General features: G+C 37.8%; 1 protein-coding gene and 1 long non-coding RNA gene across 2 annotated transcripts; one reads left to right on the plus strand and one right to left on the minus strand.

Moving 5' to 3' along the window:
• Positions 1 to 15873: 15873 nt before the first annotated feature.
• Positions 15874 to 45472, minus strand: EIF3E (eukaryotic translation initiation factor 3 subunit E). The gene is made up of 13 exons (XM_062570551.1): positions 45348 to 45472; positions 43655 to 43769; positions 40994 to 41111; positions 34612 to 34654; positions 34015 to 34119; positions 31942 to 32067; positions 29895 to 30019; positions 27957 to 28083; positions 25742 to 25843; positions 24601 to 24710; positions 17213 to 17315; positions 16839 to 16973; positions 15874 to 16043 (listed from the first exon to the last, which is right to left on the minus strand). The coding sequence occupies exons 1-13, from the start codon at positions 45435 to 45437 to the stop codon at positions 16005 to 16007; spliced, it is 1338 nt and encodes a 445-aa protein (XP_062426535.1). The 5' UTR covers positions 45438 to 45472; the 3' UTR covers positions 15874 to 16004.
• Positions 45473 to 45767: 295 nt separating this feature from the next.
• LOC134136490 (uncharacterized) lies at positions 45768 to 47989 on the plus strand. The gene is made up of 2 exons (XR_009957510.1): positions 45768 to 45941; positions 46939 to 47989. It is a non-coding gene; the product is annotated as an uncharacterized LOC134136490 (long non-coding RNA).
• The last annotated feature ends 24100 nt before the right edge of the window (positions 47990 to 72089 follow it).

Here is a 72089-nt window from a genome sequence, read left to right on the forward strand (position 1 = left end):
CTCAGGGATGGGAGAAATTTGAGTGCCTCCCACTCCCTGCCTAAGCAATCTAACCTGTAAATTGCTCCATCAAAGAAAGATGTGAGCTTTCCATAAAAGAAAATGGAGAACTATGCTTTGTTCTTTTAAAGAAAAGTTGCAGGCGAGGACACATGGCAACTACATTTTCCAAAGCCCTTGGCTGGTTGGAGCAGTATGTCCCTTATGCTTACACAGACACTGTGCTGCCTTTGACATTTGGTATCTTGCCTAACTCCTGATTCCTTTAATTAGGAAGACATTCACAGACACCTCTGACCAGCTAGCTGGTTGTCCATGGACACATGTGGTCCATACACAATCAGTGTATGCTTTTTGCTCTGTGAGGAAAGCAGAGGTCTCTGGTTGACTGTCTTTCATCTATCTACCATTCCATAACCTCTTTTAAATGCCCTTCACAAGTCAAGAATGAGAAAATGGCCAAAAAGTGATCTAGGACTAACACTGCCTGTTGAATCTCACTCATTCGCACTGACACATCTCAGGCAGCCCTCATGTTGCACAGTGTAATGCCCCAGGGCTTGAAAATCACTTCTTCATCCAAGCAAAAGGAAGTTCAGACCAATATGATTTGTATTGGTATCTGCTTGTCTGATATCATTTGATACAGTGATCTGGTGAACAACTGCTTGCTAGGTCAGCCAAGAAGTCTGCTATCCTGTGAAATGTTAAGGGAAGATTGTTTTGCTGCTTCAGGTTAAAATTCACATATATCACCACAGATGTCTTGTCAGAGGTTTGATGCTTAAATTATGATCATCTGCAGGGAAGGAAGGAAAATGAAAATGCAGGGAACAGTGCATAAAGCCAGTGTAGCTACATATGCTCCTCCATGTTCTTCCATTTGTAATAAGAAAAGTTTATTGTGTCTGTGCTGGCATTTGCCTTCTCAGGATTGCCACCACACACCTGGGTGTGAACAGTCTGGAAAAAAAAAAGCAGTGGGCATATAAAAGGCCTAAGACCGTGCTGATTGGGTCACTGTATATAGTTTTGTTAAGAAAATCTCTCTTGCCCACTATTTTATCCAAACTGCCCACTCTATGACTCTAAGATGAGAATTACTCTCTAATGTAAATGCAAATGGCACAGTCTGAATAGGGGACACAGAGCAGTACCCGGCTGTTGGTAATGAACCTACTCAGATGGCCCAAAGAAAGGAAGAACATAACTCACAGCTGTAAAATCAGCTGTAACAAAAGAGGGACAGGGAAAGAGGGAAATATTTTGAAGTGCTAATGAGGTGGGAAGGCAACAAATCATCTTTCTTACCAGTGGTAAATGGTAGTGATAGAGTAGTGATATGGAAGTTTGCTGGCAAGACTTAGAGCAACCTTCCCCACGTCACTGACTTTTTTTTTTCGCTCACTATGGTCATAGGTAATTCTTGTCTTGTTCTTCGCTCCGGAGAGATGGAAATTATCTTTGAATGAAGATGATTCTTCCAGAATCCCCTCCACTCATGTTAATGTCCAGAGTATGACCCAGATTTTCAGAATAGGAACAGGACACTCTTCCTCTTCAGAGGACCTACCAGTTTCCTTAGCCTTTCTTCTAGACCTTCATCAGAACCTTGGCTTTACTGTAGCCTTGAACCTGGCACTTGATTGTGTGACCATGTTCATTTTGCAGTCAATAGGAAGAGATCAGTCTAGTTGGGACATTACCAATTGTTGTCCTTGTGTAGGCAGTTTGTACTAATGGAGATCTTGGACCTCTGTTCAGGTCCAGATGGGAGCATATCATACCAGCCTTGGAGAATAGTGGCCCTGGATTCAAGTCTGACCTGAGTTTTTGCACAGTTGCATAGCGGTGTCATACTTTGTGTTAAGTGTGGGTGAGTTGCACTGTTTGGTACTGGCACATTTACATTCAGCTAGCTGATGTACGGAGGCGATAATAAAGTTCTTCTGAGCTGGCACAGAAGGGCCCAGCAAGATGGGAAATGCATAAGAATCATGGAAATCATAGAATTGGCAAGGTTGGAAGGGACCTCTAGAAATCACCGAGTCCAACCCTCAAACGAGTGGCCCATATGGGGATCGAACCCATGACCTTGGCACCATCAACACCACGCTCTAACCAACCGAACTAAACCTATCGGCCTGAATCTGCTTGGAGAGGCTGAGGACCAAAGGTCTGATCTCAGTTATGGACAATCTAATCAGACAAGCTGATAAACCATCATAAACGTAAAATCCTAGACCCAGCAGAATAAATACCACTTCCAAGTTACGTGACAAATAATATATTAACATCTAATCTGGTAGATTGGTTACATTGGGCTGGAAATTGGTTGAGGTAGCTGCAGCATTTTTAACTAAATCCCATGTGGCCTGCAATTGTTTTTGCTCCTGAATTTGACTATGGTGAGAAGCTTGTTTATTTATTTGATTTGCTCTTGCAGGCTTCTAGCAAGATACTCTAGAAGTGGAGGGTCTTCATAAAAGCAGGTACTTCCATAATAGAGAAAACATGCCCTGACAATTAATGAAAATAATGTAATATTTTTTAGTAAAATATGTACATATATATAATCACAACATGTCCACCATGATACAGTGGGCATTTGAAAAAATCCCACAAGAATGTGCAAATTGTTCTAAGAAATACTAGAAGATTTTGAGCCAACTACCTGAGGGTATCATTAGCATAACTATGCTAACAAAGATTCTCACTGCAGATACCTCAGGTATGTCTTGCTGATAGCTCAGTCAAAATACATCCACTTTCTCTATGTGTTTATAATGCTAAAGAGTTTTAGTTAAAATCATTCCATAAACTTTACAGCTTTGTATAGATCATATATAAAGCACTAGTGTTGGAATTATAAGCATCTAGATTAATAATGCCTCATTTTCTTAGAAATGTCACTTTGAATAAAATGCTTAAACATGGATTGTGAAGGAACAAATCTAAAACTGGCTGGGGCAGAACTTCTTGTTCTGAACCAGGAGAAAGGTGGACCTAAGCCTGCAAACTGAGCCTCTCAGACACATGCCTGAATTAGCAGGTGGACATCATACCGGAGATGTATCTTTGTTTGTGGTCTTTTTTGTTTGTTGGCTTGTTTGGCTTCCTGCTAGACCAGATCCCATGAGGCACCATGGTAGGTTGGATTCTACAGGCGTGATGGGTGAAGGAACATGCTGTGAATCAATTCGTATAAAGCTTGGCCTGCACACATCCAACTTGGGAGTTCAGCCATGGAGGTAGTTCGAAGGTCTCAAACGTTAGACTGCAGTTGTGAAAGGGATCACAGATTTTAATCTTGGATTTAGGTACCTGAAAGTGAAAGGAGGATTTTCTATTTCTTCTTGTGCCATCATATGGGGAAATTACCTGTGACAAATACTGTAACAGCTATCAAAAAAATCCCCACGTTACTGTGATCTCATTAGCAGGCTGAAGAAAGATGGTTTAATATGGACCGCTCTCACACATTTCTGCCTGTTAAGCTAAAACACACAACTTAGTGTATTAACTAACACCTTTCAGTCTTCTGAATTCTTTGTTAATAGAGTTATAAGTGGAAAAAAATCAAAATCCAAGTGTTAAAGAACCTGAGTTAATGTTGCAGTAAACCTCCCATATACTTGATACTAGACATAAGAGTACAGTCAGCTGCACTGTTAACTTGAAAGCAGGACAGAAAATTTTAGGAATGTACGATGTGGCTAGGACAATATTGCTGCAGCAGCCTTGGCACGCCCTGACTTTTTGATACTTACTGGGCAATACTAACATTGCCATCGTTTCGGGGACCGAGTTGGGTTTTTTTGACGCACGTGAGATCGGCACTGCCGGGGAGGTTGCAGCTCAACGCAGCAGGCACACCCTCTCTGTTCTCACTCCAGTTAGAACGGGTAAGTGTAGTAGGGAAGACCCAGCTGCATGGGCTTCACTACGGCTGCACCAACCCGCTGAGGACACTGAGACTTGGTTAGGTTCTTGACCTGTGCCGATTCCTGCAGCGTAGCATCCTCATCGGTACGGACAGCCAGACTGGAGGATTGATACACCTTCCTACGCCACGGTCACGCCTCCACGCATTTCGTGGAGAACGACCTTAGCTCTGTGAACGCTTTAGGTTTTCCAAGCGCTGTCTGCACAGAGCTACGTACTGAAATTATTTACTGGCAGATCAGGCAGATCTAAAGAATAGGCATAAGGTTTCTGCCTGTCACAGTTTGACAGCTCTGTCTGAAGGGGATTTGTGGAAAGATCCTGAAAGGCAGAGCTACGGGTGTAGCTACGGCTCAAGACTAATGTAACAGCTACCGTTTTTAGCTTGATAGATCAGGTCATTTGACAGCATCAAGATACACAAGCCACCTATAGTGCTTTGGACAACTATACTCTGTAATTTTTTTTATTACCCTTTTAGACCAATCTAGCAATAATAAACTTATTCTTAAGGCTCCTGGCAGGCTGCCCCAGTATGAGAAGTATTCTCTCCCTTGTTTAAACTAATGATTTTTCAGCCAGACTCCTCATCCAGCTCTGGGAGGTTTGGACTGTGGTGACTTCTTGCTCTCAGCCATCACGTTATTTATTGCGGCATTCTGTATAAGAGCTCCTATGTAAATTCGAGTTTGGAGCCTTTGTCAGATTGATAGCAAGAGCTATATTGTGCCCATTACCCCCAGTGGCAAAGCTGCTTCAGTGTCACTTAATAAATCATAGTTTCAAACACAAGAGAAAAAATAGAAGTATGTTGGAAATTTAAAATTGGATCTTTTCTGTCATTCTTCTCTCATCACAAATAAACCAAAAAGAAAAGAAAGAAGCTTGTGGTACTAGAAGCCTTTGGATTGTTATAACTACTAACCAAAACCTCCAAAAAGCTGCCAAAGTGACTACTTTCCTCAAGCTTATTATTGCATTTCTGTTTCTCCCATTTAACTCCTCAACTGTATATTTCCACACAAACAGCACAATGTGCCTAAAATGTCTTATCTTACATTAAAGTGAGAACAACGTTTTTCCAGGAGGACACTGTGTATCTCTTTTCCCTCATATGTCTGCAGCTACGTAAAACCGAAATGGTTTCCTTCTTGGCGGGCAGCTGGGGTCCTTAATGAGCCAGTGTGCAGAAAACACAGATAAAGTTTAGAGACGGACACCAGTGCCAATGCCACCCTCTTTTCTTTTTCCATCATGCTTTGTCCAGCTCTTCCCTCCTTGCTATTACCACAAACTATAGCCAACAGATATTTAGAAATTGCATTTCAAAAAAAATGCCATCACTAACTAGCTCCTCACCTTGACAACAAATTGAACATATCTCTGCATGTTCATGGCTATCAACAATTTTTACTTTGTTCATATCCCTGCTCTAATTTCTTCCTAACTTTGCCTCACACTTTTTGATTCTTCTTATTTAACAGCTTCTTTCCTCTTTTCCCATAACGGACGTCACGTTGTTTCATGCTGTCTTTGTCCTTTTCCCAGGCTTCTCCTTCACCTCCCATGTCCTGTTCCTTCGGCCATCTCTTTCAAACACCCTTTTATAGTGGAGGGTTTCCCCTGTGATGTCCTTCAGCATCCTTTATTGTTAGTCCCTCCTATTTCTCCAGGAAAAACTCCTCAGTCCAAGAATCACAGGGCTGAAAAACACTGTGTGGGGTGAACAGTGCATCTCCCACTCCCTGATGCTGCGGAGTCAGGGGCTTTGAGTTGATGTAACTTGCACAAATAGATGGATACTGGTAATTAAATACATGGATATTGCAAGTTGATGGATATCTCTCTATTATCTTCCTTTTCCTATTTACTTCTCTCACAAACACAGAGCTAACACACAGAGAGGGTAGGAGAAAGGAGGGCTGAGTCGACTCTCCATCAAGACAAATTCAGAATCTGGTAGATCAAGCGAATATAAAGGGAACACAGTGGGATACTGAAATATGTGGGTTTAAACTAACACAATGTATATGTCCTTCTGACTCCTTCTGCATGTATGTTGAAGTCCCACTGAGCTAAGCTCTATACATTTGTAAATACATATATGATAGCCCATTAGTAATGTTGAATATAATTTAACTTTTTTTTTTCCAGTAAGTTCCGGTTTTAGCATTTTATCAGCCCTAGCTTTCGGTTCTGCTGACTCCTAACAGGCCTTTTGGGGGATTTTTTTTTCCTGAGCTGGTTTTAGTGGTGAGTGGGAGTGAAGAAAGAAATTCAATAAGGCTGAAGGCAACTGCTGTACTGGCAGCGTGCATTGCTTTTCATTTTTGAATTGGCATGAAGGCCCTCCAAGTAACATAAGCTCTCCTTTTTGACAGAATTGACAGAAAAATTACATAACAGGATGCCGTATGATAGGATTTTTCGGGGGAGGGGGAGGAGGATTAAGTGAAGTCAACATTGAAAGCTTATTTGGTATTGGGGCATTCCTTGACTGTACTATTAAATAAAACACCTTTCTGGATGCTCCTACGGCACTTTATAAAAAGCACAATGCAAAATATAGCAAAAATTTAAAATGACACAGCTGTCTAACTTATATTCCTTAATCTATAGTTGGACATATCAATAATAACTCAATAATCTAAAGTGCTTGACCTCCCACAAATCCTATTAACTTTGGCAAGGGAAGCTACAAATGATTAGTACCTTTGAGTTGTGCAAGTAATTTTAGTTTTCAAAACTAAAACTATAGTTTCTAAGGTTTTAAAACACTAGTTAAATTTGTACTAGAAATCAACGTGTAACCACAGTAAAAGGCAGCACAAATGAGTGTCCTTGTTTCTTCTAACTCAATTTCAACTTCCTGTACCCCTACAGAAGTTCTCTGACATTTTCCATTCTTGGTAACACTTCCTTTATAATTAAATTACTAAAATGACATATTGGACCACATTCTTTATACTGATTTCTAATAAATGCTTTTGAAACTTGGGAGCCTGTCTTCCTTGAGTGATGTCCTCCTGCAGGGAGGACTTATAAGGCAGTATGAAGTGACAAATGAAGAGGAAAAGGAATTACTTGGGACAACAAGTAAATGTTCCCAAAATAGGTATAAAGAAGTATCTCTCTTTCTAGATTGTTGTCTTGAATAGCTGCTTTCACTTACTTACATGAAACTCAACTTACTGAAACATGCTTAGACTTTCATGTTCTTTGCACTGGAATCTCTCTTCACAGCCAGCATAGTATATCCAGGTTCTGTAATTAGTTCTGGGATGACAAGTTCATCACAACCTACCTAATTCATACAAGTTTTCCAAATCCTTAACCTATGGAATAGGTTTATGCCACATTTTAATTTTACTCTGTGCTCCAGTTCAAATTTGTCCCATGGCAGGTCCCATAATTCATGGATGCACGCCTTCACACAAACGTATTTTGGGACATGGTGGATGGAGAAGTCTGGTCCATACCATTAGCACAGTGTGGTCAGGTAAGGTGTACTGCACCTTGCCTAGTCTGCTTCCACATATCTTACTTTCGTTAAGAGGAGGTAAGGACTGTACATAGCCTGAATTCAAACTGCCCTTGTATCACCAAAAATGCCCTGACCAGAAACAAATACAGTATTTATGAAGATGTGTGTGGAGGAAGATGCTGAGGTGTGCTTATTGCCTAGCCCAGGCTGCTAAGATATCACAGCCGTCATCTGTTTCAACACCATGATGTGAGTATCTTTTGACAGCTATAATTCACTGATTTTTGCTCTTTGTAAAGCATTATTCATTCTTATCTGCCATGAAAATATTCATCAGGAAGCTTGCTGTTTTGCATTTTCATATATTTAAATTATAGTTTATTCACCCAGAGCTGCTTTACCCAAGAAAGTTATTTTCTAGCCTGTCAGTTTGCTTCTCAGATACAGTAATGAATTAGTTTCATAGCTCTGGTCCTCTTACCTATTGTCATCCTTTCTAAGGATACTAAATTCATGAATCCATCTACAGGGAGCTCATGTGCATCTCCAAGACAGTTTTTTTGGCAGTCTGTTCTGTGTACTAAACACCATACTACGCTGTGACCCGCTGGCCTCAGAAGTCTTTGCTGAATTATTTTGTTTTGTGGAGGTAGGTATTTATTTGTTGTGATTTTATCTACAAAGACGATGCACCACATCCTGTACCAAAAACTACAAAAGCGATAAAGCAAGCCAAGTCTGCTTTCCAGCAATTATGGCCCTCAGAAAGTACTTTTCATTGGTTTTTCCTGTTTGCTTGTTCCTGGTTCTGACATACTTCTAGCATTCAGTGCTTTATCCCTTGCATTTCTAGCTACCACTGAAAGCACACCATGATGGTGCAGCTATGCTTAAAGCACACCAAAAGACAAAGAACAGCACTGAAAGGGAAGAGGCCTTCTGCCCCGTATTCCTTCCTGCTCTCTGGGTGTCTCCCTTCAGTACATTCACCCGATTCCATGGTGAACAGATTTAACAAACTAAGCTACTAAAAATGCTACTCAAAAAAGGCAGTCAGATCAAAATCAGGGCCAATGCAAAGAAGGTACAGGGCCACCTATTGCTGCGACAGCTACTTAGCTGATAAGTTTAGTTGTAGCATCAAGATACTCCTGGTTTTCTTGCATTAGTTCTTGCTCCAGACAGCTCAAAGCCTTGAGCAATACCCTCATTTCTTTAAAAAAAAAGCATTTGGAGGCTTTTAATAGCACTGTAATTTAACCTGCATTGAGAGGTGGCCAGCCATCTCCATTTCCATTAAAGACTATGATTGATCATATATCATAGACACTTGCTGAAGGGTGCCAGTTCCTTCCAGTCACATTAAATTCTGACTGAGGCAGTCAATGCTTAAACAATACGTCAAAAGATGCAGTATCTCTACAAGATAATTCTTATTTCTCCTACTTAAAGAAAAACTGGTTCTGAGAAACCTCCTTAAAGTGCTGGCAGGAAACGTTACTCAACAACTGTAGCATGAACTTGGCAAAGATAGTTCCAACATCCATTAAAGAAAGCGATTAGTCTCTACATGGATTTAAAGCATTTAGCTTTGTTAACTTGCTGCTTTTCCTGTTAAGGAATATTCAAGATAAAAGTTTCATGTTGCATTTGTAATTATACAGGGCTATTTTTTGCTATTTATACTGTGCCCATAGGGTAAGAGTTCTTGCAACTGCCCCATCTCCGTCTAGACACAGTGTTTGAAACGTGTTTTCTCCAATATCTGCAGAATGAGCTCCACACAAGAATCTAAAAAGCTGTCCTTATTTTTCTCCAAATTGTTCTTCAAAGCTTTTGTTTACAATTTTATGTAGGCATCTCAGCAACTGGGAATTTGCTAATGCATTGCTGATACAAGCTTGTAACACCAATCCACATTATCCTTTCCTTGTCTGCTTTTTGCATTGGGCTGTGAAACCCTTGGGGCATAGTTCTGTGATTTTTTTGTTTGTTTTGTTTTTGTTTATTCAGGTTTGCTCCTGGTCCATGATCAGAGCTGCCAGTACTGCGATAATACAAGGAGATACAATGGTTTTGGAGCACTGGAAACGTATTTTTAAAAAGCTTTGCGTGCTTAACATAAATGGAAAGCAAAGTTCCTGCATTCACATCTCAAGAGATACTCCTGACAAGGTACAGTGAACACTTCCATGCCTCAGGTGCAGGGCAGTTCACTCTGCTGTGGGCTCTGCAGTCCCCAAACTGGCTGCTCAGACTGAGCACCTCCCTGGGGCACTGCGCCTCCCTTCCGACCTCCGTGCTTCTCGAGTTCCTCTTTCTCCAAGGAAACGAATGACAGCGTGCACTCAACCTAATGCCCTGCCACGTTACACGTAACTTAAAAGTGCTGAATGGCTTGTAGGGGGAACGTAAGGCTGAATGCAAGCTAGCAATCCACAAAAACACGAAGTACGTCCTTCTGTGCATATAAAATTCAGTTCTGGCTAGCAAAGTCGACCACCCTCGGTGCACGTATTTATACAGCCTTTGTTGCCGTACCTGCAGTACCCAAATGTTTTTTCAGTTTAAAATGTAAATATACTAAAATTACAATAGAAAATGTATATAACACACCTAAATCATACACACTACAATAATACAACAGTGTATTAAAATACAAAGAAAATTCTTATGTCAAAACCATTGTTTACTGACTTTTGAACTGTTTTTTTCATTACATACTAGAGAACAGTATCATTTTCTTTAACAAGAGGTTGGCACAGCCCAGTTATAAGCATAAAATATAGTGATGATCTGCCACAGAGAACAACGTATCTGCCCTTCCAAGTTGTTAGTGTGATTTAATTTATACCTTTAATGCACAGTTCACAGGCATGTAATTTTACTTTTCTCTTGGATATTAGAAGTTCCACGATTAACTTGCAGCTAATTGCAGGGCAGGAGTATAACTCGCAGATCCCCAAAGTTCCTCACACTGTTCCTCTATTTCTACATGCTATAACAGGAATCCAGCCTCCGTGGGAGTAGTTTCCCTTACCACTATCCTCCCCGCTTCTGCTGATTGAAAATTCTTGAGTGACTTTTGCAGGGTTGCTGTACAAATGCCATCAGAAATTAGGAACTGAAAAGACATTTAGTGAAACTCTTAAAATTTTTATTAATATGACTGGTAAACAGACAAGGAATTATTTTTGCATATGACATAACACACCTCTCCTAAATGAGAGATTATAGAAATGAAACATTTTAACCCCCAGAGAAACAGTTTTATAGAATACACACGCATTTAGAGATGGAGCTACAATCCTTATTTTCTATAAACGAGGGAGAACTATCTGGACAACGCAGCATTTTAACTGCTCAACAGATTTTCTGGAAAAAGTAAATCAATTTTGTTAAAAAAAAAAATCCTTATATGAGAGGAAAATAAAGACTTCCCTATCTTCCTTTATACTCTTCCTTCCTCTTCCAAAAAACATAAAGGTCCTTAAAATGCTCTTCCTCTCTCCCCTTCCCAAGCACTTCGAGCGGTAACTACGAACGTTTTTGTAAAAGCAGAGCAATAGGCACAAAGTTGATCTCATGTAATCTGATCTCCATGTAATCTGAAGATGAAAGCAACTGTTCTTGGGTGTTTATAAAATATCACTGCTACTGAGATTTCTAAAGCTTAGTTAAAAGAAGTTATGATGGAATTTGTAATTGCCATGCTTGAGATAAGTTTCATCTACTGTCAGCCTGTCTCAGCACTCAGGCTCCAGACAGCTTCATCCTTTGGCTGAGAACATGTTTTGCCTTTCCTCCTTCACATTCTCTTTCCTATGCATTTCAATCATAATTCAGTTATTTTGTGAATTCACCGCGCGACTAAGACAATATTTAATCATTCCTCCCTGCAGCAGGTTACACTGAGCACACATTTGCTTGTGTTGAAAAGCGGTTCAGTGAGACTGAGCAAGGGCAGGGGAAGGACAAAGTACTGTGCTGGTCTCATCAGGTGGTTTGTAGATTTAGATTAAACCCAGTAATTTCTCCTCTCTGAACAGTAGCAATGGCACACACAGGAAAAACAGGAGACTAAATTGTTACCATGGCAGTGAAAGACACAGCAGACAACAGATCTACCTCACCAAAAAGGGCCACCTGAACTGAAGCCCTTCACAACCTTCAGGATAGGACGTTCAGCATGAGGAAGACATTTGCCTTTCACCCACCACCACCAGGCTGCCTGTCTGAAACTAGCAAGATGAAGCAATTCAAGAGGAAGAACAATGATTTTAGCAACGCTATGTTACCCTAACTGCATAGCGGCAGGTGGACGCCAGCCGGTACGCGCCCTTTGCCAACAGCGCAACAAACCTTGATAGCTTTTTTTCCTCCTCGGAAAGAGGAACGTAAGAAGTTGTGAAAGACTGTTTAAAGGCAAAGACGATGTCAGATGGCTGACAGACCAACACAAATGCTTTGTAAAGAAATACTTTCTTCTGAAAGTAAAATTTTAGAAAGTTAGAAACATTACTTAAATACTTACAGGTACCTATGATAACACCAATGAACATAGTTTGCTCTGAGTTTTACCTCATTTTTAATGATTTCTGTTTTAATGAACTGACTAGCAAATGCCTCATCTGTAAAGTGGAATGAATTCCCTGTATTCTGAAACCTGTTACGCTTGCAGTTAATGGCTCCAGTGATCACTGCACTGGGGGTTTTAATGCTACTGGAAGAACAACATTCCAAAAAAAAATGTTGAATGTTGTACAGGCTAAATAAACTTCACACTTTGAGCATCCCCAAAAAAATGACAGTCGTTAGCTGCACATGAATGTGAAAATTTCATTTTGTTACTCTAAGGCAGACTCCTTTAATGGGAGACCTTCTGAGGCATATAGTAGCTAATTAGCATAGTAATTCAAAAACCCCTACATAGGGGCTATTATAAATATTTTGGTGCATAAGAGATTTAAATAAGGTAATCCTACTATAAAAGTATTCTTCATGTAAATTCCTAAGCAGATTTTAAGCCTCAAAACTGTTCCTTGCAATAGCTGAGGTATACTGCCAAGAACTTAAGCAGCACTACAATCCTCATATAGTTTTAATTCATGTGCACCTGACAGATGAAAGGTCAGAAAAATGGAATAATAGCTTACATAAGGATGACAGGACTTCAAAATTCAGTGAATATTTAAGTGAATTATTCCTGTCAAAAGGAAAGCTGCATGCAGGCCATTTCCCTGCTGTTTACAAAAAACATTCCAATTTTATCTTACTCAAAAATTCTTTATTTATTACACAACAGTATTTTTGTAACTGCTTAATAACCATCCCCTATTTGACAGGGCAATCTGGATTGCTCTACAGCTAGTATTTTGGGGCTATGATGGTATACAACACATCTACAGTTTGCAATTTAATCAACCTCTCAAGAGAAAAATCGAAAAACATTATGAAAGCCGGCATACATAGAGAAAGTTCAGCTTTTGAAGACTGTTCTCCAAAGCCGACTTGCTAACTTCAGCTATGATTCCAGCTCCTCATCCATCATAGGAACCAATTCTACACATAAGAAAAGTGAATCCTTACGCTGCAGAACAAATTTTTTGTTTTGGCTCATACAGTCCAGCACAACCCACTTTTAACTGCTTACTTCCATCACCTTTTAAATTTCATCCATCAGGGAAGAGTAATTGTTTTGACAGTCATAGGGTGAAAGGAGCCAGTAAGCACAATATATAAACATAACAATGTCTGTTATAGGTACATGAGCTCTTTGAAGGCACCGAAAAATTGCCCAGTACCAGAGGTCTGGGCAAGGGTGTTGCATGACAATAGGAAAATAAGGCAGTAGGAACAACTGGCCATTAAGTGTAGGCTGAAGAGACAAGTCTAGAAGAAGACTTACATCTAATTAGAATTACATCTAATTAGAATTTCCTCATGTTCCATTTTGTGCCTATTGCTTCTCATCCTGTCCTCATGCATATTCAAGATGAGTCTGGCTCTATGTTCTTCATACTCTTCCATTAGGAACCAAAGACAGCAGTGAACTCAGATCTCAGCCTTCTTCTCTGGAGGCTGAATCTAGTTCAGTCAGCCTTCAGTTCTCCCAGCCTTTCCTTGTATGTCATGTGCTTCTGTTCCCTGATCATCGCAGTAGCCCTACAGAGGAATCGCTCCAGTATGTCAGTGCTTGTCATGTACTAGGAAACCCAAAATTTGGCACAGTACCCCAGATGTGGTCTTACAAGGTTTGAATAGAAGCAAATAATTGCTTCCACAAACCTGCTGGTTGCACCCTTTCCTAATACAACCCAGTGGTGTTGGCCTTCCGTGCCGCAAGGGTACGTAGCCAATTCACTTTGCCATCCACCGGGACCCTGGATTCTTTTCTGCAAAGCTGCTTTCCATGCAGTTAGCCCTCTGTCTGTACTACTACACAGGGTTGGTTGTTCCATGCCAGATGCAGTACTTTCCGTTTGGCTTTGCTGAACTTCAAAAGGTTCCTTGCAGCCAATTTCTTCAGCTGGCTGTGGTCTCCCTCAATTGCAGCCCTGCCCTTGAGCACATGGGCTGCTCCCTCCAGTTTGATATCATACATAGAATAGGAGGTTTTAGGTGCCTCTAAAGCAAGATGTATGCCATCTTTATGGACAAATCAGTTCCTGTGAATTGTTTACTAGATGCTATGCAACTGCAGACAAAGTCTCTGATAATCTGAAGATTAAATTTGTAGCAGTTTAAGGAAGATGAGGTATTTTTCACTATTACAAATTATTCCTCTTTCTCTCTTCACTACACCACGTAATGGAGGAATAGATTATAGAAGCAGTCTCCCTGCTAATTTTTGAGGAGTTGACCACAGGTCACAGGTACCTGCTACCGACCACTCAACAGTTATGTGTATGTCCTCAGCGTACTTTAAATATAAAAATACTGCAATTCATCTTCAAGGTTTGTGGCTTTTAGCATGGCTCCTCTGTATGGTATATAAACCAATTATTTCTTATAAAGAAGCATTAAAAAACAACTTCAAAGTAGTCAAAATGAACATGGAATTTAATATATACAGCTGATTTAGAACTTCTTTGTAGTATAAACTTATCCACCAAGGCAGCTCACTTCATCTTATTTGACTAATATTTAGACCAAATCAGTTATCTCATCTTCTCTACTTCATTGCCACAAAGTTGTTCTGGCACAGGTAAGAGGATAAGCATGCTATGATGCAGGACTAGCAACAGAGCAGAAAAACACTTCAAGCCAAAATTGCTCCCAAATGCCTTCCAGTAAAACATTTTTGAGCCATAAGGTGGAAGGATCAAACGGTCTTGTTCCTTTTCTTTGAATGAGAAGTTCTGCCACTTATCGTTTGCCAGCTCTAGCATCTTCTTGGTTGCCCAATAAGCTTTAGTTAAAAAAAGGCAAAAAAATCTAGCCTGGAAGAAAACTGTAGCAGGAAGGTCAATGAGTTAAAGCAACTTGCCACATGTAGATGGATTACATAATTTTAGGAGCTGAGGGGCAAGAAAGTGCACAGTTTCAGTGAGGGAAAGGGGAGCTACTAATTTTTTTCTCATCTTTAAGTGTAAAGCTGCTTGATGAGACAGTAGCTTTTCCTTTCCATTAACTACCTTCACTTTGCTGATCAGTCACTACACTTCACATCTTCCTAAGAAGGATCTTGAAGTTCCTGGCTTAGAGATGCTACACTATATTCTATAGAGCAAAGGTGCTAAGGAAATCCATGAAGTGTGAAACAAAACACTTGGCTGAAAACAGAAGCTTAAGTCTTCTATTTATGATAGCCAAACACAGGGTTTTTCTTCATGGGCTGCTTCACAGATCCTAAGAACTTCTGACTTCAGAACTGAAAGCTTTAAACTACACCCAGCCTATGAGCCACAACTTTTAGAAGAGCTTTTCCCTCTGAAACAAAAGCCCCATCCTGAAACAAGGATTCTAAGACTGTAAGAATAATAAAAAAAAAACAAAAAACACACACACACACCCTGAAGCACACAGATCTACCCAAATCATTCTGCATTTAGATTATGCTCAGTTTCATAGTAAGTGCAGGTAATATATGCCTTCATTCTACTAAGCTTTCTGTGGAATGGAAGAAAACACAGAAGGGCAGAAGATGGCTGTAATTTGGCCAAATATTCAGTGGGGATCTATTTGTTTGTGCCATCTGCTTTTAATATTTGAAAGTGCAACACTTGCCATAGGTAGCAAATCACTATGCTTTATTCCCTGCTTCCAGACTCAAATGGCTCTGACAGTACCAGATCTTTTGGTACAAAGACATGCAATAGAACTGGCATTTTAAATTATAGCTCTATTTTGTAAACTGTGCTCCAGAATACCATCATACTAAGAAGCCTCTCTATGCAGCATAGTTAGGTACCTAATTATTCAAATTAAAGATGCACAAACTATTAAAAGTAGCCAAATTTATTCAAATAATTTTTGATAGAACGTAATTACCTTTTCTCAAAAAAGGTTACAAATTTATCATATGATTTTTAGTCAAATGAAAACTGATTTTTTTCCCCTCTGCAGATGTATCTCAGTAGAAGCCAGAGTCTTGAGTAGCCCAGTTAGGTGCCTGAAAACAAACAAGAACAAAACAGAAAAACATTAAAAAAAACAATTAAAAGGAAATTACTATACTATCTGCTGGCTGCTGGAACTGTGAGAAAATAAATTTTTACAATATTAAGGTATGGCTATGAAGCAGACATTGTTAACTACTAAACAATCCCTAGAAGTTTCTAGTAAATATTAATAGAACAGAAATTATACAATACTAAGAAAGTTGTACAGTCACAGTCCCCAAGTTAGCTGCAGGAGAGGAAAAAGTTCTAGAGAATCTCAAAGTATAAAGATAACTTGGCAGCTATATTTTCTTTATAAAATAGCGTCACTTAATCTTTATATAACTTTCTTCTAATAGAATAAACTAATTCACAACTGCTTGTCAGTCTCCCTCAATACTTCAGCCAAATACTGAAGAATTATAAACGTATAAAAATATTCAGAATGGTTCAAGTCTAACCAGCTTAAAAAAAAGCAATATAACTACTTCCAAGTGTCATATATCAAGACTAGTCCTTTTAAAGTGGTGAAAGAAACCTTAAAAGGAGTATGAGAACTGAAAGATGGTAGAAACAGAACTAGCTTTACAATGAAAAAAACAGAATGCCTAGAGATGAGAAGCTAGAAGAAATCAAGAATCAGTCTAATGGTTATTATAAGAAAATAAGCTTTTCCAATTTAATTCCAGGTGTCAGAACAGTCAGAAGATCTGATAAGGTAAGAAAAAGATGAGAATTATTCTTAAATAAGTCTCACAAGAAAGAAAGATAGGAAAAAAATCCAGAAAAATGTAGCTTATACCAACCTCAGATCTACCACTCTGGTTTAATTTCTTCTCAATGTTCATAGCCAACATTTGGCTACGAAAAGACAGACTTTTGGTCTTTTCAATCACTTGTTGATAAGGAGAGACTGCATTGTTGCCCATAACTACATGGCCCTAAAACACAAGAAAGATATAGCAAATATTTTTAATAATAAATCACAAAACAATCCTTTAATGCTCTACTTTTAGAGCTTTCATAAAACATCTTACATGCAATATTAAGACAGAATAAATGAAAGCTAATACACTTTATGAGCAAATAAAAAAGAAAAATTAGAACTACTTTTGAACAGTATGAATGAAATTTAACTAAAAATCAGCAAATCCACTTGAACTCATTGGTACAGTCTTACCAGCTTTGAATCAAGTTTGGCATCTAATCGTGCATTTCGAATTAGATTGACTATCCATCGTTCAGCTTCTTCAGGAGTCATATTTAGTTTATCTGCCAACATGCTGGAAGGTAACATATCATTATCAAAAGGTGAAATATAATGCCTCTCATGTTGGTAGATACAATCAAGCATTATGGAATACATGACAGCTATGAATTAAGCCAACACACCAGACTTATCACAGCAGAAACAAGATTGTTCTTCAGTAAGTTTCACATATTTGTGAAATATATTTCTATTTGACTGAAATAACTTTAAAGCCCACAGACAATCCCCCCCCCGTCTTAAAAAAAAAAAAAAAAAATCCTGACGCAACTTTCCATTGGGACATCATGAATGAATAATTAATATCTTGAAGTATTCATACAAAGAAAAAAAGATTACACTAAACAGTACTTATCCTAAACAACATCATTTTACATTTAAATCTTGGCCTGTATAATTTTAAATATTCCTATTAAACTCTGTCTACATGAAAATTCTTTGGAAAAATCATGAGATATTAGTAGTCTACTAAAATTATATACCAGCTCCAAAGAGCCTACAGAAACAGAGAAGACTTCAGAATAGGGATGCTCTTGGGCACACAGCTGAGCTAGGAATATGCTACCAGCAAATTTCACAAATTCAAAACTTTTCCTATACTCGCACCGACAGAAGATAGAACTGCCCACAAATAGATGGCTATCCATCTTACAGCAGAAAAGCTACAAATCTGGTATATTTTTGGCAGCCAATTAGCATGTGATACTTTTTCATCAAGAATGTAATCATGAAAACTGATGGACTGATTGAAAGCTGGTGTTTCTGATGGATAAAATACTGTAACCAAACCCTATCCTACTCAAACATCATCCCATAAACTAAAAGAATAATTCCTGTAAGAACCCTCTTCCAAACTATATATATATAAAAACCATATATTTTATATATATATATATATATATATATATATATATACACACACACACACACATATATATATATATAAACTGCTATAACTAACAGGTAAGGATGTATCAAGCTTTCCTTGCTTTCTCTCACCAATATCACTCATTTCATCAGATGTTTTTTGTTATAACAAAAAAAACTGCTCTATATAGCAAATTCAGTGTTTACCAACATATTAGAATTACCACATTCACTGCAAAATAAATGCCCTTGACACCTCAAAAACCTAGGATGTGTTACCACAGACTTTTCAACATACTGTTTATACTTTTATTTTTTCATTTCATACAAGTCATCTTAATGTTTTGAAACAAAAATCAATCCTCTGTCAATCAATAGTTATAAAACCATACTGTGACTACAGTTCAGAAGTTTTAAGTATAACTGTATATTAAATAATTTCACCACAACATAAAACAGTAACCATAATTATGAAGAGAACTTCATTTTTTTTTGAATCCTGCCAGCAGTCAAGAAAGTTTAGAATAATTAATCCAACAAAGTGTTTCTCATTAACTCAGTTAGCAATAATGCACCACGCAGCTGGCAGCTAACTGAAGTTCTGGGAACAAGTGCTATGAAACAGCACTTCAGAGTTTGGTACAGAAGATAAGTCAGCTGCATCACTGGTTGAAGAAGACGCATTTTATTCAAACTTCCTGCAATTTCAAGGAGGGATTGGAGGCGGGGGGAGAATGCTTAATGAAACACGCACTCTTGTTCAGGCGTAATTCCCACTGATGGCATTTCCTGTGGCTTTCTAGTCAACCCCTTGAATTCCTGCTGGCATTTGGCTCACACAGGAGACTTGTAACTCTCATTCTTCCATCAGCTTCCAGACTTAGGTGACAAATATGAGGTAAGGGCAGCAAACATTACCAAAAAGCCAGCGGCTATGCTGCAGTTACAGAAGAGGTCAATTTCTCACCAGTTCACAGAGTATCGTTTGAATGCATTTTTCCATCACCTAAAAGGGTGATCTTTCTCTAGCTGCTTATTATTTTATGTAATTCAATACTAACTATTCAGTTCCTAGCAGTGTCTACTAAAATAATTAGAAAATAATTTTTAAATTCTCAAATGCAGCTGCAAGTAAATATGTATACAAAGTGTGAGATTTTTATTATAAAAACCTCACGTGCTTTGGATTGTCATCTTCAAGTATATACAAAATTTTCAGAGCTTACCAATCCACTACAAAAGGGTTTGATGAGAATGACCAAACTACCAGTGTTAAGGACGGTGCATTACTGAAAAATAACTTGATTGTGACAGGCAATGCTTCAAAGAGAAATGTGGAAATACTCTACTGTTCTTAAAGTGATTATTTTAAAACTGCCGTCATAACTATATGCTATCAAATGGTAAAGACATGAACTTCCTCTATTTCTCCCAAAGCTGAAGACAGAAAGTTAGAGTATCTTGTAATACAGGAAGACATTTCTTGAATCAGAACATCTACCAAGCAAACACGAACACCTTTAACAAGAATTTATGTGCCATCATTTTGCCTGCATGTTTGATCTTTCATACGTCTCCCAACTATAAAAGCAAATTCCATCTGTGAGAGATGATAAAGTGAGGTGAGCAGAAAGAAATCAACCTAACTTAAAACACTGAACTTACACTCACTGAACTCATTTCAGTGAAGTGACACAACAAATGAGCAACAAGGTATCTGGAGTCTGGTAAAGCAAGGGCAAATAAAATCTAAGCCTGATTGCTTCCGTTCCATTAAAACTCCTAATGTATGGTTGAATTAGCTGCTGTAGAGAGTTGAGGCAGACGAGAATAGAAGGTATCAGAGATATAAGTTTTTGCAAAATTATGAGCTACCTAGTCAGAATGAGACAGATATTTTGGTAGGCAAGAAGCTGTGCATTGCTGGAGCATGCTAAGCACTAAACTCAAAACTAAATAAATTTAAGCTTGAAACAAAGAAGGGGAGAAAAAGCGTTTGTATGTTCTTTTAGAGATGTGATCCTTATAAAATAACTGTCTTTCAGATCAAGACAAGAATGGCTACTGCCACTACTTTGGAGATTAAACTACCTATGTAGCGAGTTAAACTGTGGAATCTCCACCCCTGGAGATAAATAAAAATCATCTAGGTAAAGCCTCGTGTAGCATAACATAGTATCAAAGGGGCCCCTGCTTTGAGTGGTAGTGGGGTACACAGGATTGAACCAGATGACCTCCAGGTCCCTTCCAACCTACAATACTTTGATTTTATGTTTATCTCAGCCTAGAGTACTTGTGGGGAGGCGGCACAGACTTCTAGAGAAAATAATTCCAAACCAGAAACCACAAAGTACTTTGTACCATCTAGTAAGTAATTCTATTTTCTCATATTAAAGGGAGTCAATGGACATGAGCTTAGTCAACTGGGTAAGCTACAAGCATCTACATAAGCACTTAAGCTTGGATCAGGAATGCAAATCTCTCAATTATCCCTGCTTTGCATGCTGATCCATGTTACGGAGCAGTGACATTTATGATGAAAATAGCATCAAAACTGGATTCTTCTGATTATATTGAACTAGAACATGTGCTGTAAGAATATCTGATGTGCTCTAACACTAAGTGGTGCTCAGCCACTGGGAGCAAACTTAACCTAATCTGAAAGAGAAGCCACAGATGAGGGTAGATGTCAGGTTTCCCAGCAACAGCTGTTCCTTTCTGTGGATCCACTCCTCTTACACCCCACCACTTGCTAATGTGAACACAGCCCTAGGAAGTTTTCCAGCCTTCAAAAAGACTTTTGAAAACACAGGAACACAAATGAGCTCTCTGCATCTACATGCTACCACTCTTACATAGGGGACTATGGGCTGTAAATTTCTTTATCCAAGTCTAAAGATTTTAGAAGCTCAACTGTTTCTTGTAGAAGTGGTGTTTTCTGCTTAACTAGAAAAAGTTATACCATCAAACATACAGCATACATAATAGCGACATGATAGAAGTCACACATCTTTGTACAGCTTTCAAACAGGTATTTTCTTCCTGCATATCAATTTAGAAAAATCTCTAAATTATAACATTAAAATAGAGGGCAAAAAATGATGCAAGTTTTTTTTTTTTTTTTTTTTTTTTTTTACTTTGTTAAGATTTACATGGATTCAAAGTTTTAACCTAAAAAATCTCTGAAGTTATTGGTATCCAGTAAAAGGAGTTATAATCAAATAATCTGATTAATACTTAAAAGGGTAGAGACTATATTCTTTAAGTTAATCTTCAGGGTGATTTCAAAAGTTTTTCTTTGGAATATTTTGGTTCCTTTGTCTCGTAAGAAGATTCACTTATTTGGTTCATGCTAGAACACTGTTATTTAGGTTTTTCCTTTGCATAAAAGGAAAGCTTCCTGAATTCCATGCATCTTCATATATAAACAAACTTATCTTGCACTGTCCGCAAAAGGAAAAGATACAGAAAATAGGAATGAAGCATACTCAGCTCTTCAATTAAATACAGTCATACTGAGCTAACCAAATCACATTTTGAACTGATTTAATCTATTACTCCCTATTAAGAATATTTCAAACATTAACTTAATTGCAGGATGATGTGGACTATATAAATTAAAAAAATACAACTGATAAAGCAACTATGTCCTTGGAAAAAATGTCAGCTGCCTAACAGATGCAAGTATTTAAAAAAAATTAAACGAGCCATCTATTTTCTATTTAACCTAAGGAATAGTAGATTTCCCACTAATTGTTTTCAAATTTGTTCTGAATACTTAAACAGTACTTATTAAGCACTGTGGTATAACCAACAAGTTTTCAACTCCAGGAATAGCAATGGAAATCACTTGTGGATAAACAAATGCGAGAACTATGCCTCAGTCAAACTTCTAATTAGAAGCATTTTAACTGGCCAATTTTTTCAAAAACTGATGATCTGACTTATTAAACCCCAATCTAATGATTGTAAGAATTTCTGCAGAAATTTTAGGTTTAGGTCCAATTTAAAACACAGCAACCTACTAAAAAGAATTTCATCACTGATAATTGACTGCACACACAGTTACCAGAAGTGGTACTTGATAGGAATAGCCATGCCCAACTTGGAAATAAATGTCTCAAAGTTTATCACTTTCCTCAGAACACATCACAGTGTTTAAGAAATAGAGACACTACTCCCTGTATTTATGAATCACTTGGCCACAATAAGGAGAGACAATAGAACTACTATACATATATAGTATATATATACACACTATATATTTATTTTTACACTACTGAAGTTGAAATACCATATTTGTGACATTTTGCTTTTTGAAGTAAGATAAAAATAATATGAACTTAAGTAACAAAGGCAAAATAAATTATACCATCTGTCATAAGCATTGTTAAATAAGCCTTCCTAATTTTTGCTATAATCATTTGCATGTTATTTATACTTTATCAGCATCTTTTAACAGAAAGACTTTAAGAATACCTATGACACATCCTCCAGAATCTCTGCTCATTGCTTCTCTGATCTGGCTCAGATCAAATTTATTGCAGACATCCAGTCTGCAATTAAACAACAATTCCCACCCAAATCCCTCCCTTATACTTCAAGTTTTGTTAAAATCTTGAACCTGAAGATAATGTAGTATTCACACCATTAAGAACTATTTACAGGAAAGGCAGGGCACTCCATGTGGTTTGATATTCTCCAAGAACTCATTCTTAAGAGGGCTTAATTAGCACATTTCTTTTTCAAAATACTTAATCAAAACCCTTTTATCCCTAAATTTGCAATACTTGTTACGTATTACTTTTATATGAAATATTAATCTCCTTATAAAGAAATCAACATATAAGTATGGAAACTTTTGTTCATGGCTCTTATTCAGTTAACATCATTAGAATGCTTAAACACCACCACATTACAGCTCATTAAAGTTCTCAAACAATTTACTGCTTGTCCTTTGCAGACCTCTGTATTAAACTTTTCACTATCAAGTACTTTGAGCCTTTATTATGTGGTATACTCAAAGACTAACCTCTAAAAATGAACCCCAAGGAACGGAGTATTAGGGATAGCAATTACCTGATATAAAGGATAAGGAAGTATTATTTCCCAAATGCATTTGAAGGAAAATGTGCCCAGTGAACAGAGATTAACAGTAATAAAATTTTTGATCTTTCTTTTACTATAAAAACATAAGAAAAGTGATTTTTCCCATAAACTCATACAACTCAAAGATAATCTTCTGGTATGACATTTCCTTTTGAAATCAAGCAGCTTTAAGTTGCTTCCTCAGATAACTAGTCACATATATTTGCTCTGGATACAGCAGGTAACAAAACTGCATTGAACTTGATTGATTCACCAGTTCAGGTTTCTGCTGTCTCAAGGATCTCTGCACTGTTCTCTACCACAAACATTTTTATACATTCAGACTTTTTTTTTTTTTTTTTTTTTTTTTTTTTTTTTAAAGCAAAGTGGATAGGGATCTCAAGTATGCATAACAACTTCTTCCTGCTTAATTTTCAGACAAGAGGTCTTGGAGCTGGTCCATTTGAAAAGGCTACTTCTACAAGATATATTTTGGGTAAGTGACAGATATCCTTGGTAAGGAGAATATCGACAAAATTCTGTTCATTTTCTTATAGCTGGATCACTCATTTTGTGCTACAGGGAATATGTGGGGTTTTTTTGTTACTTAATTACTGAGAAAAGCAATACAACTCCTATCACTTTCAAAGAACATACCTGCAAGACAGACATAAGTATCTCTGAAAAACAAATAAACCAAGCAATTGCTGTATTAGTGGTAAATTTGCTTAATCAGTATGTATGGAGCTCAGTTCCAGACTAAAACACTCAAACTTAGGTGACATTATGTATCTAGATTTCCGTTAGATCCAGCAGTGATCTAGTCACTCTTCAGCGTGAACTGAAGAGGGCTGTACAACTCAACACTCCAAGGTTTCTAATTTAGGGTGAGCTCATTTACCTTCTGGATTCCACAGAGCAAAGGAACTAATCTTCCACTGACTAATGCAGATTACAGATAACTCGCTCAGACACTAACTTTAGGTGTCTTAAGCTGCCATCGAACCCAGCCTCTGCAGTACCTGTAAGTTATATTAGAGGTTTCTCATCATTCTACATAATTTAATGCCATGAGGAAGTTTTAACTTGAAAGCTCTGTTTGAGGGCTTGGGGGAGGGGTGCATGTTTTAGGCTTAAGCAAAAGAATTCAACTTCAAAACATGATTACTGTAATTGAAATATATCACTCTAGTTCTCTAAAACTAGAAGGACAACTGCCCATCTAACTTTTAATGACTCATTTCATCTGGTGAATGAAGAGTTTTCTACTAAAGTTTATACTGTTTGTAAAACTTTCATCCATAACCAATTTTTATAAAACATCATATTAAAAAATGTTTTCTTACCCAATGCTGATACATTGATGGATGCGACAAAAAGTCTCAAATATAAAGAGACGAGCATTCTCAATAAAGTCCTCAAGACATGCCACTAAGAAGAAATCATTCACAAGCACCTGCAAGTATAAAGAGAGAGGCAACAAGAAGAATAAACATGGAAACAGTAATTCAGTTATAGATACCTTTATTCAGCTCAATGAGCAGTCCTTCAAAAACCATTCTTATGATATTCCAACATGTGGAGGAAAGCCCTCCTATTTAAGAGAATTTTTCAGAGTAATTTGCTAAATTAAAACTGCATGACTATACTAATAAGGTAACTGAGGGCTGACCCAAAGAGAGCAAGGTCCAGAGCTCTCATATTCAACTGAAGGTCCACCTAACACACAAAATTTACTCCCCTCCTTATCCTGTAAGTTCCTTCTCCCATTCAACATCTTGATTAGCTAAGGTGAGTTGTTCTCCTTACTATAGAGATCAGCTTACTTAGTAGCGCAAGCTGTCTGCAAAGTTTAGACTACACGATTACCAACTTTAGATAGCTAAGAGAATAAATTATCCTTTCATTTAGATTTACCACATTAGGTGACTAATACTAAAGAAAAGGAAGCCAAAGCAGAAGCTGTAAAAATCTGCACTAATGTTCAGCTATTAGAAATACTAAACTTTCACACTTATCTAGTCTATAGAAGTGTCAGGTATCTTTAATTGCTTACAGTAGATCAGACTAAAAAGTTTAAGAATACGTATTTATTTATCCTAGTATGTTATTTCACATTACTTTTCAACATTGCAATTCCAGAGTGCAATAAGTTATGCATCTTGTGAAACAAAAGGTAAATCCAAGTTTTTCTCCAATTCCACGTTTCTGAGACACTAATGGAAAAGCTGAAGCTCACCAAGATGTATGAATACCTATTTACTTTTTGTTCTAGGAGCTAATTATATCTGATTTTAACACTATACTCTTACCAGTAAGATTTTTTGAAACTTTATAAAATAAATTGTTAGAAATAATGCTAGTTAACTTTCATTGGCAAAACACCGACAACAGAATCAAGCACTGCTTCAACCAAATTAGCTAGCCAATGTTAATTTTTTGGATATCTTTGTACAGAGAAAAACTTATATATTACGGAAAACTTACTGTTTCACACTCTCTTAGTTTCTTCTGTGCACCATCAAAATCAAAATTAACATACAAGCACTCTACAAACTCTGTGATGGGATCTCTGTACGTGTAGGACTCCTGTCAAAATCCAGTTAGACAACAACGTTAGAAATCCAAAAATATTTAAAGAGACAATTTCCTTAAAGTTAATATTGCCTGAGTGTTTCTTAAAATCCTCGAACAGCAATAATTAAAACTGGAAACAAGTCTCTATATCACAAATAAAATATTGTTAAATTAAGTTTCATAATTCCTCTTATTACAACAGCATAAATGTACTTTTTAAATAGTCTGCTTAAACAACAAAAAATGTGGTTTCACCTTTAGTAATTTAGTGCTGCAGTTCTTCAGGTTAGAGAACTGTCAGTGACTAGAACTGTTTTTGTATCAAAAATCTCAATTTTCTGAAATATGAGAACAGATATTCTTACCAAATTTTGATTTTACAAGTTAGTTCAACACCAAACACTTTATACTTCATCATTCAATTTACAAGCATGACATGTGGCTAATAAAAAATGTTGTTTCCTATATACAAAATATTTAAATTTATTTTGACATTACAGGAGTTGCTTAACTTTCTTAATTACAAGGTACGAACAACACTACATATGCATACATCACGTAAATCAAAACTTAATTATGACAATGTCTAAGATGTCTTCAAATCACATTTTCAGATGTTTAACACAGTATCTATCAAGGCTGTTTGAGTATATAACAAGACTAGCAGGCTAAGAGAATTGCTAAAAAGACTTGTCAGATTGAAGTCATTTTTCTTTTGCATACACACATTTACTATTCATTTTTAAGTCAAGTTTTATACATTAGAATTGTACTTGTTAATTAATTATACCTATGACATAGAGCAGTCTAGGATCCCAATTTTAATCTGAGATGAGCATATAACTGCTTAACTATCGGTTCAATACTTCTATAATATTAGTGACTTTTTTTTTTTTTTTAAGAAAAAACAAAACACAATGAGAGGATGGACCAGCTTGTCTTTTAACATCAGCCTACCATACAACATTTGACATATCGCTTCAATTCTATGTTTCATTTTTCCTATAAGTAAACAAGTTGGTAGTCTGAACTGTTTTCAAATCCAAAAGATCTCTACTACTCCACAATTCAATGTAAGGAACAACACAAAATTAAGTGTATTAAGAAATAAATCTGTTAATAGATATTTCAATACCAAAACTAACAGAACTGATGTTATGAACAGTAACATCCCAGTGACTCCTTTTCATTCATACCAAATGTACAAGTTGAAGTGAAAGCAAAGCAATGACATTAAATGCTGTCTTACTTCAAATATCAGAGCTTCATATTAAAATTCAATGTTAAATCAAATTTTAGAACAGATATGGGCTTAAGACAAGAGGCAGGGTTTAACACTTACACCATCTGTAACTATTCTATGTATTATTTTGTGAACACCAATGCTTAAAATCATATTAAGAGATACTTAAATTTTAATTCTTACATTAAGATAGCATTGTGCATGGTAATTACATCAGCATTAACAGTGGATACAATTGATCACTAGCCTCTAGTAACCGTATCACCATGCACATACTGTATTTTATTCTAACTCACAATATATGTTATTATTGGAAGTGTTTGAGGCACAACAGCTTGTATACATGCTGCACGCTAATTTCGGGTGAAGTCTCTGCTACAGGTAACACCCTCCAGCTTGCTATCAAGCACCCCGAATCTATTATTTCTGCACCTGTTTGCAACCTAATATATCTGTGACAACAAAAGCATTTAAGAAAAATGTATACAAACTAGAACATAATACAATACATAGAGTTCAATGGTTTTAAAATGCAAACAAGGGTTTATAGTCATACAGCAACTCCTTTTAAGGATGTCTGAAAGATAACAGATTCAAAGCCACTTCACATACCCTACCGAATTTTGTGTTTAATAACACAGGAAAAAGAAAAATTGAGTGCCTATTCCATTTTACCCCTTCCTTTATAAAAGGAAACAAGAAAATTTTACTCTGCCATCCCACTGAATGATATTGTTTTACCTTATAATGAAAAACGAGTTAAATGAGAGAAAAGGAACACCAGAACATCCAAGAGTAATCACAAAACATTATCAGAAGAAAGTTGTTATAGTCTCTGTAAAACTAAAAACAGAGCATATCAGAAAAAGTTTTAGTCCTTACCTGCTGAATAACCTTGACTAAATCTTTCAGCACTTGTCTACGTTTTCGAACATCTTTATTTGTTATGACTGCAGTAGTAAGGTATCGCAGGATATGTGGGCACATTGTCTGAATTGCATTGAGATACCTGAATAGAATAACCCAGACAAAGCTCAGTTGATGCAATTTTGCATTCAAATAGTAATCAAGATACAAGATACATTAATCCTTATACATCTTCTATGTAACACAGTATCAAATGCTTATGACTGCCCATTTATTCAAGTATTGAAGGACGATTTGTTAACCTAAACCAGGTTATCTGAACCTTGGTGCTTGAAAATTGACACGTGACCATGGCAGGGAAGAAGGAAGGGGGCAGTGCTAGAACAGGGAGAAAAAACAAAACCAAAAACCTCCAGTCCATAGGCTAAATCCAGGTCACTATTGCCCTATGCTGTCAGCTACACTGATTTCATGGAAGGGGAGGGAGTGAATACGCATTTGAGATCAAAAAAGACTTCCTCTGGTACGACCATTCAAGGCCGCAACTTTTCAGTTCAACCGTCCAATGAATTAACCCATATTCGTAAGTGAGAAGTATAATCCAAAGTATTATTTCTAAATTATGCAACAAGAAGTCAAAAAAATCCAGTAAAAGTTACAAATCTACTGGGTTAATCGGGTAAAAATTCAGCCAGTTTTCTTTAGTACTTTATTTAATACACAGCCATCTGTCATTTACTACAAAGAAAAATATCAAAATAGCATCTAGAGGACAATACCTTCCTACCAGCCCTAAAAGGTGTGGTAGGAATTGGTAATCTGGCACAAGTAGTTCTTATTGTGTCTCTGAGCACCAGAAAAAAAGGGCTAGTTTTTCCTGCTTCACAGCCTGGTTCCTTGAGGAACTCAAAAGAATCTTGGAAAAAATTAAGTGTTAACAGCATTAGAATTTTTGAACCATCTTCAGGCTTTGGGCTCAAAAAATTGGACCTGGGTGATAGAACCAGATACACTACGAACAAGTCTGCAGATGACAGAACTGAGAAGACTGCCAGAGGGCTGTGCTGTCACTCAGAGGAACCTCAACAGGCTGGAGACACGGGCAGGGAGAATCTCAAGAAGTTCAACAAAGGGAAGTGCAGAATCCTTAACCTGGATTCCTGGGGAGGAATAACCCCAGGCACCAGTACAGGCCGGGGGCTGACCTGCTGAAAAGCAGCTCTGAGGAGAAGGACTTGGTGGAGAACAAGTTCATCACGAGCCAGCAACGTGCCCTTACAGGAAAGGCAGTCAACAGTATGCTGCACTGCATTAGGCACAGTACTGCCAGCAGATTGAGGAAGGCGATCCTTCCCCTTTACTCAGAACTCATGAGGCACACCTAGAGACCTGTGTTCAGTGCGGGGCTCCCTAATACCACAGAGACACAGAGCTACTGAAGCAAGTCCAGCAAAGGCACTAAGATGATGAAGGGACTGGAGTATCTCTTAAGAGAAGAGGCTGAGAGAACTGGAATGTTCAGCCTGGAGATGAGAACGCTCAGGGGGAAATCTTATCAACGTGTATAAATATGCAACAGAGGAGAAGTAAAGACAACAGTCAGACTCTTTTTCAGTGGCGCCCAGTGACAGGATGAGAGGCAACGGGCACAAACCAAACCACACTTTCCTGTAGGGGTGGTTGAGCACTGGAACAGGTTGTCAGAGAGGTTGTGAAGTCTCCATCCTCGGAGATGTTGAAAATCTGACTGAACAGAGTCTCAGGCAACCTGCTCTCTAGCCAACTCCACTCCTCAGAGCTCCTCCACTCCCATCAGCAGGGTGCTTGAATTAAGTGATCTCAACAAGCCAATGAGGCCTTCCAGTCTCAGCTATTCTGTGATAAACTTGAATATTCATCTTCTATCATCATTTTGTTTTGAAAAATCCAGCAACATAGCACAACACAACTTACTGTGGTTGATAGAGAAAAAGGTCAATGATGTTGTCTCTGCCTTTAGGATGGTTGAAAAACACAAATAAAGACCAATGGATAAGCCATGTTCTTTGTTGAAGAGACTGCAGTGGAGAGCTGACAGACTAAAAGAAAACATAACACTGAATTAAACCAAGGTACCAAAAAAACCAAAACACACACACACACACACACACACAATACAAAAAAAAATTCATATAAACACTAATGTATAGAAACATACAGTTATTCAGCATTTGCTATTTTCCCACTGACTCCATTTGCTTGCTGCCATTCTCCGGCTGAGTTTAACCTCCAGTTTAACTTGTCTGCTACTAAAGACAAATCTCCTCAAAATTACAACCTAAGATACCAATTTTCCAATATTATATTCCAAATTGTTTGCCCAAATTTGTATTGTTTTCGCAACTGTATGGATTTTACTTTTCCAGAAATGACCAGGCAAGCATATATAATTATTTCTCCTCTTAATTCTGAAATTTGTTTCAAGTCTTCCCCTCTTCTGCAGTAATTTGAGGAACTAACTGGTTTCTCTAGCTTTTTACTTTATCTTCTCCAAAGCCTAACCAGAGTATCTTCTCCAAAGCCTAACCAGAGTATCTTCTCCAAAGCCTAACCAGAGTATCTTCTCCAAAGCCTAACCAGAGTATCTTCTCCAAAGCCTAACCAGAGTATCTTCTCCAAAGCCTAACCAGAGTATCTTCTCCAAAGCCTAACCAGAGTATCTTCTCCAAAGCCTAACCAGAGTATCTTCTCCAAAGCCTAACCAGAGTATCTTGTCAGGCAAAGCACATCTCAGTGATGAAACATCACAATCACTTTTAGTCACTTCAAATAAAGGTTATAAAACAACATGCTGAGAATTAATGGACACAGCAAAGTAATAATATCTCACAGGAGCATGATTCTGTTCTTCACTAGTCTCAAAGATTTTTAGAAGTCAAATTTTATAGGGTTACAATAACCACAGAGGTTCATAAAGATCAGGAAAAAAAAACAGAAATCTGTTAGCATTAATTACCTGCAACCAACATAAAAAAAAAAATGAGGCGAGGAGGTGCACCAGCTCCTCGCTTGCACGAGACAAATTTAAGAGAGTAAAACTCTCCTAAACTATTTCAGATATGGCCACTGAAGTCTCATGAGCAGACAGTAAAACTGTAAGGCCGAGTTCCTCAATATCTTAAGTAGCTCTAAATTAGTACTTGCAGACCCACACTTTTCCTTCATTTTCCTGGTACTCATCTGAAACTAGGAGGAGCTAGTGAGAAAGCTAAATTGAAACTCATGAAATGAATAAAAACTCATTGGTTTTCCCCCCCCCCTTCATCTCCTTTGGGATGGAATGATACCACATCAAGGTCTGGTTCTTGCAAGAAACCTCTGCAAGTCACCAACCCCCTAATATAAGCAGAAAAGCAACCAAGACATCTTTTTAAGTTAAGCTTACTAAATTAACTTAATAAAGATACTTTACCAAATTAAAACAGATCAAAAAAGAACAAGATAATTCGTAGAGCCTACAGGAAAGAAGAGCAGAGTAAGGAAACATGTCCTCTGACAAGCTCAGCTGCTTCCAAAGTGCACCCTTCAGAATGGTTTAAACTGTTGCAAAACTAAAACCTGTATGTTCTGTCACAGCACTGATTAACTGTAAGCTACTGAAAGCTGTACTGAAGGTGTATATTCACTAACAATTTGCAGTCATTTTCACACAATAATACCTTGCTCCCAAACTTATTCTTGAGGGAGGTTCATTTTTTACAGATATTTCCAATAAACAAATATATATAACTATTTCAAACAAGATAAAGGGAAGAATATCATTTGAAAGATGAAAGATATCAGTATTTCCTCACCATTACTTCTTGAGCATCCTTCTACTTTCCCACTAACATTTAAGAAATACACAAGTCTGCTAGTACAAGAGTGTGATAAACTGCTCCTAAGAGAGTGCTTCATAAAGACAACTCCACAAGGCCCTCTAACTTCTTATCTTAGTATATGATCAAGCCTTTTTACTTACATTATTATCTATTGTCTCCTTTAATCTTGTGAGATCTTCCATGGCTGCATCCCAATTCTGCATCAAGATTTCAGATGCCAGTTTTCCCCAAAGAGAACTCAAAGCATTTCTATCTGTTGCTGGAACCTGTTTTCAAACAACAGCAAAGTCATACTTTTTATCCACCAAAAAAGGAAAAAAAAAAATCTGGAACTACTTAACTTTACATCATGCCAGACTTGCATGGTTTTACCTTTCCAAATGATGTAATACTATTTTTTTTCAAAATCAATTTAGACAAAGGGCAAGCAGCATTGCAACTAGAAAATCTTGTCAGAAGCAAGACAAAGCTCCACACATACTGCAGATTCCTAAGTTAAACAACAGAAAAGGATGAAATGACTGAGCACCAGATGATACTTTTGTTCCACTTTTTTGAAACCATGTAAGAATGCTTGTGAACTATTAATAGACATTTCTTACAAAGCAGGTTCTCAGAAAACTGGTGACAGTAAGTAACCACATCACACAGGATAACCCTCAAAGTTCTTTTGGCAAATGCTGTGACTAAAGCATACTTCTTAGAGGAGTGTCCTGTAAAACTACAACTTCGCAGTCATGAATGCCATTTCCTGGAGTGGTAATTGTAAGGTCAAGCAATGCTAGTTTTATACAGGAATGAATTACACTAGGTCATTCATAGTATCAAATTCTATTCTCAGAATAGTTCTCTTCATAGATTATGTTTCACCACACAACTTTAAACAAATCTTCTCCCATCAGAAGTGGTAAAAAAAAGTCTTATATCAAGCTACAAGGACCAAAACCAGCACTTCACTTTTAGAAATTAAATTTATTTGACATGTAAGAACATTATGCTAAGCTAAAATTAAAGCACAAAGAATTAAGGACAGTTATCCACAAGCTTAGAGAAATAGAATTTTAGTTTCTTTCTCAGAATGTGAAATGTACATATAATAAAGTCATATAGAACACAGCTTTATCATTAATGCTTAGACCAAGAATTCAACTAATTTCTACTTAGAACACTTCAAAAAAATTAATGATTCTTTCCACACTTCTTCGTTATATATAAGAATTACTGTTCTTTACTTTAGGAGCTTTTCATGAGATTTAGCATATTTTTAGATGGAACTAGGAAGCAGACAGCACAAAACAATCTTCAAAATGCAAATCACTATAGATTATTTTCAGCAATTATTTCACGTATCTTTAAGATACATGGTTTAGAAGTCATTACCTTCCAGAAAACCAAGATGCCAATTTAGCAGGGTATTTTATTTAAGGAGGTTGACGTGCACAACCTTGCTTCTAAATCATGTCATTACAGCTCACAATATTACTATTCACAGTAACTGCCTTCAGATACCACAGCTGTTCTAACTACAGTGTTTGGATTTTCAAGCAGTTACCTTAAATTTCCATTTGTTAGTAAAATGGCACACTCACTGACCACCAACAATAAATTCACTGTGCTGAAATTCTTAGAAGACACTAAATCTTCATTCTCAAAATTCACTCCCACCATTCACAATGATATGAATTACAACAACATGAGAACAGTTAATTAAGAGATCACAGATCTAGTTCTACAATTCTCATTTAAGCTGTTTACATTTCCCAGCTAGATGACTTTTAGTCTTACATCCCTCACAAAATTCAAGAGAAGACAGATGAGAGTTCAGATAAGGTAGTAGTTCAACATTACTACCTGTACCTTCAGTCTACACGCAAGCTTTTCACTACCGTTAGTGATGCCTGCACACAAAAACAAGTACTCATTTTGCTGTTATTTTTAATATTCTTTTCAAGGTATGTTTAAAGTGGTAAACAAGAAATATTCCATAATTAAAATCTAAACTTGTAAGTCTTGTGGTTAAAGAGCAGCTCTCAGTTCAGCATGAAAACAACATAATTGCTGGACAACAGTTAGCGGCAATAATTAATTTTAAATTTGAAAATCTTTTCAAGACTTCCTTAGTGCAGAATAGATGTCTTAAAAAAAAGCTTGTAAATATTGTATTTTACTACAGATAACTAAAATGGTCTAAATATTTCATGAAAAATACTTACCAAAACTCTAAAAAAGTAGAGATATTCTGCAGCTCCTGAGTAATTACCACATTCATACTGGAATTTTGCATATCTGTAGAGTGTATCTAGGTACTCCTGCCTAAACTGAAAGGTAAAACAAAAAAGGTTTTCTTCATTAAGGAAAGAAAATGCTACAGGCTGTTATAGGACCATTTTTAATAGTAAAGATTTATAACAGACATGTAAATAATCTTTCAAAACTCTTCAGATTATTTGGAAGATGTTATAAACACAAAAGACAGAAAAGAGACATTTTACATTTAAGCCATGCCACTGAATTAGTAATTATACTAATACTGGACGGAGTGGGGAGATGAAATTCTGCATAATGAAATTAAGCAAATTTTTTTTAGTTGCAAGTATACCAACATTAAGCTCCAGCTTCATTTTTGTGTAAGATATGCACGTTCAAAGACATGCAAATAAAATACTCAAGCATTTGGAATTCTGCCTATTAGCTACACTCAAACAAGATAGGCCAAAATGTCAGTACCTAATTCTGCAGAACTGTTGGTTGTGGGAGAGTTTGGATGGAGGTGTTTAGAATTGCATTCAAACAGATTAAACAATACTTACACCATGCTTCTCAGCCAAGTAGTCAAACAGCATTCGACCGTCCCTATAATAAAAAGGTAAGAAACAAAAGATAAGAACAGCTGTTTTTACAAAACAAACTGATTGTCACCACTTACTACACAACACAATCTTGAGTTGTTAAAACAAAAAATTATCTTGCCAAATAGCAAATGGAAAGAAAATACATTTTTCCACTTTTTCAGTGCAAGCAACTACAGAAATAGTGAACCAGCTCACAAAGTGTCATGAACTTAATAAAAAGTTTCAAAATTTGCTAAAGTCAATATAATTAAAGAGTGGTGTCTGCAACAATAGCCGGAATTAAGAGCGAGGCAGGGGAGGGAGAGTTAAATTTGGCAGCATTCTTAACATTTTGACTATGAAAGCTAAGTTCTAGTTTAGAGTTCTTCCCACTCTCGCATTCTAATTCCACAGCAATTACTCAAGCCAAACAGTTTGAATTAGATAACAGACAGGGACTGTCTGCCAAGACTAAAAAAGCCAAACAGAATTAAAAAGGAAACTTATCCCACTACTAACATTGGGATAGACTAGTTAGCAAGCATATCTCTACCACAGTAAATAGCTACAGAATACTGGGATGATTTATTGTTCTTATTTGTGTAAGTTCTACATTATTAGTTTATACATGCAATTACACTTCTGAAATTTCTTTATTCAAAGTGGACAATAAAAAGGCAACAGGTATTATCTTGATCAAAGGAAAGTTAAAGTTTCCAGTAGGCAAACCAGAGATAATCCACAGTCAAGAAGCCTCTCACTAATGCTAACACTTAGAGAGAATGTCAACTAGAATCACAGAATCAGTAAGGTCAGAAGGTACCTCTAGAGATCCAACCTCCCTGCTCAGCAGGGTCACCTACAGCATGGTAGACAGGGTTGCATCCAGGTAGGCCTTGAAGATCTCCAGAGAAGGAGACTCCACCACCTCTCTGGGCAACCTGTGCCAGTGCTCCGTCACTCTCACAGGGAAGAAATTCCCCCTCACAGTCAGGCGGAGCTTCCTGTATTTCAGTTTCTGCCCACTGCCTCTTGTCCTGTCACATGGGACAACTGAAAAGAGTTTGTCCCCATTCCCCCTGAAACCCTCCCTTCAGGTACTTGTACACATTGATCAGATCCCCCCTCAGTCTTCTCTTCCCCAGGCTGAACAGGCCCAACTCTCGCAGCCGTTCCTCAGAGGGCAGGTGCTCCAGCCCTCTGATCATCTTTGCAGCCCTACGCTGGACTCTCTCCAGTAGCTTCATGTCTCTCTTGGACTGGGGAGCCCGCAACTGGACACAGAACTCGAAATGAGCCCTCCCCAGGGCTGAGGAGAGGGGCAGGATCACCTCCCTCCATCTGCTGGCAACACTCTTGCTAATGCACCCCAGGACACCATTGGCCTTCTTGGCCACAAGGGCACATTGCTGGCTCATTGTCAACTTGTCACCCACCAGCACTCTGAGGTCTTCCTCTGCAGAGCTGCTCTCCAGAAGGTCAGCCCCCAGCTTGTACTGGTGCCTAGGGTTATATTTCCCTAGGTGCAGGACCCTCCACTTGCCCTTGTTGAACCTCAGGAGGTTCCTTTCCGACCAGCTCTCCAGCCTGCCCAGGTCTCTCTGAATGGCAGCACAGCCCTCAGGTGTGTCAGCCACTCCTCCCAGCTTGGGATCATCAGCAAACTTGCTGAGGAGACACTCTGTCCCCTCTATCAGATTTTAGACAACTTTTAGTATTTTTAGCAATATTTAGTGAATAATTTGTTATTCAGCATCTGCAGTGGATCTCAATCAGCCCTTACAGGGAAATTTTAGTATACTCTTTTCAATGGAAAGATAATTCCACTCAAACTCAAATGCCCATCCTTTGTGAACAAATACTGCAGCTGAATGAAAACATTTTCAAAATGCTGTTATATTTGAAATCTGGAACTTTGATTTAATTTACCATCTTCCTACAATACAGAACCAAGAGAATTCATAACTTTTTTTCTATTTTACACTGATTTTACCTTTTGCTCTAAAGAGTTAATATTACATACCACATCTTTTAATCTTTACCCCTGTATGACTCTCTACTCATAACTACTCTCCACTTCATCTCTTCTGAACATTCTCTTTATGATCAATTATGCGGGACAGATGCAAAGGCTTAGTCTAATTCTCCAGAATAACCTCTGAAACAACATTTGATGAACACTGTTCAATTGCAGACTAATTCTTAAAACTTGCATGCTAACTGTTCTTTGTAAGAAATAATTTTTTTCCTAGCAGATCATAGAATTCTATCTTCATGCTCTTAATGTCATGATGGCCTTGTAAACAAAGCAGGGCAGAGAATCTTTTCCATATACCAAATAGAGTAAAATTTTAGACAAAAAAAAACAGGTAGCTCTTAAGAGTTCTTAGACAAAGGAAAGCATTCACATTTTTAAGCAGCATGATTATGGTATTACCAGCACCATATAATAGGCCACGTTGCTGAAAGGAAGCTATCCCACAACAATTGATTTATATTTATAGTCATTTATATTTATAGTCATTGCTAAGAAAGAACGCTTCATAACAGAAGTATTTCTAGGCTTAGAAAATAAGAGCCAATTCACACTATTTGCAGAAGAATCTTGCCTTAAGAGGAGGATATCCTAGATGGATGTTTCTATTACCTTACCAAACAAAAGAAAAAATGAAAACAAAAAGCTAGAAAAAGCTCTGCAAATACCATGAAGTCTTCTAGAAATGATGTACAGGGTCAATAAATGCAATTCTATATGCAAGATATTTCTCCTCAGTCCTCTCCCTGCCACTGCCATGAAGTAAAGAATCTGACATCTGTCAGCTGTTCCTGCCATCCTGACTCAAAGTGAGCCACCAAGGGGCTACCCTCCAACCAAAGCTTAAGGCCAACTACATCATGAGACAGTAAAAGGAGATTCTTTCCACATTTAACAGCAAGTTGAATTTTTTGTGCAAATCAAAAGTGCCATTCCATTTCTATAAACACCCTTCTAGGAAGCCATGCATCTGAAGCTGAATTTATTTATAAAAATAGATCCATATTCTTTAAAACACTTTATAAGATATGTGTAACTGTGCTACCTAAAAAACCTGCAGCCTCAATTAGTGTTAAGTAATCTTTGAACTTACAGACAGTAACTACCTATTTGATTTGTGCACTTTTACTTCTGTAGAATGTTTCATTCAAGAAGCAGGACAACAGTAATGCTTCTCATACTTAAAGAAGTCTACAGAAATCCAGGAAAGGAAGACCTGGGCAATTCAGAGAACTACCATGTTTGACAGAACATGTACCTAAGACATAACTGAAGAAAAGAGTGTCAAACTATAAATTCCTCCTGAGACAAAGTTGTAGTGGAAGTTCACGCAGAAGACACTTTCAGAGAGCACAGGGAAATCAACTGACTGCACAGCTGAAAGGTTATTTAATTAGAAATTATTGCATATAGGTCAAGATTATACAGCAGAACAGCACATTGCCAAGGTAGCTAAGAATGACAGTCCTTAGGAATACTCTTGGAAGCAATGAAAGAATCTCATGAGTTTTTTCCAGCCGAATATAACTTCAAGATTGATGGATACTGACTCTTCCTCTATAATTTTTTGAAGTCTTATTGCCTTTCTCCAACAGCTACATGGTGGGGGGAGACCAAAAAAACCCATACTTCGGCTTATTCTTGAAAGAACCTCCACCTGCAAAATCTCTTTCACACACCATCTTCTGCTATATCTCAATCAGACTTTGATCTTCTAAACAGCACTGTGAAGGATTAATCATAATCTCAAGGTCTGATAATATACATCCCTTAATTTGATACAAAGAGATCCAAATCACCAGCAGAAAGTCAAAGAATCAAAAAGCTAGTTATCTACTTTTCTAAAGCATGTTCTTCCAGTCTAGGTAAATTGATAGCTTTCAGCTCAATCTGATTCTCTCCCTTACTGTGGAATCCCAACAATTTGGATTAGAAATTTTGTTAAACTAATAAAAAACAACAATAACAGATTTGTAAGCAGTAAAACTTCCAGCTATTTTAAGAGTGAAATAGATATACCAGTTGTGAAACAAAACTTCTTGCATATGAAGACAGGATTAGTGTTTCATAGAATTAGGCAGGTTATATTTCAAATGTTTTTTGAACATTATCTCTTTCTTCTAGAAGAGTATTTATGCTCTGAAATCTGTACTGCTGACCAACTTCTTTGAACTAAAGATCACATAACAGAATATTTCTCCAAGAAATGCATGTACTTGAAATCGCAACAAGATTTTTATGCAACAAAATTGTTTTAACAGTTCACTAGAGGCAATGCTAAAACTGAAGAAGATCTCTACATATAGAGTGAGAAGTTCAGTTAGGTCTGAAGAAATACATAACATCGGGGAATATCTTTTCTGAAATTTAATATTGTCCCAGATAATTTAGATGCAGCTAACTTTCCCTTTCAAAGCTATACTTTCAAAGGCTCCTGGCATTGAATACTCACTCAGGTCACAGGCAAACAATCTTTTCTATTAAGGAAAGGATTTATATGACATGAATATCCATGCAGAAGTCTGATATAATAGTGGCTTACTTTACCTGACAATGTTTTCTGCAGTAGAAGCTTAAGTACTTTTAGTTGATTACAGAAGAGAGAAAGTTATTTTTCTGAAATGCTGAAAAACTGATGAATTTCATTATTTCCATTGAAATGTTGTTTCACATATGCACCAAGACCCAACGCGCTGTACATCACCTTTCTGCATCAACTGCATTCTAGGTTAGATTACAACAAATTCTGCAAACCATGTGTAGAGTAGAGATAAAACATGTACTGTTATCTACATATACCAAAAGGATGATCAGATTTCTGAGCAAGTTTGAGGAGGAAGAGAAGGCAAAAAAAGGGTGAGAGGGTGAGGTCTGCACTGACTCCAGTCTGAACACTAGAATTTGAAAAATATTGATACCTTCAGAGAGACCATTAGTCAAAGTAATCTAAATGATCTTTTAAGACAAGAGACAACCACCAACTTTGCCTTTGCAGTTTCTTAGAGCTTGCCAACAATAAACCTAAATAAAGGCTTTACCTTCAAATTCAAGCGGAGTCATGTATGCTCCTGAGGGACCTCTGATGTGATACACACTATCTGAAATCTTAAAGTAGATTAGGCTGAATAAGGAATTTATCTAGTTATTTTTTCAGAGAATGTTTGACACATAATTACAACAGTGATCAGATAACAAGCATTTCCAATGTAGCGATAACAAGCAGTAACTTTAAATGAGTATTTTTTCATCTCTGTTGAACTGGCACAACTACTTCTTCAGTTGCTACAGCTGACTGATTTAGGCTTAACCATACAAAAAAACCTTCATAGACCTAAGGTTTAGACAGACTCATTCCACTTTATTTACCCTCAGAAGCAAAGTGAGGAGAAATCACATATCTTCCTTGATTTGCAAAGCTAACGGTTTTGTGTGGCATATTTCAAAAAATATTTTGAGTCTAATACTATAGATGCTCATAATCTTCAGTTTTGGCATCCTAAGTCCACAGGCGCAGTAAGGAAAATTCCAGTTTTCTCACAGAGAGGGTGACCATGCCCTGGAACAGCTTGCCAAGAGAGGCTATGAAATCTCCATCCTCGGATATATTCCGAACTCAACCACACAAAGGCCCCTGCAACTTGATGAGAGGTAACCCCGCTTCGACTACGGAGTTTGACCTCCTTCCCAGAATTTCTTTCAGATCTGAATTATTCCATGATTTCTAGAATTATCAAAGTCTCGGCCCAGAGGACTGACCTCCAACTAAAATCCTTAAAGTCTGGCACTGTTCCTTAAAAAGGTGATTATAAGCAGTACCTTTCAGCAATAAGTTGGCCTGTTTGGAAGGGGGAGACTGAGGTGAGGAGGAAAACAGGACATAGCAATGGACAGGACTCCTGAGAGAAATACCTTAGGAGGCTGAAAGGATGCACATCCACCAGGCCTCCCAGAGTAAGAATGACAACATTCCATAATCCTCTGTCGAAGGAAAGGGGAAACCTCCTAGAAAAGGGGGTCTGAATTGTTTCATCCCCTATTCCCTCCAAAACTCATCTTTGGCTGCAATTTGATAGCACTGAATGACTAAGTGAATGTCATCTGCCCCCAGCTGGTTCAGCTAAATATTAAGAGGAAAGAGAAACCTTATGTACTGCACAGAAAAGAGTAATTGGTCATTTCAATCATGTTACCACAAGCACTACTTAAATACTAGCCGGAAATAAAAATGCCTATCTTTGCAGTTGCTACACAGGGAACATTCCTACCCTAACCATCCAAGAGGTACCAACAAATCTCCTCAGGAAAGTTGTTACATTAAAGAATTACCTAGTGGACTGCATTTGCCTTGTAGTCTCTGGATCTTCAAACATCTTGACAATAGGTTCAGTTTCTGCCTGAAGCTGTTTCAGCTGTGCAACAACAGTAGTTCTCTTTTCACGCAAAGCTAAACAAAACAAACAAAATTAATTTAATGCTTAAAATTTTTAAAGGAGATCAACTGCAGTAATCTGATGCTGATAACACAATTCAACTCCATGTCTTCTCAGTTCCTATCTAGTTTGTCTTCTCATCTCAGTCAAGTTACAAAAATAGAGGTATCTTATAACACCTTAACTGATTCAAGTTTCTGTAATTTGGTCCCTTTATCCGCAATGCAGTTCTAATCAAGCCACTGAAGCGCAGATAGCTACAACAGAGTCAGTAAAAGCCTGAAGATACCCTCTCTATACAGAGGGAAGAATGGTCCTTTAGGTAAGTTTGCTTATTCTAGATCAACTTGGAAAAGTTAAAATAAATAAATAAATAAATAAACGTAATGGTATGATAATGCTAAGACTAATTTTCCTTTAACTGACAAGTTCCTAAAAGCTTATGTTTAGAATACTCACTTGAAAGTTGAGAGGAATAAAATAATTTATATGCAGCTCAATCTGCAAAATCATTATTTTAAATATTGTGTGTGTTGAATTAGATCATTAAAGTCTTTTTTTGGAAATCAGAAGAAATAGAACTTAAAGGTTTAGGACTATTTTATGCATGCTTAGGACTACTTTACACATATTCAAACTTTTCCACCCAGTGCTACCGCATGCAATAAAGCAAATACTTTAAAGACTCTGAAAAGCCTAAAATAATCAGAAGGGTAGCAGCTTGAAATTGGCTGTGTGAGCAAAGAAATTTACGGATTCAGACAACCCAAGACTAAATCCCAGGAGAGACCAGTATGCAAAAAAAGGAAGAAAGCAAGCTGCACACCAGGGCATTCAATGCCACAGTGAATCTATTTGACATTTCTTCAGTGATTATGACTATGCATGTATTTGTAAGGAGGTCCAAAGTGAATGAACACCATAATGGTGACCCAGTCTAAATCTGATAATGACTTGCCTGATAAGAAGTATTCCAGTAAGGAGAAATTATCTCCAACTTCAGAAGAATCTTGAGATTATAAAAGAGAAAGGGGAACAAACGAAAGCAAAACCACCCAGTTAACTTACTAAGAGTACAAAAATGTTTTTCTGTGACATCTCCTCGCTCTAGAATTGTAAGTTGATCTTACTGAATACAAGACAAAAGCAAGGATATGTTGTACACAGACATTTCAGAACATAGCAGTATAAGTCAACTTAGTTGTGAATAGTTACAACAATAAGATTTAAAAACATAGTTTAGTAGGAAATTGTAATGAAGTCAGTAATTCTTCAGATAAAAAAATACCCTGTCCATACCATCTTGGTAAGTGTTGATGCATGAAATGACACATATCAGAAAGCTCTCATAGTAAGTGAAGACCTCTTCACAAAACACTGAAAAGCACCCTGAACTACTGATTCAATAAAGTGTTATGTCTGCTTAAGTTAATTTGACATTGTTGAACCATGTCGCTAGTCTTATGCATCATTACACATACATCCATACAAACAATATCTATGCTAGGATATTGTAAATTTGGTCAAAATGTTGGATTCAACACCTAAAACTCTATCAGTTCTATTCATATATTTCCAAAGGGACTAATCACCACCTTTTCCATTTAAAGAACCTGAACAGAATAAGATTGAGAGGCAGAAGAACAGTAGCTGGATTTTGTACCTGACTAGGCAATAGCATCCAAGTCTCTTCTTCCTAAACTGCAGCTAAACCAGACTGTTGTCCCGCTACAGCTTAGTGAAATATGAGGTACTTCATAGAATAAACAAACAAAAAAGGCTTGGAGGGGAGGGGAGGAGAGGAGAGAGGAAGCGAGAAGGAAGGAGAAACCCAAACACAACTGAAAAAACAAAACTACGAAAGACAGAAATTAACGAAAAAAGATATTCTATTTCTCTGCTTTTCCCAAGTGACATACGAAAAAAAAAATTACAAAAGTAACTATGAAAGCTCCCCCAAAAAACCACAGAAAATACAAGAGGAGGTTAATTTTTCATGTGCTTCTACAATTTAATTCGGAATTTCTTCCCCTAAAGAACGAGTAATTTGCCTGTTGGCAAAGGTGGGTAACACATGCACTTTCACACACAACAGTGACGTATTTCCTCAAAATCTAAAATATCAGCCACAGACAGACAAATTCATGAAATTACTTATAACAGAAATCCAGTCTTCATACAGTGTATACCTTTAAAGAAAAAGTTAAACTGAACCCAAACTATTGCTCAATACTGTTTAATTTTACAGCTGCGAAAAAAAAAATATCAGGTTTAACTCTATTAGGCTCTACCACCGAAGTGCTTGGAATGACCAAGACTACATTGAAGTACTTCACAGATCACTCAAAGTCTAAGCTTGCAAAAGACAAAGTCCACATTTTCCAGGATTAGGAAAGACTGTTTGTTTCAGTAACACGCATCTTTTTCTTAAGGTCAAAGTTACTAAACAGGATTCTAGTTTTCAAGGGCAACATGCAAATTACTACTAGCTGTTTATTATTTTATATACAGAAGGTTTAAAATTTGCAATTATTTCACTTTTAAAGAAGCAGCTTACCATGAGGGATTTCATCGGAATAAAGATTTTTGTACACATCCATGGCAAAATCCACCATGTTGGTATCGCTAAGAAGATCCAGTTTTCCTTGGAGTAGCTCTTTCTCATTGTATATCTAAAAACCAAGAATTAACAGATTTCTTTGGATACAATGAAATGATCTCCAATTAAAATAAGTATTTACCCTTGTAGTATAATTTATTTATAAATTTTGTCAAGTTATTTAAATATCAAATCTCATAGCTTTTCAGAATGTCTCACAGCTTCTGTCGCTTGCATACAGCCTGTCAGCATTCCCAGTCTTGACATCATGAATATTATTATTACTATTTATGAATACCTAAACTTCTAGAGATAACTAGAAGAGAAACAGCATTCTAGATGACTTCTCCTAATGAAAGCCAGTTACTTAATGGGCCAGAACAGATATTGATTCATGAAGAAAAATTCAACATGAACATTTTGACCTGGTTTTGCAGTTCTAAGCCCAGAACTTAAACAGATATAATCCACAGGTGAATTTCAGTAAATATTTTTCAAGAAATAGCATGTTAAACAGTAGAGACTCACCAAATAATTTAAAGTGGATCTCAGGAAAGATATCCAGGTCAAAATTACCATTTAACACAAATTAATGTGAAATATGTTACTAGATCTACGACATAAAAGCAAATTTAATTTAGCTTTTAGATTGTCTGGTGTTTTTAAAATTCCTACCTCAGAATTTAGCTATCAGTTGTATACTGCTGCTACATCTTCAGGATGTAGGTGGGCACCTAAACTTATGTATACCCCCAAACAGCATCTGCCTGGAGGCTGTATTACAACTCATTGCATCAGAGTTACAGACATCAGATGAAAAATCCACAAGAGATTAACTTGGCTTCGAATGCCATTTTGTTCAAGGGAAGCCTAGCAAAAATAACCGAGTCTAGTTAACTTCAACTGGGTCTAAAGCAAATTCCAAAATACAAAAAACCAACACCCCTAAGGCAACAGACATCAAGCAACAGCTATTCACAAAATACAAAAACACAGTAGCTTAAGCTGTTCCACTGTATGCAGGCTTGATCCTGAAACCTACAATAATATTTATTTCGAAACTCAAGGATTCCAATTTTGTTTCCATTCATTTTAAAATGGCACAAATGGATGATTCGGATGACCTAAACCCTCACCAACTTTAATTGAAGCCTTCACTTCGCTACTTGGGTTCTCTTTAATTTTTGCTAATGCAGTTAAGGAGGAGAGACGCTTCCCCCCCTCCCAGGGGGGCGCCGGCGCCGGCCCGGCGCGCGACCGCGGGGAGCGTCGCCATGACGGCAGCGCTCCGTCAGAGCCGGCGAGCGGCGAGGCCTCCGCTGACGCGAGCGCTCCCACCGCCGCGCCAGGGTCGCCGCGGCGGCCGGCAGCGTGCTCAGCCCGCCGCGGGCGCCCGGGCGGGCTCCCCTCCCGCCCCCCGCGCCGCGCCCGGAGCGGAACCGGGGCCGGCGCGAGGAGCGGCAGAGGAGCGGCAGAGGAGCGCACGCAGGCGCGCGCCGCCGCCCCCCGCGCCCCGCGCCGCGGGCAGCGAGCGCCGAGCGCCCTGGCGGCCGGGCCAGGCCGGGCCCAGCCCGGCGGCCGCGGCCCCGCGAAGGGAACCGGCCGGCGGCACCGCCTGCCGCTCCCCCTCGGCGGCGGGCCGGCCGCGTACCTCCTTGACGGAGAGGAACTCGAGCAGGGGGAAGACCAGGTGGCGGTCCAAGAAGTGCGCGATTTTGGTGGTCAAGTCGTACTCCGCCATCTTGGGGCCGGGAGAGAAAGGCGCGGGGCGGGCCGCGGCGCGGCGGCGGCAGTTCAGGGCTGCGCGGGCGCATGCGCGGGCGCGCCGGGCCCCGGGGGGGGGGGGGGGGAGGGGGGAGGGGGAGGGGGGCGGGGGGGGCGGCGCGCGCCTGCGCGCGGCCGCTGAAGGGGGGCGGGGCAGGGGGCCGTTACGGGGCCGCAGCGTGGGGCCCGGGCCTGGGGCCGTTACGGGGCCGCAGCGGTGAGGGGAGGAGCTGGCTGCGCCGTGGGGTCGGCTCAGCCCCGCCCGAGGCGGCGGCAGAGCCCGGGTGGGTGCGCGGGGGCAGCGGCGCTGACGCCTGGTGGCGTTGGGGGCAGGGCCCCGCCCGAAGGCCGCCTCAGGCTGGCGTCAGCCTGCCTCGGCCGTGGCGGCGTGAGCCGTGTCGGGGCGTGCGGAGTTGGCCGGCGGTGGTCGAGTCAGTCGGAGCCTGAGCTCGGGAGCGGCTCGAGCCGCTCCTTGGAAATGGTGCGGAGTAGCCTCGAGCTGTGGGTCCTGTTCCACTGCTGTGTGCACCTGGCTGAGTCTGGGGAAGAGGAGCGGGAGGGGGGCCTGATCTCCCTTTGGCTCCCAGAGAGACCTGTTGAATTTGCCCATGGAGTTGTTAGTTGTGGGTGGGTGACTGAAGAGATGCGATAAGGAGGCTGGGGACATGGTGGACAACAGCTGCCAGAGGAACCTAGCGAAGGATGTGCCAACGTTGCTGAACTTAGCAACGGAAACAGGGAACCACTAATACAGGTCGTAGCTGGGAAATGTATTTCTTGTAGGCAGTGTAAGGAAGATCAGCAAGTTCACTGAGATGTTAAACTCACCAGAGCATTAAAAAAAAGTGTAAAATGTGCTTTATGCTTTTATAGCATATAAGGATATATTAAAAAGCGTAGAAAGGAGCATTCTCCAACAATTGGAGGTTAACTTAGCATATCAACTGGGATTGTTGGATATCTAGTTCCTTTTCAAGTGACCCAACTGCCTTTTTTTTTAATGTTATTATTTTATTATTGTTAACTGGGAGGTCTGAGCCCCTAGTTAAAAAATGTACACCTTAATATTTCAAATCATTTAGAGTCACTGTTAGTATATGTTAAATTTGTGAATATTGATTAGGTTTGCCTAAGGTACTTTTTGTCTCATTGTAGGTTTTTTTACATCTATCAAAGTATAATTTTAATATGGGGATAGAGAACCTTGTTGATGAGAATGTAAAGCAAAATCACATTTCTTACTCCAGATAACTGTGTGATATCAAAGACACTTAAGGTATCCTGAAAGTGTTTTTGAAATATGTAATCTAGGATGCTGTCAGGTACATGGAATGTGTGAAGCACCAGGTTGTATCTACCATAAATGTGGTCTGTGTTGAAATGCCAAGCCTGTATTTTGTATCTAGCTAGAGCTTAAACATATATTAACAGCTAAAGCAGGTAAGCGAGACTTTTTACAATCAATTGTTTTTCCACAGTTAGTCTGTCTTGTTCCTGCATTCTGTCAAGAGTACTTTGTACAGTTACTCCTGCCTGGCTTGAAGTCTGGTGGATGAAGAGGAACCTTTTAGCCCAAAATATTGGAGAATTTTTCTTCTGGAAGTGTAATGTTACTTACAACTCATTTTAAAAAGCTTTGTGTGACGTATCTTTTCTCATTGTCTTTGCAATTGATAAAAAAATGGAACTGATGCATTTGTAACTGGCATTGAAGAACTGTCATAATATGAGAGTCCATGTCTTGCTATTCTCAGTGTAGGCCCTACAGAGGCATCGGATACAATGACAGCAGTCTCTTCATATAGTAACAAAACTGAGACATACAGTTGAGGAAAGGAGATACTGATTAAAAAAAAGATGTAATTGTAGAAAGCATCCTGTTTTGGAGGAGCACTCATTTTCCTCAGGTTGATTAAGAATGAGAGGAAAGAGTGTTTCCCCTTTGGGATGTATTTATTTTAAGTAGTGAAGTCTAAAACTCATGAATTATCTAACTTTTTAAACCTTTTTGGTATTAGGTGAAATTTTGGGGCTGTGTGTAATAGAAGGTACTACAGCTACATTTTGATAAATCCAGCTATGCATGACAGATTATTGAACAGTATGTGAGTTTCCAATCCTGTGTATGTTTAGTGCATAAAAATATGCCCAGTGCTGGGCAGTTATTTATTGATATAACTATAGTTTGTACTGGTTGAAATATTTAAATAATATGATTGTTCAGTCAAATCAGGATTAGTCTCTTAATAATTCAGAAAATATTGGAACTGTTTGTTTTGGGTATTTTTTTAACTTGGAGATTTAACTTAGATTCACCAGGAGACTTAATGAAGTTGGATTGGTGAATGATACTGTGCTTTCAAAAGAGATGTGGCAGAACTATGTTTGAATCCATTTTGTGCTTAATTCAAAACGAACACTTAAAAATTACTCTTGTACTGTTTGGATGAATTTTCCTAACAATGCCACTGTGGGTTTCCTGTTTGTTGAAACTTTTCAATGTTTAATTAAATAAATATGGTGAATAAAGTATTTGTGTGGGGAGTTTTATTAAATAAAATGTGATCACGTTTCTCTGTAGCCAAAGATCTAGATTGTAGCAATCTAGGATTCAAATGTACTCAATAAATTGGGCGGAGAAGATCTCAAGTATGTAACATAATTGTAACTTTGTAACTAGAGCACTTACTTAGATCAGAGGATCTTAAGTTCCAGTGTTTTATGTTGTTTGTTTATGCTTTTTGCTTCTATGAGCAAAAAATTCAGAGCAGGGGCCATATTTTTAATGTATTTTTAAAGATTCGTATGTTGTATTGAGGAGACGCTGAATAATAACTGATTTTAGTGAACTAAGTTTTGGAAAAAATACAAAAAATTTTCATCCAACACTAGTTCTTCGTGCTGGGTAGATCTCATTAGTACTTTTTCTAGAGTAGACCAGAAAGTAGGAGTGAACAGTATGTGTTTGGAAACCAAGTCCCTGATCTTCATTGGCTTCTTTGAAACAGAAGCCAGCATTCAGTGTGTGACTAGAGGCCTTCTTTTTAATTATAACAGAATGTTTTCATTAACCAGATTACCAGTAAAAGAATTCTTAATATTCACAAAGCAAAGATCCTACTTAGATTTTTTTAGACACGATGACATTTTATTAAGACATTCCCAGTTCAGCTTTCAGGGGTGTAAGGTTGCTTTGAAAAAGATGATGGATGACTCAAGAGAAACATCTAATTTTCAAAAAAAAATTTTTTTTCACTTTTGGTGACCAACATTAACCTTAATTAAGTATTTTATTTATTTATTTATAAAGAGAATGGAAGAAAAAAGAAGGGAATAATCCAGCAATAAATAGCATAATGAGCCTAACAGAAAATGAGAACTTTTTCAAACTGAAATGCTGTCTTAAAGGTTTATGTTTTTTGACTGAAGGGTGGAAATGTGTCACTGTTTTCTCAGGATAAATTGATGGTACAATTAGTTTCAATTGTGTGAGATTTGTTCTGGCTTTTTGATTATATAGAGTTGATTTTTGTTTTTCTTTTAAAAATGTGAGATGTCAGATATGTTTTTCATGTATAGTCAGAAAAAATCTGTACATTGCTAACAGATGTTCAAAGAAAAAAGACATCTATTAAGATGACTTGAACAAACATGTATTACTAATCTATTCCTTGTTTAAAGCTCAATCTTATTTTGTTTAGGACTTGGGAACAATCTTCATGAATTAACTTTCCAAAGTTATCTATAATAGATACATGATTATCCTCTTCGAGAAGTTTCCACTGATCTTTAGAGAGCGATAGTTGATCCTAGTAAGTCATTGTTCATCTTGTCACATAAGGCCTGACTAATCTCTGTCACAAAGATACTAAAACTTTTCCTTCTGGGAGTGGAGGCATAATTCATTTGCCTAGTGATTCATATGGAATACTTTACCTCTATAGCAGTTACAGTAGCTGTTTACATTGAATAGTGAATTAATATACTTGAAGTACAGATTAGTTTTAAAGTTGGTTAGTTTGTTTTAAATGTAATGGAGAGGTTAGAAATAAGAAAGCAGTACATTTACTAGGCCATTCTTCACAGATGGTTAGTGATATACTCCCTAACCCAGCAGGAAGATGTAAAGACTATACAATTCAGCATGCTAGAGGCTGGTTTTGAGGAGTAACTCTTTGGAGCTGCCCAGGGATTACAATGGTGGTAGGTGCCTTATAGGGAAAAAGTATTTATGCACAATCCATGAAGTTCTTCAGAGGACCATGAGTTACTAAACAATAATAGGTAATACTTACCTGAATTGGCCTGTGTTGTATTACATATAGTAATACTTAAGCTTCTCTTAACATCAGCTGCAGAAATAAGGCTATTTTTATCTGCAAGACAAGCTTAATTTTATCATAGTGATTGTAGCATTACTAGATATCATTTGCTTTGAAAATTTTTTAAAACTTAATTTGTGAAGGGTAATACAGAATGTGTCCTGTAGTAGTTTAATCTAACTCAGTTTAATGCTTGAATCTGCTTGACGTTTCCAAAAAACTTTTCAGAATAAGGATGTTTTGTTTAAAAGCATCCTGTTATTTTAGATGAGCGGTAGCTTATCTAAAGATACTATTCAGCAGTTCTTAGAACACTGCTAGACTAGCTAGACTAGTAGTCTGGTAGTATAGTGTTCTAGCTGTGCTAAATCAAGCATCCAGATCGATCAGTGGCTAATCCATACCATTCTTGCACATTCAGTTCTTTCCTGGTAGTCTGGAGTTTTGTCCTGACGTTGTACAAAGGTTCTGAAACAAGTTTATGTGCACAAAGATTTGTTAGTGAAGCACATAGCTGATGGTATATATCAGCTCTAACCGTGTAAGTTACCCTCAGACTCCCTAATGGTCGTTCCTGCTGATGACGCTTTATGTTGGAGCATGCTTTGGGCAGAGGCCGGCGCTGTGTGTTGATCGGTTGGAAAGCTTGGTGCCTGCATGGTACTGGGTTCCCTAACCACAGAATCGCACAGAATGGTTGAGGTTGGAAGGGACCTCTGGAGATCACCTGGTCCAACCCCCCTGCTCCAGCAGGGTCACCTAGAACATGTTAGACAGGATCGTGTTGAGGTGAGTTTTGAATATCTCCAGAGAAGGAGACTCCACAACCTCTTTGGGCAACCTGTTCCAGTGCTCTGTCACTCTCACAGGGAAGAAATTCCCCCTCACGTTCAGGCAGAACTTCCTGTGCTTCAATTTCTGCCCATTGCCTCTTGTCCTGTCACTGGGCATCACTGAAAAGAGTCTGACCCCATAAAGTGCACTGAAAGCTGCAACCAAGGGGTAGGATGAGGGAGGAAGAAGGGGTGTCCTCCTGCTGGTGGCCATCACTTCCCGTAAGAGCCCACTACATCCACAGTAGCTGGGGTCTCGGGTGCATGGATAGCACGAGAGTAACAGTGAATAACAGCATTAGAACAACCAGGGAGTAATGCTGTGCCGTAGGCACTGGAAAACGCTGCTGCTGCAGCAGCTTTGGTGCAGGTAGGAGGCCCTTGGCACTACAGAAGGTTAAGTCACCTAAGGCACTGTGCAGCACTGGATTCTGGTGTATGGATTACTATCTGCAAGAAATAAGCACAGTGAAGAGTGAAAAGGTGTAAAGAAGCTGTCCGGGGAGAGCCTTTTAGCAGAGCAGACACTACCACAATACTATGCTGAGAGCGTCTCTTGGTGACATCTGATGGCAAAGCAGTATCTTTCCAGTTATGTTCAGTTAAAACTGGCTGCTCGAGTCTGAGTTTATTTTTAACTCTATTTGAATAGACATCTGGCTGAGGAATTGTATGAGGCGTAGTAACTCTCGGCCAGCTTTTGGTTTTGACATATACAATATTGAATTGAAATCCAAGGAAGAGGCCTAGTGCTTTTGGCTAGTGGACCACTTCCCTTCTGGAATTCAGTTCGTTGTTAACAGTGTACTTAAGGTCTCTATTTTTGTCCACAAAATAAAAGTCATTTGACTAGAATTATCTAGAAAAATATCTTTAAAATCAACAAGTATGCATCTTGCTTGGGCTGGCTATTCTGGTTTCATAATTCTTAAACAGCGAGCAATCTTTTCTATCTAATTTATTTACGTAATTGCCTGTCACTTACTGCTAACACAATGGTAAAAATCAATAATCTTTGAATTGCCAGAATTAAATAATCATCAGGAAATCATAGTACATTATGTTCCTGTCTCATATTATTGGGGAAAATTGATCCTATTAGCTTATTTTATGTCCCTCACTGACACACAGAATTGAGTGTATGATTCAAATCTTGTATAACTCATTCTTACTTAATACTTTTCATTAGGTATTTACATTCATTTGGTACTTTTGTCTTTTTTTATATTATCTGAAATAGAATTTTAGTTCCTGCAGTGCATAAATATTTTATGTTCACTTGTTAAAATAAAAATATTCCTAACTGCAAAAATATGATATTTACAAGAATTCACTAACATCAAGTATTTCTGAATAGAAATCAAAGTTAAAGTCAGTATGTCTCATAATCGAACTGAATCATCATAAAAAGAAAAATACTATGTTGATGTGCTATTGAAGTATGTGGAAATAAATGAGGAATTCTGAGAGACAAAATAAATACAATGATAAAACTTCTTAATCATTTCATATGCTTTTTATGGTGCAAGAATATTAATAAAGTACTTGACTAAAGATGCTGGACCAAATTCCACTGTAATGTACATGTAAAACCAGAAAAATAATTAAATTAATTGAGTTACTCTGCATTTATACTAGTGGGACTCATAAAGCAGGTTTTTCTCCCCTTGCAGGAAGACCATATTAAAAAGCTAAGGCCAGCCGTGCTTACCTAATTGTACCTTACCAGCTAGTGGTGTTAGGCTCTGTCTACAACTTCCCAAGAGATGTTTTCTGTACTAGCAGTATCACTTCTTTATTACAAGGCTCACCTGATAATCTGAATCATGTGAATAATTGAACAAAAGAAGTCAGTTAGCTCCAGCACATTCTCCATCAAAGTTTCAACTGAACTTGATCTTTATTCTTAAAAGAGGTATACAGAATACATTATTTTTAATTTCACAAAAGTGATGAAGAATACAGAGGAAACAAGGACACATGTATTTCATAAGGGAAAGGTTTTTGTGTATATATTCAACTTATGAGGAAAAAATCATTTTTTTTTATTTTACACTGGCAAATATAGGATAAATGGCTGTTGCGTTGAATCTTGTATACGGTTGTCTCTACTTACAGACATCCTCTTAAAGAATGTACCATGTGTTATAGTGTATTGGTAGATAACTAAGTTAAAAATCTATATGCCCTTGTGGCTTTGAGCCTGTTTGTAGTCTACTGCTTTACTTTGCTTTGTTTAGACAGTGTGGTACATCAAAGGATTTGGGGGCAGAGGGGGACTTTCACCCAGAAATAATCCTAATCTTTCCACCTTTTTTGCTACAATTTTGATTTTATATTATTTTTATTTTTTGTCATGCTAACGAGAAAATGTAGAAGAAAGTACTATTTAATATGAAAATAATAATTTTTAAAGTTACCATCTTGCCTAATTCTGTGCAGACGTTCAAGGGAGATTGGAAAGGCCTGTTAGAAGACAGAACTAGAAATGGGAATTACAGAAGACTTCAGTGAGCTCAGTTGGATTGCTCGGGAATAAATGAATTTGGCTCTGTAAGTATGACATAGTATACTTTAAATATACAAAACAAGGCAAAGGAAATTGTAACTAAAGCTCTTTATCCCAGAGTATTGAGATCACCGAGGAAGGGCATAATTTAATCTCAAATCTTTATTATTGGTGATGATGGATGAGTATGAAAGAAACCAGCTTTGCTTTCCAATCCCAAGTTGTTTGCAGGATACTTTTGGAGAAAAATGTTTCGAGTTCAAGTGTACTTGAACTGGAGATCAGAGAAACAAATGAGGTTTTTCAAAAAGTATGCATTTTAAAGTTATTTTTCAGAACAGCTTTATATATTAAGTGGTATAATAAATCGTGTGTTGAGTAATTTGAAATTCATTGAGATGACTGTTGCTCCTTTGATTAAAAAGAAAGGGGGAGGGGAAAGATCTTCCTAATGGAAAATGTTTTGAAAACATTATTTTCCCTGAAAGAATTTGGGACAACATAGTAGGTTCTTACTGAAAGGTTCCAATATAATCAGTGTACAACTTGAAGTGAATATTCTTTAGTAAATTTATATACGGAAAGAAGGCTTAACTGTTTATACTGATAAACACAAATCTTCTGTTATTGCATCTTCTTGCTTCATTGGAGCAGTTTTGGATTCAGTTATGAAAAAACACTTTCGTAGGATGATGGTACACAGAAATCTGAGCTGAAGTGATGCAGATATTTATAGCTTCAGCTTTTGAAACCAGTTTTAAAACCATCTGAATTTGATATGGATCTGATTACAGCCTTGAATTCAATGACCCTTGTTCACATTATATGGTCTCCTTTAGTCATCTTTAGTCTCAGGTACGTTTTCTCATTAGGACTTTAAAAATTTTGCTGCTTTCTTCATTGTTCAGCAAACAGGACTTGAAACTATTTTTGCTGAAGGTGTTTTATCTCCAAGTTCAGACTTAGTGTTTTAAAACATTTTTTTAAAAGCTTTTGAATACATAGCAAATGGGGAGGATGTTTACAGGTTTCATAAGGACTTCAGTATAAGCAAACCACATACATGGTATAGCTTGTAGGTGCATTTCTTAAAACAGATTTCTTTCAACTTTATCCAAAAAAGGGAGAGTAAAATATTTTTTTCACTCTCCTGAATGTTAGGTATGCCTGAATAATTTTACCAGCTTGTTACAAATCCATTTTAGTTGTGTTTTCTTCCTTAGTTAGTGTAAATGCTTTGTTAATTCTATGCCATTATTTAAATCTACCTTTGAAGCTGTTTTTCTTCCTTTCAGTGATTATGGCACCTTATGAATACCATATTGCTGCAACAAGGGCTCCAGATCAGTAAAAAGTGATAGCCCTAAATCTGACTCCTAAGTACAGGATTTCAAAGTACCTGAGCAAACGTGGTACCAAGATTTGATTTAATTCAGTGTAAGCACAGCGCAAAACTCTTAAGAGGGAGCTTGCTCGTGTCCTACCATTACCATTCTCAGGTGTTGCCAGCCAATGTCCCTGGGCATCCCAAGGCAATTGTTTCTATGCATCCCCCACCTGATCTCCAGGATCTTCCCTTGCTTCCCGGATCTTTCCTCCAGCCAGGCTCTTCACTGCATTCTTTCTGGCTGGCTTTCTGAGACCACATATTCTTTCCAGGGAAACCTTCTTTTAGGCCCCTTAGCCCTTTTTTTCTCAGACTTACACAGTGTATATGCAGTAGCACAACAGCTTATCAGCCTCCTAATTGATGATTCTGTTTAATATTTGGAGGATTCAGGACATGCCACTTCTGCTTAGCGCACATATTATCAACCTTTACAAACAGCCTATTTGGATAGTAGTAGCAGGTAGCAGCTTCCACAGAGCTGAGTTTTGTTAGCATTCACAATTTAAGCTTTCTTTTTTTCTTTCTATGATGCCAAAGATGCCTGAAAATACAAAAAGAAAATATCACTGTTCTCAGGCTTTGTCCCTGAGAAGAAGACTGAGTCATCATGCTTACTAGAACAATAACATTCCATTCTTACAGTTCTCCATTTACTCATCTCAAATTAATTTCTCCAAGAGGCCTAACACTTTAAGCATGTTTGATGGGGCAAATTGAAGCAGGAAGATGGTAATGACTTACTTGGAATAACACAATAGATTGGTGGCAGAACCAAGGAAAGAATATATATTCTGACCTCAGTCTGGTGTCTTGCCATACATTTTCGTAGCAGGGGCCTCTAGTCAGTAATGAGTCTAAGATAGTGGAAAAGCAGAATTTCTCAAGGGACGTTTGTGGTGAAGATGTTCATTCTTTTGTTCACAAGCTGTCTTTGAAGCCTTTGTTTTTCCACAGCTGCAGTAGCCTACATTCATTGTGATAACTGTGGAACAATATGTGGGATGGATGATTGATATATTAGCTAATGTTGTGTCAGAATATTAAGAGATCATATGGAGATAATAAATTACACAAAGGCAGCTCAAAGAAATAAGCTGAGAACAATTTTAGTGGGGTACAATAAGAAAGAGGGTACAACAGATCTAAAGAAAAATCAAAAGAAGAAAAATGAGTAAGAGAAACAGAAATTTTAGAAGCACCTGGAACAAATCATTTAACAGGACATGAAGTATTACAGATAGGTGGAGCAGAGAAAATACAGTAAGTAGTTCATGGACAGAAATGAATGCAAATTCTGTGTCTAGGCTCATGGAGAGCCCTGGACCCTGTGGTATCTTTGTTCCACATCAGAACAAGATTTAAGCATGCTTTCTTTCTTTGATAGCAAATGCAGGTGTACAGGCAGGGTCTAGATACTGGGGAGAGTAGGACTGAGAGCTGTACTGCAGAGCTCACAGACAGACGGAGCAGTCTGGACACAAGCAAAGGGGCATTAAGATGCAACAGTGAAGAGAGTGCTGCTTTATCAAATGTGAGATGAACTCAGCGTTCGAGGTAGAGCACAGCTGGATAGGAGGTCATTCATACTTCTGAAGGGTGCGGGATATAGACAACGTGAGAAGGCAAAGGTTGTGGGGTTTTTGTTTTTGTTTTTTATTCCTGAAGCATTCATTGCAGCTTATTACTGCTTTAAGGTGTTTGAGAGTTAGGTATTCTCAAGTTTCTGTTCTCAGTGTCATCAACCATGCTATAAGCCTGGACAGCTTGAACTCTCAGAGAATTTAGTCTCAAGAGCATCTTGAAAGTTTTTATAACTAGAAAATTAGAAGTGTGAGTGTGCAAGTGCATGTGTGTGGCATATGCAGTGAAGTTACTAACAACATCTATGGAGCCCCCCACTTCATTACAGTGTCTCCTAAAAGAAGACTCAGTTGGCTGCTTAAGGATAGGAACAAGTAACGAAGAAAGGAATGGCATGAGCACCCCTGTTAAACAGTTGTCAAATTCACCCTGTGGTCCTGAACTTCTCCGTTCTCTAACAGCAAAGGGAGATTGGGTACTACTGGCTAATGCTGTGACTGCCCCTTGCAATATAAACTTGCTTCTAAGTCACATCATAAATGCAGTCTCAGAAAGGAAGGAAAAGGGAAAGCTGCCTTTCCTTTCTCCCTGTTGTACGCATAGTACAACATTGATTTGTATTTTTGCATGTGCTTCTAGATATGCTATCTTATAAGACAATTTTTATTTGTGTTTTTGGTCAACAGAAGGTAGGATGTCTCTGATTCCATTTTTTATTGCCTCCTTGCATAACAAGACTGTTTGGCATATGTAAATGTCTGGTAATCATATTGTAGACAAGTCTCCTTTGGCATGATCTAAACGCAGGGAGTTTGATCCAAAGCCTGTTGAAGCAGTGGAAAGGCTCTATTGATTTCAGTGGATTTTAGAGGATCAGATCCAGATACGGGGTTTGGACCAGAGCATTAGCCTAACAGATAATGTTATTGCCTGCAACAGCACAGCAGTTTCCGTGCTGAAAAGCTCTGTACTATGCTAAAAGACCTTAAGATATTTAAGGAAATATAAGAGGTCAAATTTTTCTCTCCCAATATATTAAAAAACATTTCAATCACCAATGATAAACATTTATAATATTACATTTGAGAAATACAGGCAGTATGAGCTACATACATGCACAGAATGTTATGAAGCCATGAAATTTGTAAGTTTTAAGTTGTTGAAGCACCCTTGGTTCATGATGTTACACATCAAGTTTCAGCCCATGGGGATTTTTTTTGTTTTGTTTTGTTTTACAGCTGAGTTATAAACCCCTGAGAAATGAAAGTGCTGATACAATCTGAAATAGTGTTTCCTGAAGGGCAATGTTATAGTAATATTCTAGGAGTCTAATAAGTCTCATTGTGAGAGTAATTTGTCATTTTAACCCTCCAGGCAAATTTGTAAAGGTCAGGGAAGGCTATTTGTCAAAGTTAAATACATCAGCTGCTTAAAATTTTATGTGCAAGAAATGAATATTTTGAAGATATTACAAGCTGTCTTTTCCAAATTATTTTGGTAAAAACTGGTTTTGAATGTAACCGATGGAGAAAACTAAACTACTTGAAACCCTTTACACATTTGCTTAATTATGAAGAACTAATTTTTCTGTACAAATACAGAAAACAGTTGCAAGCTGAGATTGCATGGTTTTAGTCAGAAAATTAGGGTGACCTCTTGGTAAAAACTCTGTATGCCAATGCCTAATACTCAGAAAAATGTAGACATTTTAATTAGGATTAATTTAAAGGGGGAAATTAGTATATTGGTGGTTAAAAGTGAGTGAATTATATATCCTATTTTTTATTTGCTCTTTTCTAAATGCAAATGACTGTTTGCATTTTAAAAAATGTCATTCTCAGTATATTTTAAATGGCTGTAACTGCAGGTTGAAATAAAGCTTCCCATCTAGCAAATTTCCTCTACTTAAAGCTCTCATCTGGTTTAATAAAGTTTCCATATAAAGTATTTGCAATACTAAGAAAAAAGACTGCTACCTGAATACTGTATTATAATTCTGCCCTCTACTTTTGCAGTAACCACATGATTTGTGGTATTGTTTTTTAACATATTCTTTAAAGCATGGCTATATGAAATGTTGTTATGTTGTTATTAAAATGCATTTTTTCATTTAGCTACAACATTAGCATTTTACGTGGAGTTGTGTAAGAACCTTTTATTTATGTATATATGTATGTATGTGTGTGTATGTGTATATATATATATATACACACACATATAAGCCGTCATATATATATATATATATATATATATATAGGCTTATGTATATATAATCTAATCAAAGTAGCCCTTAAGCGGGTAATAGTTCTTCTATATTGCTGTATATCCAGTACCCCAATTCATAGAACAAACATTGTAACAAAAAAGGGAATGCTTATTTTCCTAAACTTTTTAATCAACAAATTCTTCCCAAAGGATGATTCAAATCTTCTTTTAAAATTTATTTTGCAGAAATGAATTAAATTGAAACCTGATTAGCTCACAGTTTGGAGAATCTCGCTGCAAGGACTTGGAACACTTGCTGGGGATTAACCCCCACATCCCAGGGCCTGTATTCTTCTCTACACTGCCTTTTCTAGGTGCCTCATTTGTTCGTGGTGAAAGAGATGTTAGAGCCCTTCTTTTGGAGGCCACTGAGAGTCTTGCATGCCTTTCACCTGTGTTTTAAAAACAGTTAATATGGTATTCAGCAATTCTCCAGTAAGAGTTTCCTGAAAATCAATTAGTGAATCAATGTTTATGAAGTTCTTAGTTGGATACACAGAAGTATTATATTACTTCAAGTAGTACAGAAATTGCCATGACTATAAAGCAGTAATTCCATTCATTTTAGATGTCCAAAGTAGGGCTGCTTCTTTTCTGCTAAATGCAAATGTTTTTGTGGAAGTGGTTGAACGTTGTCAAGAAATAGTAAGTTAATAGTGTACTGTTAAAAATAAATCTTTTCATACCTTTATCAAAAATATGTTTATGATAAAATAAGTATATTATTATGTTGACATATTGAGTGCTTTAGAAATAGCATTACAAACTAAATGTCTATAGAAGTTTTACAAGGAAGTCGTATTTTTATGTCCGGACCATAGCCAAAAGGTGGCAGTATTCTATTCAATATTAATTGCAAAACAGTGTAAAAAATGCATGTGATCATACGTAATTAGAGCATTAGATTAAGGTTTTGTCTGCAAAGAGAAATACGAGTTTCCTGAGTTGAAAGCAGCACAGATGGAAGGGCATTAGGAAGGTTTTTTGTAGGCCACATTTGAATGTGGGAAGAAGTTTGCCTTTGCTGGGTGTATGTGTGCGTGGACTGTAACCCCAAGCATTCGCCGCTGCGGATGCCCCGTGCCTGTGCACTTGTTTCTAGGGCCACTAGCTCTGCTCTTTAGAGAGGCTGCAGGTCCTCCTGTGCTTCGTCTGCCTCTGCCAACACCTCTGTTTTGTCTCTAGCCAAATGCAGCAATAGTCTGGGTGAGGGAGGTCGTGCGTGACCGTTCCTGGAGCGCGGGTGCCGCGTCGTATAATGCTGATCGGGGCAGATTGCAGCCTCCTGAGGCCCTGGTGTGTTAGCCCTGGAGCTTACTGATACCACTGTTTGAATGTGACTCGTCTGCAAAATTCATCCTCTGTGCTCCTCCAAATGTTTGCAATCTGCAATTAATGAGCAATTTTATGCTGCAATTTTGGTTTTGACCTATCCATACTAATTGTGGAAACTAACAGGATGTTTGCTCTCTCCCAGTTGATATGAACTTTTTTGGGGGTATTTCTGAAGCAGACCTTTTAATAGCTAGTATCCTAGCTGTTCTTCCAAGTTTTGTTCTCTTTAAACATACTTTTCATACTTTACAAAAAAAGGATAATAAACAATTAATGGGCAAAAGTTGCTAACAAATCTATTCATTACATTTGCATATGTATACTCAGGATTGCTTTTAGGGAATAAAGTCAGGGAAGAAAGTAGATTCTAGGAAATTTTGTATCTGTTAGGGCTTCTGCCGAATTTACCTTGGGCATAAAATGCAGGTGAGTCTACAAAAGAAATAAAATTCATAAAGACGCATGTCCAGCTCTCTCTGAAGTCAGTGGGTGACTATTCAGGGTCTGAACGGCGGTTGGGTAGGTTAGTATCTCTTCCAGGTACTGTTAATGATGACATTGCTAAATAATCTGAAGACAATAGGACTGATCCTGTGCTGTTTGGATGCTCTAAGATTGCTATGAAATAATTTAAGCTGCAGTTCTTTAATTCGCCTAACATTAATTTGTAGACATTCACGGTTACTATACACATTTCCTTACATGGCACATAAACAATAGCACAGGATTAGTTTTACAGGAAATTGCCATTTTCATTGCATTTTGGGATGTTATAGTCTAGTGCATTCTGTAGCACTGGTATTTTCTATTTCCATTTTTTGACAATCCTGAACCTGCAGAATTTGAAGAATTAGATTTGCTGAATGTCATGCACTAACCAAAATATATATCTTTTAGAGGCTTTGGGTGCTTTGTTTTTAGGGCTCCCTATTATTACCTGTATGCATAATTATATATATATATATATTTTTTTTTCCACCTAAAAGGTAAAACATCTTCAGGCCAAATAGTTTGCTTTAGGAGAAACTCCTAATTTACAAATTTCAGTAACTGTATTAATGGAATGTTTACTCTATTTATCAGATTCCTTCCTGAGGTATAGATAGGGGGGACTTATGGGAATATTCTCAATAGTGTGAGGTTATTCCTTGCCAGAGTTTTGAGCTGACCTACCGTTATGGAACCCTTTGCCCACATGAGATTTCACTGGCTTTAGAGGATTTGCAATAGTGGAAATTGTATGACAGTGACATAGATGATTTAACAAAACTGAGTACCATTCCCCTTTGCCTCTCTGAGTGTGATCCTGTAAAATCTTAATTTAACAGTGCACATGAATAGTTGTTATTCTTGCACTTAACAGCCATTACTTCATGTACAGTTGAGACTGAGTGTGAATCAACATTTAACTTAGTTCACTGAGGAAGTAAGGCTTTTGCTGTAGATGTTTATAATCCCTTTGTAACTTACTTCACCTGCAGGCCAGTTCAAGTGAAGTTCAAAAGTAGGACCAAGATCTTGGAAGGGAAACGTTCTTGCATGAATACAGCCCCTACTTGCTCATCCACCCGTGGATAAGAGACTTGGTGTTCAGGAGGGCTGCCCCAGCCAAGTGGGTCAACATCCACGTTAGCCAGCCGACCAGGTATACACAAAGTTCACTCCAGGATACTCACAGTACGTGATGGCTCTTGTCCAACGAAGGACAAACACAAGGAGGTAGGAAACATGGCGAACATAAACATACGCTTGCAAGAACTGTGCGTGTGGGCGGCCCTGTTGGTATTTTGGGTCAACCGTGAGACATGAAGATGGAGTACCAACCTTGTCAAGAAATGTTGGATTGCAGCTAATCAAAAAGCCTTAAATTCTATTTAAAGATATTAATAATTGCTACCTAGTGCATCTACAGTTGAAAATTATATCACATAGGTTAAACAAATTTAACATGAAAGAACTTAGTGTATTTGTACGGTTGCTGTCAGGTTCATGGTCTTCGATGATGAATCCCACAGTCGTCCTAATTTTGTCTTAAATTATAAAACTCCTATATACTACACTATAACTACTATAATATTTTAATATTTTATTTAACATAGTAGAACTTTAAATAAATTACTGGAAATACTCAGATAAAAACCATTTCATCTGATAAGAAAAGGCACATCCATGTGCTTGATGAAGCTTAAAATATCTTGTTTGATCTTTATGGCAACCAGGCTAAAACCAGTTTCTAAGAAGAGCGTTGTACATCAGACTTTAGGAACTGCTGAAATCATGAGAAATGTAAAGTTAGAAATGGACTCACTCATATTTCATTTCCCACAGTGGTGAAGCCTGGTCATGCTCTAAAAATCATGTTGACTAAATCACATGATTTTGTGGAAAGGAGTGTGTGTAGGGCTTCCTGAAATCGTGACTTCAGGATTCTGGCACTTTGGGCTCAGGTCAAGATCACAACAGAAGTGGCATTCTCTTCTGCCTTTAAAGGACGCCTATCTTGCTAACACAGCCCCTTGGGGGCATGTTTATTTTCTCAGAGGAAACTGCTTGTCTTCCCATTGGCAAAATGCATGTAGGAATCACAGCTGTTACTATGAAAACTGAAAATATCTCCAATAGCTGCATATTCTGAACTGAAATAAAATCTGACTGGCTCTAGCTAGTGTTGTGGTAGAATTTAAAATTTCTTACGATCTATGTGTTACTCCACACTGCCTGAAGATAGTACTATGTCAATTTTGAAACATTTAAGCCTGTATATAGGTACAAGATTTGATGAGATCTTTATGAAAATATTCAAGCTGATTTATACAGTGTTGACATAAATAGAATGCTTTTCATAGGAAAGCCAATAAGGTGACTGCCTGTCTTGATACCGCAAGCTCATGTGAAACACACTGAAGTAGAAGGTTTTGCAGATAGTAGAGTTCCAGAGTCTACAATACAATTTAGTTTTCAAACTATAAAAACAGTAAACTTTCTTATAGGGAATCTACATAGTTGTATGCATAGTATTAGGTATTTCATCTGCTCATAACGTAGAGTTAAGGTTTACTAACAAAACTATAATTTAAAACATGCTTGGTTGACTCCTGAAACTGAAGACTTGGAAGTAAGGGACCATTCAGCACGTTGCCTTATAAACAACCCTGTGCCACTTCAAATTCACTAAAATAAAATTCACTCTTCCAGTTTTTAATCATATAGAGTGTGTGTTAGTTTGAAATACAATTTGATGTATTTGCATTTCAGATTTCATTGTTCATAGCACAGTGCATTGTCCTACTTACATTAGCTACACTGAATTAAGAGAGATACAGTTGTAGATCTCCAGATCAAGACGGTTGAAACATTAGCTGGTTCATTCATTGTAATGGAACAACTCATTGAACTATGACTGTGTGTGAATAAGGCTGATTAACATGCACTTAAAGGAAATCCATGAGGGCAAGCGTATGTGATAATTTTCATTGGGCTCAGGTCAAGATCACAGCAGAAATGGCATTCTCTTCCAAGAGATGGAGGAAAATCCTTTTGTTTCTACAGGTCTTTCCAGCAGGCTTACAAGTGGGAAATAGTTAACTTCAGGGCAGGTTGATTTAAGGTTAGAGTGCTCCCGATGTATTTCAAATCATGTAAAGAAGGGAATTGTCTCCACTGGGTTAGAGAAGAGCACACAAGAACACTTTTCCTCCAAGAAATAATTTTTTACTCTACCCCTACTCTACTATTTTATATATAGTATTTTGTATTGAATGACTTGTGCTAAATTACTTCTGAAAACTTTTCCAAAAGTATAAAAAGCTGTTTTGTACCAAATTCTCTTTGACAGTCAATAGGTGGTGACCCTAGTATACTGTTTTGTCTTCAAAGATCTTCCTTTTTATGCAAATGCAATGAGAAAGGTCTAGACCAATGCACGAAGCTATTTTGGCTATTTGAATATTATTTTAAATATATTTATTACTTTAAATTCACTGTTATTTTATACTTATTATGCCAAATGCATATGTTTAAGCAACCCTCACTATGACAAAAGTATAACTCTTATATGACCAAACTATTCTCAAGAACTTTTTATCTTTGATTATCACCTTTTGTTTTTATGTTCCTTATATGTGGTTTTTACATTGAAAGTGAACATATTAAATTGAAACACAGTATGACAAATGCAGAAGATTTGTTTTAACAGTCCAAACTTTTGATTTAGAAATCAAAATTTTTTGATAGAAAAGCAGAAATATTTGCATGTGAAACACTTTCCAGTAATTTACTCAGCCTTTCAAAACTCAGAAATAGTACAGTAGATCTAATACTCAGTAAAACATTGCAGTGCGTATGTCATCTCCAAGAGAATACCAGCCCTTTAGCATGGCGATTAGAGACATCTACGCAGTCTACCCAAAGTGGAATAGTAGGAAGAAAGATCTTTCTGATTCTTTTTATCTCAGGTTTTGGGAGCTCTTTACCTCTGCTTATCATGCATATCCAGAAGTAGCATATTCCTTAGCTACAGGCCAGTGTATAGCCTAGCATAGGTTAACCTTTTCCTAAGAAGTATTAATATCTGCGCTCTCCTCAAAATGAATAGGAGAATGAGATTTTAAAGTTAGGAAAAATTCCAAAATAGCACTTACGTGCTTAAAGTTCAGCTTAGATGCAATTTACGCTCTTAAATACAGGAGAGCAGTTCTGGATCAGGTTTCATCTCGCCTGCCCTATGCAAGGACTGTGTTCTTGGCTGACGTTGTTCTGGACAGGGGAGTGGGTGCGATAGCTGTTGAGCAGGGAGCTCTCCTGGGTGGATGAAGGGTGGCCCTAGAGCCCTGCTCTTCCAATCTGGGGTACATGCTCCAATTACCTAAGCTTTTATCAAGATTTTTGGCACTATCACTATGGGTTTTCTTTGCAGGAACAGCCCCCCTCTACACCAGCAAATGAGTGAATCCCAACATGGCCTAGGAGCTTTAACCTAAGAAGTAATATCTGGTTCTGAAACCCAGTTTAACATGCCACTGCATGGGTTTGGCACCTAAAAGATAGGTGAGAAAGAGATTTTAGGCATACATTTTCTCGTATTTCCACTGAGACAGGGAGGAATTCACTATAGAAATATTTACAATGAAACAATGTTCACTGTAGCTTTCATAACTATTTGTTTCCATAGGACAAACAGTTATATGACTCAGATCAGCAGCCCTCATTCATTAGTCCTTTAGATCTTTCTAGACATTAATAAAAATTTGGGCTTTAAACTGACAAATCTAGTTCTCAGTAACTTACATTTTGATAGAATTGTTCATGATGGGGAATGGTAAAACTTCCTTAAAATAATGAAAGTAGTTTAATTCACCATTAAAGTGCAGAGAATGAAGGAAAAACAGTTGTTTTAATCAGTGCTCAGTAATTAAAGACAAAAGGCAACATGCAGTGTAAGTATCTGAAATGGCAGCTTTCAGTTCACTTTGTGAGTAGAACTACCTCTTTTTTTTCCCCTCTATTTTAATCTACCTTTCATTTTATATATGCAAATTAGATCATTCCAAGGCAGCATCATTAATTTTTTCAGTTACCCTGCTATCATTCCTGTGGCCTGGGGATGCAGATCTTAATTACTTTGAAAGTTCTTAATGTCAGTACTGCCACACACTGTGATCTGAAAGCAAAAAATCTGTGATGATCCCGTGAATTGTCAGCAAGAGAAATATTGGCAAAAACAAGCAGTTTTCTGGGATTTTAGGCTGCAAGTTCCATAAAACAGTTTTCCAAACACACATGTCAAAACTGAAAACTTGGATGAATTTTCATCAGCTGCCCTGAGGAAAAAAAAAAAAATAATGGTCCTGTAGGCACCATGGACTAGAGGAGAATCCATTGCAACATACTGTAACTAACTTTGTGTAGTTCCTGATGAGCTAACCTTTCTCTTTCCTTTATGCAGGTAGTTAAACTTTGTTGTCAGAAGTCTGGCAGAGTTCATGAGCAGGATTTCTTCTGTCATCCGCTCATCATTTGCTAACTCTTACGAGGTGCTGCTGGGCGAGAAGGAAATTACTTACAGCCTGTACGAAAGCACGTTGGCCCTGGCCCCCGACCCAGTCAAACAGGCGTGGGAGAAGTGAGCCTGTCCGGGGGAAGAACTTGTCTGGAGAGAGCTCCTCTCTTGGCTTCTGAATGGCAGTTTTGTGATAGCAATTGTCAAGCTTTGATACCAAACCCACATTTCAAGTCATGAGCTAGCCTAACCATGATGATAGAGCTCCGACGACTTGTGAAAGCTTCTAAAAGCTCGTCAAAATCTTGGCCACGTTGAAATCAGTGGGAAGCTTTGAGGCAGGAGGTTATCACTGACTGGAGCAGGAGCAGAATTGTGCCTTGCACGTCTGGACTTAGCTTATAATTGAAAGTTTCTGATTATTTTTAAAGATGTGGAGGACATGCAGTGCCTGTTGACTTCTGTAGGGTTTGTGGATGTTTGCATTTCAAAAGTTAGACTACTTTTATCTGTTAACTTAGGTAAGAATTTAAGAGAAATATTAGATTTTTAAACTTGACCTTTCTGCTATGCAGTTAATTAGAGGAAGGCAATAGGACCTGTCCTAGAAGTATATAGCTACTTTTAAGATGAGCACCACAGCATCTCCTAAATAAATAATTCGGTAAAATCTCCTAAAACTATAAATGTTTTCTTTTGCTACCGGTGCCAGTAAGTAGTCAGCTGAGATTTTGTGTGCGCCAAATCATTCCTTACTTTTTCTCCTTACACTTGCTATTAGTAAAAAGATAAATATAAACCTTAGTGAAAATCAGAGTTGAGGTACAAATATGGCATTCAAAACGTTTTTTTCTCTCGCTCACTTTTTTTTTCCTTTCTTTTTCTTTCTTTTTTTTTTAAGAAACCATACTAACTTAATATAACCTGTATGTATTATAGACTCCAGGGCTATACATACCTTGTAAATGTTTTTAAGTCTTTTTGCAATAAACTACATAGTCATTATTTTAGCTTCTGTGGTCCCAGAATCTTCCCCCACTCCTTATAGTGACCTTGTGATGAATGTTACTTCTACATCTCGTCACCATATATCCATATGCATTTGGGGGTTCGTAGTGTTTGAAGACTGCTGTAGTTAGGTTTGTAAGATAAAATGAAACACAACTCAAAATGTTATATAAGGAATTTTTGCAAAAATGATGTTTAACTATAAAAATAATACTGGAAAGAAACTAGTTTGAACTCAGTTCCTCATGTGGAATTAGTTTGCTATATGCTAACAGACTATGAGTAAAGGATATATTTTCTTTTTTAGATGTCCATGCTAAGTGAGCATTGGCAGGTAATGGCTGTACAGGTAATAAGATCTTTAACAGACTTCGTACATTCTTTTCAATAAAGTTATCCATATGTGCTTTGAGAAGATAGTTAAAATCATTTTGCCTCAGAATGACAAAGGACATACAAACATTCAGGTTGACTTCTAGGAGGATTCATTTAGATATAAATGTTAAGTAAAAGCAACCATTTTCATTGTACTTCTTTGAAATTCCCATTTAATATACAATCCAACACCAGGAAATTTTAGGTCAACACTTATAGTTTTCGTTTAAAATAGGAAATTTGTTTATTATCAAATAAATAAATAAACATAATATTAAATTAAAATATTGTAATAAATTATTGATTATTGATAAATTAATAAATAATGTATGGGTTACCATTCTGATATAGTGACATGTTTTTTCATTTCTTAAAAAGACTTATTGAAGGAGATTTTCATTTAGAAACTGTTTTATACCTTTGTTATCTTCTGTGTGTATATATATATATATGTATACATTCATATATGTTTGTTCACATGAAGAGAGATATGACAAGGAGCTCTGTCTGTATATTATATAATCTACTGATTCTACTGAAAATACTTAATTATTCTACCGTATTTTTACTGTGAATACAGAGTAATTTATTACAATTTATTCACAGATACTCCGTCAAGGCACGTTTGACATGTCTCAAGTGATGGGATTTCCACCATTTTCCTTGGGAGACTCTCAATAGCTTGATAATCAAATCGGAACAGCAGTAGAAACTTTCTCCTTAATTCATGGCCTAGTTTTAATGCTTATTCCTTCTTCCTACCCACTTTGGTTTAAACTATTTTTCTAAGGAAAGACAGATTATTTGATTATACTGCTCTTCTGTTCCTCTATCCATCCATTCGTCTGCTTGTTTAACAGTCCTCTAGTAATTTCTGAACCTGGTAGCCAATTTCAACCAAATTTGACTGAGGATTGGAGGTCTCAGAACTATTAAGATCTTATATATTTCATGAAAATTGATGTTAAAGGAGAGAGACTCAGATTAGTGCCCCCACTGAGGAAAGTTCAGCTACAGTTTGCCACAGGGAATCTGCCTAATTGATTGTGAGTTCATGCTAGTAAAATTAAACATATGTAACTGGCTAGCTCAGACCTTAATTTTGTAATGAACAACAGGGATTTTTTTGAAGTTTTTGCAAACAAATTTTTTGTGTTCTCTTTGCTTTTGACTCTTCCTTGGCTTTTCTTCCTGGCAACTGACACTTTGCTTCTTCAACAAGCAGCTGCAAAGGGAATTTTAAAACTGCCCTTGAATAGATACCTCTGATGAATTTCAGACACTTTCGAAGTAGCAACATAAACATTAAGCTGTGAGTTGAGAGATAACCAGCAGATCATATTCTGTGGCTGGTTCTGAGAAAGCTGCAGAAGGTGTGGCTTGGTTCATCTTCTTTTTAAATTAGTCAATAAAACTTTTATTGGATGACTGAAATGTTTTGTTTCTGTGGGAGTTAATGAAATCCATCTTGGTAATGTGATAGAATAATTAAGGATTTTTTTATTGTCATAATTTGTATTGCTTTAAATATTTTCAACATGGTTTCATTTCACTTCTTGCCAAAGAACACCCTTATTTTCACAGAACTTGCTGGTTTTGTCTGTAAAAGTGCATGATATTGTAGCTTGGAGTCCATCTTTATTCAGGCAAAAGTCCCATTCACTGCAGGACTGAGATTTTATTTTTATTAATAATAATGGGGTTTTAATCTCAGTCCTCAGTGGGAATACAGGGATAAATATTTGAATAAATTCTTTTATTAAATTATTTATTCCGTCAGAGCAGAAAAAGCTCGCATCGTGACACCGGAACGGTGCCCGGGACACTAATCGATGTATGCTTACCGCCTGCAGTGGCAAAGCAGCATTGACAGGCTTTCAAGTTGGTACTCTGACGCCGGAGAAAGCAACCTTCAGCTACCAGGCACGAGAGTCACTGCCCTGCCCTGCAGCTTAGCTTACCAGCGTTTGAAGTGTCACCATAGCCATGGCCGATGCTTCTCGCTGTAGGACAGCTGAAGCTATCTGCATCGGCTTGAGAGGGCAGCGCAGGCAGAGCTGGGGTAGGGTTGGCCGGGGCGGTGAAGGGTGAGGGAGTGCCTGCACCCTGGCCCTGCCTCTGCGCCTCGGACCCGCTTTCCGCCGCAGCGCAGCTCTCGAGTTCCCAAGCCTGTGCTGGGTGAGCCAGCTCAGGCACAAGGGCCCGCACGGTGAGGCCGCTGGACACTGATCCATTGCTTCTTCAGGGAGCCGGGCTGTCTTCTCCAGAGCGAGCTTGGAAGTCTCTCCCTGACGTTGCCGTGAAATTCCCTTCACTTACCTCCTTTGAGATTACAAAGCCAAGGAGGAGCTTAATTCTTCTTGCTCTCTTCAGATAACTTCTCAGATATCCAGGAGTTTCCTGTAAAGAAACTAATGATGCTCTTAGTGCACTTACGCTGTTAAATGTATTTTAGTATTTATACTGTTAAAGGTATGTTAGTTTCCTGGCCCCTGGATTATTTTGGTATGAAATGGTCACAGCCATGTTTTCAGGGCTATTCCACGCTGAAATAGGCTCAGACTATGTCCGTAGCATTTGACTCTTGGTCTTTTCTTGGTCTCATATGGTGCCTTGGTGGCCCTGCAAGTTGATATTTTTTGTGTTTTTCAGATCAAAGTATAACGTGTGAGCCGTACAGTCCACACGTGTGAGTCACAGTTCACAGTGAGATGTAGCAGTTCACTAAGATGGTGTTTTCATTATATGAATCTTAAGGTATGTGTTACAGGCCCTGGGGTATGACACAGAGGAATGTGGGGTTATTTGGAGCAGCGTTGGAGGACTACATTAACCAGGATCCAAACACAGTGCAGGCTCATCCTTACTGTCTTTTGGGAATGGTTGCTCTGAACTATCTGCAGAACTGTGCTTGTGTTTTGATTTGAAAGGAGTTAGTTGATTTTCTCCAAAGGAAAGCTAGAGTAAATTATTATTTATTTAGTGTGGATGATCAGGTGACCAGTATCTGGGAATCTGTCAAGGAGCTAAGCTACCTGACCGTGCAGATGTGCTCGTTGAAGTTTCCATTTGGTATTTTTTATCTACTGGAAGATATGATGTAAATAATAGTATTGCATGATACGAAGCAGAATACCTAGCTCCTGAGACTTCAGGAGTGTTTAGCGCTTCCGCTGGAAAACATCAGATTTCACCAAGTTGGAAAGTTATAACCTTTACTGTTTTAATAATCTTGATCATGAGCCTAACCATAAGGAAAATGCTGGATGACCTAAGGCAGCAGGAGATGGCTGAGGAACATTTTCCTTAGTTTGACTACATCATCTCTTAATCTCTTAATCAACTCTTTGGGTCACTTTCACTCTGTTTTTCCATTTTCATCATTCATAGTATTGTACTAGAATTACCTTTATCGTTGGTCTGACAAAGCTCTGTTTAAGTTTCTCACCATTGTGTAATGAAACTATTGTTTCAGATGGTACAAATGACAAGATCTGCTTGGTATTTGGATGCTGGTGATGAAATGTTTTCTGTCATCATTCTGTAAGAACAGGACTCATGAGTAAGCACTTTACCAGGGTCTGAGTCACGGAGGACTGTAACTGATGTTAACCATTCAAATGTGCTTCCTTGGGAGCATTTCCATGGTAAGGTCTTGAAGCTTTCCCAGTCATAGATGTATTAATCTGTCTTCGCCAGGGGAGAAGTGAGAACTAGGTGCTTTTTCTAAAGTTTATTCTTTTGCGTCCAGAAAAAAGTAGAAAGCAATAGTTCATTAACTGAAGTAATTTTTCCCCTCCTTTCTGTGCATTTCACATTGTGGGGTTAGATTAACATTTTAATGAAGATTGGGAGTCTATTTTGAAGCAAAACTCCTGATTGTCCCTCCTTACTGTGTTTTGCCTCTCATTGCAAGCTGAATTCAAAGCATGTGGTTTAGATTCCTTTCGATGAAACCAAGTGGAGTATACATACATATACATACCAAGTGGAGTAGGAGCACCCCTAACACGCTCCAGCCACAAGTAGGGCATTTAGTTTCCAGATTAGAGCTAGTACAGAGGTCTTAAAAAAACAAACAAACAAACAAACACAAACAAAACCCCTTTAAATGTGTGTAGTGCAGATATCAGCTCCACACCAAGTGTTTTACTCTGCTGATTCTCTCCTCTTCGTCTGCTGTACTTGTTGATATAGAAAAAAACAAAGAGCATCATGTAAGTCTTAAATGCTTTTGAAGAAGAGAATATCACGGAATTGTGATGATAGAGGCACCACCTGTTCACATATCCTCTTTAACTCCTTGGAGGGCTTCTGGCTTCCTGATTTTCCTATATGGTAACAAGAATGCATGGGCTCTGTACTATCTTGTGTTAGGTATCTAGCTAGCTACTAAGGCAGTGAACTCCATCTAGACACATACTTGTAATGAATCTTGTGCTTCACAAAAATAATTAAAATCAGCAGCTTTTTTTGTGGAGGGTGAGGTTTCCGTATATGTGTCAGTTTGTCCTTACGCTGAATTTACTTTTGTTGTGGAGGAGTTATTCTTGATTTTCAAAATTTTAAACAATGTGAAAGTGAAATACCATGGCTGTGCTCTCCCAAATACCTTGGAGATTATTCAAATAAATGTGCTTGGTTCCATTTATTTGACTGTCTGATGGCTTAATCAGGTAAATAAATGTGTGGATGATATTTATTTGACTGTCTGTCATGTGGTCTTTTTGACTGTTTGCTAAAGCATGCTTTCTTTTTCCCTGAAGAAAAGAAGTAAATTAAATGCAAAAAGCCCATGTTGTAGTGCTACAGTTAAAATTTTAAACATACAAAAGTCAGGACGTTCAAAATTATGACTCCCTAGGGCTTGTAGCTCAGCCGTGTTGTACATGTGTTGTATATTAAAGCAGCGATTTCCTCTCCTTTCTGGACTCTTTTTCTCTTCTGTGTGCTTTCCTCTCCCAGCTCTTTCATGCTGCCTATGCTGGCTGCCCTCGGTGGAGATGAGCCCAG

This window comes from Rhea pennata, chromosome 2 (genome assembly GCF_028389875.1).
Source record: "Rhea pennata isolate bPtePen1 chromosome 2, bPtePen1.pri, whole genome shotgun sequence".
In the NCBI taxonomy this organism is placed as follows: Eukaryota; Metazoa; Chordata; class Aves; order Rheiformes; family Rheidae; genus Rhea; species Rhea pennata.

Excerpts from the sequence above, each read along its gene's own strand:
- EIF3E (XM_062570551.1), bottom strand. The coding sequence starts at position 45,437 with ATGGCGGAGTACGACTTGACCACCAAAATCGCGCACTTCTTGGACCGC. Across the intron at positions 30,020-31,941 it reads AGGAGACAATAGATAATAAT|TCTGTCAGCTCTCCACTGCA; the intron begins GTAAGTAAAAAG and ends GTTTTCTTTTAG. Across the intron at positions 17,316-24,600 it reads CATCAATGTATCAGCATTGG|CATGTTGGCAGATAAACTAA; the intron begins GTAAGAAAACAT and ends GTTACCTTCCAG.